The following is a 56,811-nucleotide window of genomic DNA, read 5'->3' as shown; positions in this document are numbered from 1 at the left end:
GAACCATACTAGTCACCCAAGACAGCAATACCAGACGAGAACAGAGAAGAAATCACATCAGGTTTAATGACACATATCAGGTCGAAATACATAGAGTTACCATAGGTTTTGACGAAGGGTAAGTGATAACCACAAATAAACAGGACGGTTCACTTAATGTCCATTCCTAATCTAGACCTACACGTACGCGTAGTGATTAGCTGTTTGTATTTCTTCAACCAGTGGTCATAATGGGTCCGTTGCAGAAAACATGGCATCGTTGGTGCATAGCTGATTCGCTAACACTCACGCTATCATTGCCGGTCTTGCCATGACGAAACCTTTTTTTGCTGGGGGCCAGCAACACGGGATGCATAGCTCTCATCTGTTCACACGTGTTAATATTTGCCTACAGCTTCGAAATGTGAACATCGCTTCCTGTTTAATCCAAAAAGTGTACGAACTCCGCATTAGAATGCACGGGTACACGGCACGGATAAAAGAATGCACGGACAAACGAGCGTACTGCTACGCATGCGCAGTGGAGCAGGATACGGGAACGTACTCAGGTGGTAGATGATTTCGTATATGTGTACTAGTGGTGCTTTTCCTATACTTGAATTATGGATAAACTATTAGTTTATACAAGACCCATGCGCGCGTCGTAAATATTTTGTTTACGACCGTACGTGTGCTACCAACACCCAGGATCGCTCGAGTCACGGAGATAACAGTGTTGCCGGGTCATATTTGTTTTTTTTTTTTCCTCGCTTTCGCTACCTGGGTAAACTTACCTTGGTTTCTGTTTTCTGCACTCGGCTCGCGCGCATTTTTGTTTGCTGGGTACTTGGACGCCCAGATTGTCTTTCCGAAGCAATGCCATGCCAGCAACACCAGAAAATGTAGCAGCGGCATGGCCGAGTCGGTTAAAGGAGCACGGAAAGAAAATTTGAATGGCTGAAAACCGTTTTTAATTTGTCAAGCAGTGTGTAAAAATCATTCTCGTAAAATATTTCGGCTGAACAATGTTTTGTTACAGCGCAATTAGATTTATAAAATCGCTTCCGTGGCGGGAGGCTCGCGCGCTCCAGCCACAAGCCACTCCTCATTCACTGTGACGTCAAACGTTAAACGTGCTCTCATTCGCTACGGAAAATTCGTCTGCTTCGGACACGGCATGCTCCTTGTTGACAGCGGTTCATTATGTTCTGTTGGTTTGAGGCATAAAACAGAGGTGCAAACAAACAATAAAACATTACGCTCATAATGGTAACGCGATCGTGTGTCTTATAGTCATTGCTTTTGTTTATTATTCACGTCTCCAACTAACGAAAATGCCAGCGTCTCAAATGAGGCAATACGCAGGGTGGCGGTTCGTGCTGTTCGCGAAGCGATGCAACATGACGCGACTCACCTCGTATTCGTTCCTGGAAAACAAGACAAACTAAGTGTTTCTGTTTGCAACTTATTGAACTAGTTCAACGATCGAAACTTCCACTCGCACTGTACCTGCACGTCCCCAATTCCTTTTTCTTTTTTTTTTCTTTTTTTTTGAGGAGTGCTGACCTCAATCCACACGCGAGTTCCCGATGTCGTTGCACTGCGTGTCTCCACCGTGCAACCGAAAAGAATCGACTGGCGGCAGACTAATCAGACGAACAATGTTTCCGACGCCATGTTCTGTAAATAAAAAGAAAAGAAAAAGAAAGGTAGCCGTTTCTGACGCGCATGCGTCTCTCGGCAGAACGACGCGCGCGAAAGGAGCCCGCCATCACCTTGACTTGTCGGTGTCAGATCGCAGCCGAGGTCACTTGCGAGCCCTAGGAATGGACGCAACGTACAACGTCACTTCCAAACGTCAGAAATTCACTGCTGGGGGGGGGGGGGGGGTGCCGAGCTTTCAAGGGGGGGTATGCTTGGTGAAGGTTCCACTTACGGAATGTTTCCTAGACACGGACAGGAATCGTGGCACAATGGTCACATATCTACACAGCTTTCCCGTTTTGTTTGTACATGTTATTACGTTAGAACACAGTACATTAGAATAGAGATTCATTATGAACGGCAGTTCAACATTAAGATGCATAATCACACGACCGACAAAGACAAAAGACTGGTACCTTGTCTCACGAAGCTCAATGAATACCTAGCAACCAACGGTGGAAACCTTAGACGAAAAAAGCAGAATACCTCGCTTGATTGAGTTGGGCGCGAATGGTTCTTGATGATCCACATTGAGTTTGCATGCCTGCACGCATTTTTGCGTGTATACACGTGCATTATATGCATTGAACAGTAACTTTCAAACGATTTTGGACAAATCCACGGTACGATCATCTGCATGACTGTGGTCCTACAGCCCAAGTTTGACACTACAGGACGTAATTCGCTGCGCCGGACTCTCTACCAGAACATGTTCGTGGTTGAGCTTGGTGGGGTCACTTGAGAAATTTGAGGGGGGGGTTGCAAAAATGCATGGAGGGTGTACACCCCCCTGGGGGGGGTGTAGGGAGATCCCTGGTCATATGGCAGCCATTACAGCTGACGAGATACGGAACCATATGGAACGCAAGACAACGGAACGCAGATTGAAAAGACAATCGTAGAACCTACTGCATTGTTAAATGAAGGGTATATCTTTCTTTTTGAGACTCTGTAACAAAAACATATTAACATATAAATGCCATTTCATAAAGGGAATTCACAAGGTATTGTGTGACCACGTGACGCGTTTGAGCCAATGGTGGGTGTTGCCAGTGGCCCTCATGTTGACGTCATTTTCATGTTTTCTCGGTTTGACGCTAGGCGTGCTGCACTCGGATGAAGTCGAATGTTTAATATTCGAGTTTAGAGAAACCGTGGGGTTTTAATGCGTGAATTTTCGCATGGAGAGTCCCTGTTGGTTGCGTAATCGACTCCAAGTACGAAAGAGCTCCCACAACTTCTGGTCAGAGTCCGTTCAACGGACGGCGAAGCAGTTCGTTAGATTGGTGCGCCATGGCAGAAGCCTTGCGACACGCGAAACAAAGGTAACGCTGCGCCATCTCATTTTGCGTCATCTCATTTTGTTGGAAGTCTAGCACCTGTCCTGTCGTCTCCTCTCTCTGTCCCGTTCCCAGTGCTAGTTCGTCATGCAAGATCCTATTGGCCCGCATTCAGGAGGCGGAGCATCCCTCGCTTTTGGTCAGCAAACGCAAGGATAGTTCTTGTGACTTACTGTCAGTTTCTCGTGCGAGCCACGTTTTTCCTCTCTCGGGACAGAACGACCTGGGAAGTAGGAGGCAAGGAAACCACGCGTCAAGGACCGCACATTTCCTTACCGTGACGTCGCACAACTTTCCAGCGAATTTCAAATCGTGTGGATTCCAACGATTTATAATTCCCATAGTATATTACAGGGCTCGAGTAAGCGAAAAAATAAAGCAAGAATTTGGTGAATCATAGAATACACTACCCCTGGAAACGGATATATCTGCGAACCAATGCTTGGAGAGCCATCATCTAACCTATGATCTACACAACTTCATTCTAGGTCCAAGACCAAATACGCCCTGGCACTCTTTGCTCCTGTTGTTGTCACCTTGATAGTCGGCGCAGTCTACCTAGGTCAGTGCGACTCGTGAGTGAAGACCGGAACAGGCGAATCCGCTTTTCCACAGCGGGTTTCTTTCTCTTCAATCGCAGTGAACCGCTCCACGGAGGAGCAATCTGCGGTGTACGAACTGGACGATCTGCCGAGTGAACACGTAAACACAACGAGCAATGGAACGTCACTTGTCACCGGATCTGGGATTCCCACTACCTGGACTGTCACCATGTTACTGATCGACCCGGAGTTAAAGCTAGATTCAAATCCGGATATACGACCTACTGCAGAGACTTCTGCTGAGACCACAAGAGCTACTAAGGCCAAAATAAGGTCTGTGACTACAAGAATGACTCCGAACCGCTGGACAAATACAGCCAAGACTACAGGTAAACGCAGAACAATGACGAAGAACAAGAAAATAACTATGACTACCAGGATGACTCCAAAACGCTGGATCAGCGTGACCAAGACTACTATTAAGGGCACGAGAACGACGAAGACCAAGAGAACGGTTAAGATTCACGATAGAACATTGACACGCTGGGCTACAAAGCTTCTTTCCACTGGCAGTACGACAACGTCCCCAGCGAGGAGGACTGCTATATTCACGGTCGACATGACTATAAGAAATACCGACACTTCGGCTTCATCTCAGGCTGCATCTCCAACAGCAGCGGAGGCGGCGACGGCTTCTTCAGATCTCAACATAGATTCTACAGGGACGACCACAAAGTGTAGGTTTTCGTTTTTTATTGGGGTGTAATTGAAACTGCTATCAACGTATGGTGTTTATGATATGTATGTATTTCTTTGCAGCATTCAGTTCATATTGTAATGTGAGTCTGACGGGTATCACAGGGCAGTTTATGTCACAAAACTACCCGGCAGCCGGCACGAATAACAGCAACCAGTCCTGGTGCATCAGAGCCCCTGCCAACTGCCAAGTTCAACTGGTAATAAGATGGCTATTTTAGAATTCGGGGGGAACACTGTAGCATTATGATGCCGAAAATTACCGACCCTATATTTTTGATTGAATTTTATTGTGAGCAGCCCTCGTGTTGCCATCGTGGTAGCGTGCAGCGTTGCAAAAATATACAAATTTTTAGACGCCTTTACGTCGATCGCGCACCTCAGTGGTAAAGGTACACAAGCATGCCTGCATAACGTACAGGCCTGAGTCTGGGCACACAGAAGGACGACCGAACGCACAAGTCTCGGGTTCGTGTCGTCCCTCTGTGTGCCCAGACCCCGGCTTTTACATTATGGAGTTCGTCCACCACCTAGCCTGCATGTACGCCATTTTGTGACGCATGTCTGCTTACCTCATTCCAAAACCGAAAGGGCATGTCCATGTGGATCATGCCTCTTATTTAGCTATGGGGTTCTGCTAAATAAAGCTTTGCATACACCTTGTGCAAGTTGCACTTTGTGTCCTCGGCACTTGATATCCCATTCCGTTCTCTAATCTCTCATCATACAAATTTCCCATTTCTGTCAGCTGCTCACAATAAGAACCAACTGCCGGCCCACGGGAGAACTAATATTGGGCTTGTCGTGGGGGTCGTGTGTGTGTGTGTGTGTGTGAAGGGGGGGGGGGCAAGTGCCGGCGCAACATGAAGTATAACTGGGCTCATTGTGCACTGTTGTATGGTTACCGACACGGACCCTCGTCCATTTGACTTGCGGAAGCCGTCGGAAACCGAAATTGCTCATCTATACCCGGACTTGTGGTGCTGGACATGGAGTACACAGTAAATCATTTTACACCTTTTTTTAAGTATATGCTTGTCCCCTGGCGCACTCCTTTTTTTACACCATGAAATGAGGCTGTTTTCTGAAACACCCTTTAATTAGGCGTATTCCTCATAAAACACTCTTAATGTGGGTGTTTAAAAACAAGAACACCCTTAAAAGGGGAGTATTCTATTGAAAACACCCCTTAGGTCGAAGCTTCCACGCATGCCGCGGGAGCCATGCAGTCCGACGTTTTTGCTTGTACGGCAACAACCACCCTGGGCACGACACAGTCCCAGCCACAGGCACCCATCATGGCCCTAGCAACACTGAGCGAGCGAGCGAGCGAGCGAGCGTAAAAGAAAAAAAGGAAGCAACACTGTGGGACAAACGTAAGGGAAGAGGTGAAGCAGGTCCCCCAAACTCACCTCGGAAAAGCGTGCAGCGAAGAAGGCCGCCACTAGATACCCCACTGTTGCCGTTCCGGATCACTTCAGCGCGCTAAGTTTAGCGGCAAAATGTTTTTGTTGTTTCTGCGAATGAATCTAGTCTTTATATGTCCAAATAAGACGCGTATAACAACTTTCTCTGTCGTGTTTCACTTTTTGGTCCCGTTTTTAAACGTGTTGAGCGATCGGAAGGATCTAGTGCACGGCTGCGTGCATCACATAGCGTACCTGTCGTACCAGGCGCCGCAGGCGCTGCAGTCGTCCATTTCTCCTTCGGTGACTTGGCCTGGCTTGGATTGTGCTTGAGCTGGATCTTTAGCGCGCTACAATCCACGCAAGCCAACGTCTGGTAACAATGGGGTATCTAAGGGCGGCCTCCGGCATTGCACGCATCGGGATAGGAACAAATACATGGGAAAATGGCGACCTTAGGGGACCTGAGGTGAAGATCGCAGCATCGTAACGCTGTCCGTACTCGTGAAATGAGCGGCGTTACAATGCTGCGATCTTGCCAGCAAGGGGCCCGGGCACCCTCGGTAGCCTATATTGGCGTATCAGATCGATCATATACTGAAATACATTTTGTTGGGGTACGTCCACTAACCATAGTGTGGCAGAACTCGTCTAACGGTGACGGGAATGTGTCTTTGCAATGAACATGTACGCCTGCAACGAGTCAAAGATATCAGCGAACTTCTTGACATCCCTCCCTGCCAAATATTGTGTTTTTAACTCACGTTATGGTCTATAATGTGATTAGCTAATGAGAGGAGCTGTCAAATCCATATAGTTTTTCTTTCACGACTTAAAACACAATTTTCAACACCATATTCTCAGATCAAATTGGGTGTAACAAGGGTGTATAGAGCGTAAACACCTTTTTCGACACCTCCTTTTACACTCTTAATGGTCGACATGAGATAAAATGTGGTGTATGTCGATGTTACACCTTTAATGATGCTCTTTTTACACCTTCTCCTTCAATCAGCGGGATAGAAAATGGTGTTTTATAACAATACACCTGTTTTGAGCGAATAAAGGTGTAAAATGATTTACTGTGCACAGTGTTCCAGAGGTAGTGTCATTCTTATTCGCATACCATACAAAGAAGGCAATATCCCCCGTCCTTCGTATTTGGTGACGTTAGCATTGTCCTGGAGCAACATACACCACTCCGGGAGCTTCTTGTCTGCTCTTTGACCCCTTTTCGCATCTTGGTTCCCCACTGCACACTCGTGTAGGCAGGAGCTAGGAATGGCTACGGTCAGACTTATACGTATTTGGAGTATTGTATTTAAAATACTCTATTTTAAATACAATTTGCGGTATTTTGGTATTCTACGCAATACTTTTTATTTTGTGTATTTGTACTCTATTTAAAATACATTTGATGGAATTTTCTACTCAGTACTCGAATTACATATTTTAGATCTCCCTCTCAAACTTTCTGTGTCCCGCCTTTCCATTATCTTGCTTGTTCAGTGGAAATTTCCTGAGTCCCTCTGACTTGACACGGACAATGGCCCTTCTTGGAAGTCTCCATTTAGAGATCTTGCCCCGTGTGTACTAATCCTTGGCGAGTGAGGGTTCTATTATGTGTGCCCTGACGCTGTAACGTCGAATTCTGACCTCGCCGAGCGGGGACCTGGTAGAAGCTTGCTTTGTTCGGGGTCACATATACTTAGTGGAGTGATGTGGTATCTCCTTGTGATCTGCAGTTTTTTCAGCTTTTTGTCTGTATCCCCTCACCAAATGTCATTGGTGAAATAAATTATTATTATTATTATCTTTTTGGGACTTGTGTTTAGACGACTCCTATCACACAGGGACGGCTTGCGTAGTACGCGGGGTTTAGGTGGTTCATGTCACATAGCGGCGACTTGCCGCACTGACCAGTGACTGATGACTTTCTGCGTTCAACGATGAATAGTATCTTAATTGTATTTCAAATACTTTTCATGTCTTTATACTCTTTACTCTTTAGTCTTTTTCATGTATCTTTATTACATTCTAACGTCTTTATTTATTATCTTATCTTAAATACATTTTTGAGTATCTTGTACATGTCTGGCTACGGTGAAGCCGAAGGAATGTTGGAGTTCTACAGGGGAGTCGGTATGAGACGCGTTTGGTGTTGACGTCGGAACATGCGTGATCTACGACATTCCGCGGGAAGAAGGGAAGTGGCTTTCCAGTGATCTCGCAGAGTGTCAGGCCGTCTTCTGTCACACGTTTCAGAGAACTTGAAACACTCTCTTTATTTATATATTTTTTTTCTTTGTGTAATAAATGCAGGGCGCGTTAAGTGGTGGATCTACCCAATGCGCTCGGTGTTATACTCGGTGCATTCTGTCCGTCGTACTCAGGGGCACATACCAAACGGTCTTTCAGACCCACGAACACGGTATGCGCAGGGCTAAGTTTCGAAGGCGTATCATTGGTTTTCAGGCCTCCCCTTCTTCCATATGCCACAGAGCAGGAGCAGTAGCTAGCAGTCCTTACACCCTCCGACTTCGTGCTGGAGCGTGAGAGCTCGTTAAGAGTGCCACGCTCCGGAAAAGGAGTGGATGTCGTTCAGTAAAAAGGAGCACGCTTCCAGCGCTCTGGAGCTGTTACTTAAAGCGCCCATGACTACTGAAATCGTTCCCTCTCTCGCGTATCCGGGAATCCGTTTTCCAGACGATATGCTTAGACTACGCCGAGGTGTCTGGATAAAGAAGACACGACCCATTACTGCAATTTTGTGCAGCATCATTAAGGTAGAAATATATTCTTCCAATGAGCCTGCAATGCATAATACAAACATTCTCAGGTATTACGGAAATATTACAAAAGCAAATAGAAAGTAGTACTGTACACTGCCTATGGTGCTTTTATGCCATTTGCCAGTAACGTCTGCTACTTGTGCTTTCACATTAACAAAAACATCTTCCAGACGTTTCTGGACATCGTCCACAATAATTCTGCAAGATGTGACATCAGTGACATATCTGTCTACGATGGAGGGAGTTCTGACGACACCAGGATAGGCTTATCTTGCTACAAGATTTCCAGGAAACTCACCAGTTCTGACAGCATCATCTATATGGTAAGCAATTGTATCGGACACGTGCAATTGCATCCGCGGTATATTCCTTGCATAACATTGCCGCTAACCTGAAGAAGCGAGTTTCGTGCACGCCAGTCCTTTAGCTATAATTAATTAGTAAATTGTTAGATGCTTCTAACCGTCTTTCTTTTTTTTTTATCTCGAAACAGTAATGCATAACGACAATGCATGAGAAAATAAAAGTAATTTTCACACGTCTGTGGTATATATGGTCACGTCGTTTTGTGACAACTAACATATTTGGAAATTTTCATAAGACAACAACAACTTTATTTTGGCTTTGGAGAGTGGGGAGGTTCATCGCCACAGGCAATACTCAGCGATATATTTCAGCGATATAACTGAAAGGCCACTCTCTTTATTTTTTATTTTTTTACGTTGGTACCACAATCTACCGGGCTAGAAGTGCTTGAATATCAAATTGATAAATTTTAAAGCTGCTTCCGCAGCTGCAGAGGCTCCGGCGGCTTGACGTCACTGCCGTCACCTCGCCGCACACTACACTTTTTTACACCTATGTTAGTGTAAAGGGGTGTATTTTGGAATATACACCCATATTACACTCATATTATTACACACCTTCGAGGCTGATCCTCTCATAGATGAGTGTGAATTAGCTCTGCACATCTACATTGGTGTGTTAAGGGTGTACGAAGGGTGTAATAAGGGTGCAATGGTTTAACGGTGTTTTGCCGTATTGTAAAATGCTTAACATTGTCGTGAAATATGAATGGCGTGTACATTGAGTCTTAACTTTCCCTCAAACCAAAACAAGTAAGAAACAGAAACGTTATCTTGATGGTGAGTTGATGCACCAAGCAATTCCTCAATTATGTGTTTTGTGTAAGTGTATGTATATATATATATATATATATATATACCACCACCAAACCCCAGGCCACCAAACCCCAGTCCCGTCGAAGGCAGCGCTGACTGCCGAAACGTCGACCCCTATCCCTATATGTGTTAATAAACTCCCCTTTGTGTTTTCCTGTAAGCTCTTTGTCGTCTTCTGATTTTTCCTGCTTATTTCATTCTCGTGGTCAACCGCCCTCCTAAGCTTCTAATCTATATATATATATATATATATGTTTACAATTTGATCGTGCCTTCCCAGCCAAGGACAGCTGTTTCGGTCGTCCTCGTCAGCCTGGCGCAGGGCTGCGCCAGGCTGACGAGGTCCAAGTAGACCGAAACAGCTGTCCTTGGCTGGGAGGGCACGATCAAATTGTAAACATGTGCTCAACGTGCAGCTACAGAGCTTCGGCTATTTTTCCTTTGTATATATATATATATATATATATATATATATATATATATATACTCATGGAACGATGCGACAGCACCAGAGGACACGTGTTTCGCCGTGTTTGCGGCTCGCCAGCCCTGGGTAGCTGCATATCGTTCGGGATTGGCAAACCAGGGGTCACTCAGCGAGCGATATACACCTGGGAGGGTGACTGAGCACTCCTCAATGCCACAGTGCAAGCCAGTGAATTATAAAGAGGGAAAAAAAACCATTAAAGAAATAAGTAAATGACTCTAGACGTGTTTGGAATTCAAACTTACAGATTAAGATGGCTTCTATGGTTGCACGTAGAGAAACAGATACTCATGGAACGATGCGACAGCACCAGAGGAGACGTGTTTCGCCGTGTTTGCGGCTCGTCAGCCCTGGGTAGCTGCGCATCGTTCGGGATTGGCAAACCAGGGGTCACTCAGCGAGCGATATACACCTGGGAGGGTGAGTGAGCACTCCTCAATGCCACAGTGCAAGCCAGTGAATTATAAAGAGGGGGGAAAAGCCATTAAAGAAATAAGTAAATGACGCTAGACGTGTTTGAAATTCAAACTTACAGATTAAGATGGCTTCTATGGCTGCACGTAGAGAAACAGATAATCATGGAACGATGCGACAGCACCAGAGGAGACGTGTTTCGCCGTGTTTGCGGCTCGTCAGCCCTGGGTAGCTGCGCATCGTTCGGGATTGGCAAACCAGGGGTCACTCAGCGAGCGATATACACCTGGGAGGGTGACTGAGCACTCCTCAATGCCACAGTGCAAGCCAGTGAATTATAAAGAGGGGAAAAAAGCCATTAAAGAAATAAGTAAATGACGCTAGACGTGTTTGAAATTCAAACTTACAGATTAAGATGGCTTCTATGGCTCCACGTAGAGAAACAGATACTCATGGAACGATGCGACAGCACCAGAGGAGACGTGTTTCGCGGTGTTTGCGGCTCGTCAGCCCTGGGTAGCTGCGCATCGTTCGGGATTGGCAAACCAGGGGTCACTCAGCGAGCGATATACACCTGGGAGGGTGACTGAGCACTCCTCAATGCCACAGCGCAAGCCAGTGAATTATAAAGAGGGAAAAAAAGCCATTAAAGAAATAAGTAAATGACTCTAGACGTGTTTGGAATTCAAACTTACAGATTAAGATGGCTTCTATGGTTGCACGTAGAGAAACAGATACTCATGGAACGATGCGACAGCACCAGAGGAGACGTGTTTCGCCGTGTTTGCGGCTCGTCAGCCCTGGGTAGCTGCGCATCGTTCGGGATTGGCAAACCAGGGGTCACTCAGCGAGCGATATACACCTGGGAGGGTGACTGAGCACTCCTCAATGCCACAGTGCAAGCCAGTGAATTATAAAGAGGGGGGAAAAGCCATTAAAGAAATAAGTAAATGACGCTAGACGTGTTTGAAATTCAAACTTACAGATTAAGATGGCTTCTATGGCTGCACGTAGAGAAACAGATAATCATGGAACGATGCGACAGCACCAGAGGAGACGTGTTTCGCCGTGTTTGCGGCTCGTCAGCCCTGGGTAGCTGCGCATCGTTCGGGATTGGCAAACCAGGGGTCACTCAGCGAGCGATATACACCTGGGAGGGTGACTGAGCACTCCTCAATGCCAAAGTGCAAGCCAGTGAATTATAAAGAGGGGGAAAAAGCCATTAAACAAATAAGTAAATGACGCTAGACGTGTTTGAAATTCAAACTTACAGATTAAGATGGCTTCTATGGCTCCACGTAGAGAAACAGATACTCATGGAACGATGCGACAGCACCAGAGGAGACGTGTTTCGCGGTGTTTGCGGCTCGTCAGCCCTGGGTAGCTGCGCATCGTTCGGGATTGGCAAACCAGGGGTCACTCAGCGAGCGATATACACCTGGGAGGGTGACTGAGCACTCCTCAATGCCACAGTGCAAGCCAGTGAATTATAAAGAGGGGGGAAAAGCCATTAAAGAAATAAGTAAATGACGCTAGACGTGTTTGAAATTCAAACTTACAGATTAAGATGGCTTCTATGGCTGCACGTAGAGAAACAGATAATCATGGAACGATGCGACAGCACCAGAGGAGACGTGTTTCGCCGTGTTTGCGGCTCGTCAGCCCTGGGTAGCTGCGCATCGTTCGGGATTGGCAAACCAGGGGTCACTCAGCGAGCGATATACACCTGGGAGGGTGACTGAGCACTCCTCAATGCCACAGTGCAAGCCAGTGAATTATAAAGAGGGGAAAAAAGCCATTAAAGAAATAAGTAAATGACGCTAGACGTGTTTGAAATTCAAACTTACAGATTAAGATGGCTTCTATGGCTCCACGTAGAGAAACAGATACTCATGGAACGATGCGACAGCACCAGAGGAGACGTGTTTCGCGGTGTTTGCGGCTCGTCAGCCCTGGGTAGCTGCGCATCGTTCGGGATTGGCAAACCAGGGGTCACTCAGCGAGCGATATACACCTGGGAGGGTGACTGAGCACTCCTCAATGCCACAGTGCAAGCCAGTGAATTATAAAGAGGGAAAAAAAGCCATTAAAGAAATAAGTAAATGACTCTAGACGTGTTTGAAATTCAAACTTACAGATTAAGATGGCTTCTATGGCTGCACGTAGAGAAACAGATACTCATGGAACGATGCGACAGCACCAGAGGAGACGTGTTTCGCCGTGTTTGCGGCTCGTCAGCCCTGGGTAGCTGCGCATCGTTCGGGATTGGCAAACCAGGGGTCACTCAGCGAGCGATATACACCTGGGAGGGTGACTGAGCACTCCACAATGCCACAGTGCAAGCCAGTGAATTATAAAGAGGGGGAAAAAGCCATTAAAGAAATAAGTAAATGACGCTAGACGTGTTCGAAATTCAAACTTACAGATTAAGATGACTTCTATGGCTCCACGTAGAGAAACAGATACTCATGGAACGATGCGACAGCACCAGAGGAGACGTGTTTCGCCGTGTTTGCGGCTCGTCAGCCCTGGGTAGCTGCGCATCGTTCGGGATTGGCAAACCAGGGGTCACTCAGCGAGCGATATACACCTGGGAGGGTGACTGAGCACTCCTCAATGCCACAGTGCAAGCCAGCGAATTATAAAGAGCGGAAAAAGCCATTAAAGAAATAAGTAAATGACGCTAGACGTGTTTGAAATTCAAACTTACAGATTAAGATGGCTTCTATGGCTGCACGTAGAGAAACAGATACTCATGGAACGATGCGACAGCACCAGAGGACACGTGTTTCGCCGTGTTTGCGGCTCGTCAGCCCTGGGTAGCTGCACATCGTTCGGGATTGGCAAACCAGGGGTCACTCAGCGAGCGATATACACCTGGGAGGGTGACTGAGCACTCCTCACTGCCACAGTGCAAGCCAGTGAATTATAAAGAGGGGAAAAACGCCATTAAAGAAATAAGCAAATGACGCTAGACGTGTTTGAAATTCAAACTTACAGATTAAGATGGCTTCTATGGTTGCACGTAGAGAAACAGATACTCATGGAACGATGCGACAGCACCAGAGGAGACGTGTTTCGCCGTGTTTGCGGCTCGTCAGCCCTGGGTAGCTGCGCATCGTTCGGGATTGGCAAACCAGGGGTCACTCAGCGAGCGATATACACCTGGGAGGGTGACTGAGCACTCCTCAATGCCACAGTGCAAGCCAGTGAATTATAAAGAGGGAGGAAAAGCCATTAAAGAAATAAGTAAATGACGCTAGACGTGTTTGAAATTCAAACTTACAGATTAAGATGGCTTCTATGGCTGCACGTAGAGAAACAGATAATCATGGAACGATACGACAGCACCAGAGGAGACGTGTTTCGCCGTGTTTGCGGCTCGTCAGCCCTGGGTAGCTGCGCATCGTTCGGGATTGGCAAACCAGGGGTCACTCAGCGAGCGATATACACCTGGGAGGGTGACTGAGCACTCCTCAATGCCACAGTGCAAGCCAGTGAATTATAAAGAGGGGAAAAAGCCATTAAAGAAATAAGTAAATGACGCTAGACGTGTTTGAAATTCAAACTTACAGATTAAGATGGCTTCTATGTCTGCACGTAGAGAAACAGATACTCATGGAACGATGCGACAGCACCAGAGGACACGTGTTTCGCCGTGTTTGCGGCTCGTCAGCCCTGGGTAGCTGCATATCGTTCGGGATTGGCAAACCAGGGGTCACTCAGCGAGCGATATACACCTGGGAGGGTGACTGAGCACTCCTCACTGCCACAGTGCAAGCCAGTGAATTATAAAGAGGGGAAAAACGCCATTAAAGAAATAAGCAAATGACGCTAGACGTGTTTGAAATTCAAACATACAGATTAAGATGGCTTCTATGGTTGCACGTAGAGAAACAGATACTCATGGAACGATGCGACAGCACCAGAGGAGACGTGTTTCGCCGTGTTTGCGGCTCGTCAGCCCTGGGTAGCTGCGCATCGTTCGGGATTGGCAAACCAGGGGTCACTCAGCGAGCGATATACACCTGGGAGGGTGACTGAGCACTCCTCAATGCCACAGTGCAAGCCAGTGAATTATAAAGAGGGGGGAAAAGCCATTAAAGAAATAAGTAAATGACGCTAGACGTGTTTGAAATTCAAACTTACAGATTAAGATGGCTTCTATGGCTGCACGTAGAGAAACAGATAATCATGGAACGATGCGACAGCACCAGAGGAGACGTGTTTCGCCGTGTTTGCGGCTCGTCAGCCCTGGGTAGCTGCGCATCGTTGGGGATTGGCAAACCAGGGGTCACTCAGCGAGCGATATACACCTGGGAGGGTGACTGAGCACTCCTCAATGCCACAGTGCAAGCCAGTGAATTATAAAGAGGGGAAAAAAGCCATTAAAGAAATAAGTAAATGACGCTAGACGTGTTTGAAATTCAAACTTACAGATTAAGATGGCTTCTATGGCTCCACGTAGAGAAACAGATACTCATGGAACGATGCGACAGCACCAGAGGAGACGTGTTTCGCGGTGTTTGCGGCTCGTCAGCCCTGGGTAGCTGCGCATCGTTCGGGATTGGCAAACCAGGGGTCACTCAGCGAGCGATATACACCTGGGAGGGTGACTGAGCACTCCTCAATGCCACAGTGCATGCCAGTGAATTCTAAAGGAGGGGAAAAAAGCCATTAAAGAAATAAGTAAATGACGCCAGACGTGTTTGAAATTCAAACTTACAGATTAAGATGGCTTCTATGGCTGCACGTAGAGAAACAGATACTCATGGAACGATGCGACAGCACCAGAGGAGACGTGTTTCACCGTGTTTGCGGCTCGTCAGCCCTGGGTAGCTGCGCATCGTTCGGGATTGGCAAACCAGGGGTCACTCAGCGAGCGATATACACCTGGGAGGGTGACTGAGCACTCCTCAATGCCACAGTGCAAGCCAGTGAATTCTAAAGAGGGGAAAAAAGCCATTAAAGAAATAAGTAAATGACGCCAGACGTGTTTGAAATTCAAACTTACAGATTAAGATGGCTTCTATGGCTGCACGTAGAGAAACAGATACTCATGGAACGATGCGACAGCACCAGAGGAGACGTGTTTCACCGTGTTTGCGGCTCGTCAGCCCTGGGTAGCTGCGCATCGTTCGGGATTGGCAAACCAGGGGTCACTCAGCGAGCGATATACACCTGGGAGGGTGACTGAGCACTCCTCAATGCCACAGTGCAAGCCAGTGAATTATAAAGAGGGGAAAAAAGCCATTAAAGAAATAAGTAAATGACGCTAGACGTGTTTGAAATTCAAACTTACAGGTTAAGATGGCTTCTATGGCTGCACGTAGAGAAAAAGATACTCATGGAACGATGCGACAGCACCAGAGGACACGTGTTTCGCCGTGTTTGCGGCTCGTCAGCCCTGGGTAGCTGCACATCGTTCGGGATTGGCAAACCAGGGGTCACTCAGCGAGCGATATACACCTGGGAGGGTGACTGAGCACTCCTCAATGCCACAGTGCAAGCCAGTGAATTATAAAGAGGGGAAAAAAGCCATTAAAGAAATAAGTAAATGACGCTAGACGTGTTTGAAATTCAAACTTACAGATTAAGATGGCTTCTATGGCTGCACGTAGAGAAACAGATACTCATGGAACGATGCGACAGCACCAGAGGAGACGTGTTTCGCCGTGTTTGCGGCTCGTCAGCCCTGGGTAGCTGCGCATCGTTCGGGATTGGCAAACCAGGGGTCACTCAGCGAGCGATATACACCTGGGAGGGTGACTGAGCACTCCTCAATGCCACAGTGCAAGCCAGTGAATTATAAAGAGGGGAAAAAGCCATTAAAGAAATAAGTAAATGACGCTAGACGTGTTTGAAATTCAAACTTACAGATTAAGATGGCTTCTATGGCTGCACGTAGAGAAACAGATACTCATGGAACGATGCGACAGCACCAGAGGACACGTGTTTCGCCGTGTTTGCGGCTCGTCAGCCCTGGGTAGCTGCATATCGTTCGGGATTGGCAAACCAGGGGTCACTCAGCGAGCGATATACACCTGGGAGGGTGACTGAGCACTCCTCACTGCCACAGTGCAAGCCAGTGAATTATAAAGAGGGGAAAAACGCCATTAAAGAAATAAGCAAATGACGCTAGACGTGTTTGAAATTCAAACTTACAGATTAAGATGGCTTCTATGGTTGCACGTAGAGAAACAGATACTCATGGAACGATGCGACAGCACCAGAGGAGACGCGTTTCGCCGTGTTTGCGGCTCGTCAGCCCTGGGTAGCTGCGCATCGTTCGGGATTGGCAAACCAGGGGTCACTCAGCGAGCGATATACACCTGGGAGGGTGACTGAGCACTCCTCAATGCCACAGTGCAAGCCAGTGAATTATAAAGAGGGAAAAAAAGCCATTAAAGAAATAAGTAAATGACTCTAGACGTGTTTGAAATTCAAACTTACAGATTAAGATGGCTTCTATGGTTGCACGTAGAGAAACAGATACTCATGGAACGATGCGACAGCACCAGAGGAGATGTGTTTAGCCGTGTTTGCGGCTCGTCAGCCCTGGGTAGCTGCGCATCGTTCGAGATTGGCAAACCAGGGGTCACTCAGCGAGCGATATACACCTGGGAGGGTGACTGAGCACTCCTCAATGCCACAGTGCAAGCCAGTGAATTATAAAGATGGGGGAAAAGCCATTAAAGAAATAAGTAACTGACGCTAGACGTGTTTGAAATTCAAACTTACAGATTAAGATGGCTTCTATGGCTGCACGTAGAGAAACAGATAATCATGGAACGATGCGACAGCACCAGAGGAGACGTGTTTCGCCGTGTTTGCGGCTCGTCAGCCCTGGGTAGCTGCGCATCGTTCGGGATTGGCAAACCAGGGGTCACTCAGCGAGCGATATACACCTGGGAGGGTGACTGAGCACTCCTCAATGCCACAGTGCAAGCCAGTGAATTATAAAGAGGGGAAAAAAGCCATTAAAGAAATAAGTAAATGACGCTAGACGTGTTTGAAATTCAAACTTACAGATTAAGATGGCTTCTATGGCTCCACGTAGAGAAACAGATACTCATGGAACGATGCGACAGCACCAGAGGAGACGTGTTTCGCGGTGTTTGGGGCTCGTCAGCCCTGGGTAGCTGCGCATCGTTCGGGATTGGCAAACCAGGGGTCACTCAGCGAGCGATATACACCTGGGAGGGTGACTGAGCACTCCTCAATGCCACAGTGCTAGCCAGTGAATTCTAAAGAGGGGAAAAAAGCCATTAAAGAAATAAGTAAATGACGCCAGACGTGTTTGAAATTCAAACTTACAGATTAAGATGGCTTCTATGGCTGCACGTAGAGAAACAGATACTCATGGAACGATGCGACAGCACCAGAGGAGACGTGTTTCGCCGTGTTTGCGGCTCGTCAGCCCTGGGTAGCTGCGCATCGTTCGGGATTGGCAAACCAGGGGTCACTCAGCGAGCGATATACACCTGGGAGGGTGACTGAGCACTCCTCAATGCCACAGTGCAAGCCAGTGAATTATAAAGAGGGGAAAAAAGCCATTAAAGAAATAAGTAAATGACGCTAGACGTGTTTGAAATTGAAACTTACAGGTTAAGATGGCTTCTATGGCTGCACGTAGAGAAACAGATACTCATGGAACGATGCGACAGCACCAGAGGACACGTGTTTCGCCGTGTTTGCGGCTCGTCAGCCCTGGGTAGCTGCACATCGTTCGGGATTGGCAAACCAGGGGTCACTCAGCGAGCGATATACACCTGGGAGGGTGACCGAGCACTCCTCTATGCCAGCGTGCAATCCAGTGAATTATAATGCAGGAAAAAAGCCATTAAAGAAATAAGTAAATGACGCTAGACGTGTTTGAAATACAAACTTACAGGTTAAGATGGCTTCTATGGCTGCACGTAGAGAAACAGATACTCATGGAACGATGCGACAGCACCAGAGGACACGTGTTTCGCCGTGTTTGCGGCTCGTCAGCCCTGGGTAGCTGCACATCGTTCGGGATTGGCAAACCAGGGGTCACTCAGCGAGCGATATACACCTGGGAGGGTGACTGAGCACTCCTCAATGCCACAGTGCAAGCCAGTGAATTATAAAGAGGGGGAAAAAAGCCATTAAAGAAATAAGTAAATGACGCTAGACGTGTTTGAAATTCAAACTTACAGATTAAGATGGCTTCTATGGTTGCACGTAGAGAAACAGATACTCATGGAACGATGCGACAGCACCAGAGGAGACGTGTTTCGCCGTGTTTGCGGCTCGTCAGCCCTGGGTAGCTGCGCATCGTTCGAGATTGGCAAACCAGGGGTCACTCAGCGAGCGATATACACCTGGGAGGGTGACTGAGCACTCCTCAATGCCACAGTGCAAGCCAGTGAATTATAAAGAGGGGGGAAAAGCCATTAAAGAAATAAGTAACTGACGCTAGACGTGTTTGAAATTCAAACTTACAGATTAAGATGGCTTCTATGGCTGCACGTAGAGAAACAGATAATCATGGAACGATGCGACAGCACCAGAGGAGACGTGTTTCGCCGTGTTTGCGGCTCGTCAGCCCTGGGTAGCTGCGCATCGTTCGGGATTGGCAAACCAGGGGTCACTCAGCGAGCGATATACACCTGGGAGGGTGACTGAGCACTCCTCAATGCCACAGTGCAAGCCAGTGAATTATAAAGAGGGGAAAAAAGCCATTAAAGAAATAAGTAAATGACGCTAGACGTGTTTGAAATTCAAACTTACAGATTAAGATGGCTTCTATGGCTCCACGTAGAGAAACAGATACTCATGGAACGATGCGACAGCACCAGAGGAGACGTGTTTCGCGGTGTTTGGGGCTCGTCAGCCCTGGGTAGCTGCGCATCGTTCGGGATTGGCAAACCAGGGGTCACTCAGCGAGCGATATACACCTGGGAGGGTGACTGAGCACTCCTCAATGCCACAGTGCTAGCCAGTGAATTCTAAAGAGGGGAAAAAAGCCATTAAAGAAATAAGTAAATGACGCAGACGTGTTTGAAATTCAAACTTACAGATTAAGATGGCTTCTATGGCTGCACGTAGAGAAACAGATACTCATGGAACGATGCGACAGCACCAGAGGAGACGTGTTTCGCCGTGTTTGCGGCTCGTCAGCCCTGGGTAGCTGCGCATCGTTCGGGATTGGCAAACCAGGGGTCACTCAGCGAGCGATATACACCTGGGAGGGTGACTGAGCACTCCTCAATGCCACAGTGCAAGCCAGTGAATTATAAAGAGGGGAAAAAAGCCATTAAAGAAATAAGTAAATGACGCTAGACGTGTTTGAAATTGAAACTTACAGGTTAAGATGGCTTCTATGGCTGCACGTAGAGAAACAGATACTCATGGAACGATGCGACAGCACCAGAGGACACGTGTTTCGCCGTGTTTGCGGCTCGTCAGCCCTGGGTAGCTGCACATCGTTCGGGATTGGCAAACCAGGGGTCACTCAGCGAGCGATATACACCTGGGAGGGTGACCGAGCACTCCTCTATGCCAGCGTGCAATCCAGTGAATTATAATGCAGGAAAAAAGCCATTAAAGAAATAAGTAAATGACGCTAGACGTGTTTGAAATACAAACTTACAGGTTAAGATGGCTTCTATGGCTGCACGTAGAGAAACAGATACTCATGGAACGATGCGACAGCACCAGAGGACACGTGTTTCGCCGTGTTTGCGGCTCGTCAGCCCTGGGTAGCTGCACATCGTTCGGGATTGGCAAACCAGGGGTCACTCAGCGAGCGATATACACCTGGGAGGGTGACTGAGCACTCCTCAATGCCACAGTGCAAGCCAGTGAATTATAAAGAGGGGGAAAAAAGCCATTAAAGAAATAAGTAAATGACGCTAGACGTGTTTGAAATTCAAACTTACAGATTAAGATGGCTTCTATGGTTGCACGTAGAGAAACAGATACTCATGGAACGATGCGACAGCACCAGAGGAGACGCGTTTCGCCGTGTTTGCGGCTCGTCAGCCCTGGGTAGCTGCGCATCGTTCGGGATTGGCAAACCAGGGGTCACTCAGCGAGCGATATACACCTGGGAGGGTGACTGAGCACTCCTCAATGCCACAGTGCAAGCCAGTGAATTATAAAGAGGGGGGAAAAGCCATTAAAGAAATAAGTAAATGACGCTAGACGTGTTTGAAATTCAAACTTACAGATTAAGATGGCTTCTATGGCTGCATGTAGAGAAACAGATAATCATGGAACGATGCGACAGCACCAGAGGAGACGTGTTTCGCCGTGTTTGCGGCTCGTCAGCCCTGGGTAGCTGCGCATCGTTCGGGATTGGCAAACCAGGGGTCACTCAGCGAGCGATATACACCTGGGAGGGTGACTGAGCACTCCTCAATGCCACAGTGCAAGCCAGTGAATTATAAAGAGGGGAAAAAAGCCATTAAAGAAATAAGTAAATGACGCTAGACGTGTTTGAAATTCAAACTTACAGATTAAGATGGCTTCTATGGCTCCACGAAGAGAAATAGATACTCATGGAACGATGCGACAGCACCAGAGGAGACGTGTTTCGCGGTGTTTGCGGCTCGTCAGCCCTGGGTAGCTGCGCATCGTTCGGGATTGGCAAACCAGGGGTCACTCAGCGAGCGATATACACCTGGGGGGGTGACTGAGCACTCCTCAATGCCACAGTGCAAGCCAGTGAATTCTAAAGAGGGGAAAAAAGCCATTAAAGAAATAAGTAAATGACGCTAGACGTGTTTGAAATTCAAACTTACAGATTAAGATGGCTTCTATGGCTGCACGTAGAGAAACAGATACTCATGGAACGATGCGACAGCACCAGAGGAGACGTGTTTCACCGTGTTTGCGGCTCGTCAGCCCTGGGTAGCTGCGCATCGTTCGGGATTGGCAACCCAGGGGTCACTCAGCGAGCGATATACACCTGGGAGGGTGACTGAGCACTCCTCAATGCCACAGTGCAAGCCAGTGAATTATAAAGAGGGGAAAAAAGCCATTAAAGAAATAAGTAAATGACGCTAGACGTGTTTGAAATTCAAACTTACAGGTTAAGATGGCTTCTATGGCTGCACGTAGAGAAACAGATACTCATGGAACGATGCGACAGCACCAGAGGACACGTGTTTCGCCGTGTTTGCGGCTCGTCAGCCCTGGGTAGCTGCACATCGTTCGGGATTGGCAAACCAGGGGTCACTCAGCGAGCGATATACACCTGGGAGGGTGACCGAGCACTCCTCTATGCCAGCGTGCAATCCAGTGAATTATAATGCAGGAAAAAAGCCATTAAAGAAATAAGTAAATGACGCTAGACGTGTTTGAAATACAAACTTACAGGTTAAGATGGCTTCTATGGCTGCACGTAGAGAAACAGATACTCATGGAACGATGCGACAGCACCAGAGGAGACGCGTTTCGCCGTGTTTGCGGCTCGTCAGCCCTGGGTAGCTGCGCATCGTTCGGGATTGGCAAACCAGGGGTCACTCAGCGAGCGATATACACCTGGGAGGGTGACTGAGCACTCCTCACTGCCACAGTGCAAGCCAGTGAATTATAAAGAGGGGAAAAACGCCATTAAAGAAATAAGCAAATGACGCTAGACGTGTTTGAAATTCAAACTTACAGATTAAGATGGCTTCTATGGTTGCACGTAGAGAAACAGATACTCATGGAACGATGCGACAGCACCAGAGGAGACGCGTTTCGCCGTGTTTGCGGCTCGTCAGCCCTGGGTAGCTGCGCATCGTTCGGGATTGGCAAACCAGGGGTCACTCAGCGAGCGATATACACCTGGGAGGGTGACTGAGCACTCCTCAATGCCACAGTGCAAGCCAGTGAATTATAAAGAGGGAAAAAAAGCCATTAAAGAAATAAGTAAATGACTCTAGACGTGTTTGAAATTCAAACTTACAGATTAAGATGGCTTCTATGGTTGCACGTAGAGAAACAGATACTCATGGAACGATGCGACAGCACCAGAGGAGACGTGTTTCGCCGTGTTTGCGGCTCGTCAGCCCTGGGTAGCTGCGCATCGTTCGAGATTGGCAAACCAGGGGTCACTCAGCGAGCGATATACACCTGGGAGGGTGACTGAGCACTCCTCAATGCCACAGTGCAAGCCAGTGAATTATAAAGAGGGGGGAAAAGCCATTAAAGAAATAAGTAACTGACGCTAGACGTGTTTGAAATTCAAACTTACAGATTAAGATGGCTTCTATGGCTGCACGTAGAGAAACAGATAATCATGGAACGATGCGACAGCACCAGAGGAGACGTGTTTCGCCGTGTTTGCGGCTCGTCAGCCCTGGGTAGCTGCGCATCGTTCGGGATTGGCAAACCAGGGGTCACTCAGCGAGCGATATACACCTGGGAGGGTGACTGAGCACTCCTCAATGCCACAGTGCAAGCCAGTGAATTATAAAGAGGGGAAAAAAGCCATTAAAGAAATAAGTAAATGACGCTAGACGTGTTTGAAATTCAAACTTACAGATTAAGATGGCTTCTATGGCTCCACGTAGAGAAACAGATACTCATGGAACGATGCGACAGCACCAGAGGAGACGTGTTTCGCGGTGTTTGGGGCTCGTCAGCCCTGGGTAGCTGCGCATCGTTCGGGATTGGCAAACCAGGGGTCACTCAGCGAGCGATATACACCTGGGAGGGTGACTGAGCACTCCTCAATGCCACAGTGCTAGCCAGTGAATTCTAAAGAGGGGAAAAAAGCCATTAAAGAAATAAGTAAATGACGCCAGACGTGTTTGAAATTCAAACTTACAGATTAAGATGGCTTCTATGGCTGCACGTAGAGAAACAGATACTCATGGAACGATGCGACAGCACCAGAGGAGACGTGTTTCGCCGTGTTTGCGGCTCGTCAGCCCTGGGTAGCTGCGCATCGTTCGGGATTGGCAAACCAGGGGTCACTCAGCGAGCGATATACACCTGGGAGGGTGACTGAGCACTCCTCAATGCCACAGTGCAAGCCAGTGAATTATAAAGAGGGGAAAAAAGCCATTAAAGAAATAAGTAAATGACGCTAGACGTGTTTGAAATTGAAACTTACAGGTTAAGATGGCTTCTATGGCTGCACGTAGAGAAACAGATACTCATGGAACGATGCGACAGCACCAGAGGACACGTGTTTCGCCGTGTTTGCGGCTCGTCAGCCCTGGGTAGCTGCACATCGTTCGGGATTGGCAAACCAGGGGTCACTCAGCGAGCGATATACACCTGGGAGGGTGACCGAGCACTCCTCTATGCCAGCGTGCAATCCAGTGAATTATAATGCAGGAAAAAAGCCATTAAAGAAATAAGTAAATGACGCTAGACGTGTTTGAAATACAAACTTACAGGTTAAGATGGCTTCTATGGCTGCACGTAGAGAAACAGATACTCATGGAACGATGCGACAGCACCAGAGGACACGTGTTTCGCCGTGTTTGCGGCTCGTCAGCCCTGGGTAGCTGCACATCGTTCGGGATTGGCAAACCAGGGGTCACTCAGCGAGCGATATACACCTGGGAGGGTGACTGAGCACTCCTCAATGCCACAGTGCAAGCCAGTGAATTATAAAGAGGGGGAAAAAAGCCATTAAAGAAATAAGTAAATGACGCTAGACGTGTTTGAAATTCAAACTTACAGATTAAGATGGCTTCTATGGTTGCACGTAGAGAAACAGATACTCATGGAACGATGCGACAGCACCAGAGGAGACGTGTTTCGCCGTGTTTGCGGCTCGTCAGCCCTGGGTAGCTGCGCATCGTTCGAGATTGGCAAACCAGGGGTCACTCAGCGAGCGATATACACCTGGGAGGGTGACTGAGCACTCCTCAATGCCACAGTGCAAGCCAGTGAATTATAAAGAGGGGGGAAAAGCCATTAAAGAAATAAGTAACTGACGCTAGACGTGTTTGAAATTCAAACTTACAGATTAAGATGGCTTCTATGGCTGCACGTAGAGAAACAGATAATCATGGAACGATGCGACAGCACCAGAGGAGACGTGTTTCGCCGTGTTTGCGGCTCGTCAGCCCTGGGTAGCTGCGCATCGTTCGGGATTGGCAAACCAGGGGTCACTCAGCGAGCGATATACACCTGGGAGGGTGACTGAGCACTCCTCAATGCCACAGTGCAAGCCAGTGAATTATAAAGAGGGGAAAAAAGCCATTAAAGAAATAAGTAAATGACGCTAGACGTGTTTGAAATTCAAACTTACAGATTAAGATGGCTTCTATGGCTCCACGTAGAGAAACAGATACTCATGGAACGATGCGACAGCACCAGAGGAGACGTGTTTCGCGGTGTTTGGGGCTCGTCAGCCCTGGGTAGCTGCGCATCGTTCGGGATTGGCAAACCAGGGGTCACTCAGCGAGCGATATACACCTGGGAGGGTGACTGAGCACTCCTCAATGCCACAGTGCTAGCCAGTGAATTCTAAAGAGGGGAAAAAAGCCATTAAAGAAATAAGTAAATGACGCCAGACGTGTTTGAAATTCAAACTTACAGATTAAGATGGCTTCTATGGCTGCACGTAGAGAAACAGATACTCATGGAACGATGCGACAGCACCAGAGGAGACGTGTTTCGCCGTGTTTGCGGCTCGTCAGCCCTGGGTAGCTGCGCATCGTTCGGGATTGGCAAACCAGGGGTCACTCAGCGAGCGATATACACCTGGGAGGGTGACTGAGCACTCCTCAATGCCACAGTGCAAGCCAGTGAATTATAAAGAGGGGAAAAAAGCCATTAAAGAAATAAGTAAATGACGCTAGACGTGTTTGAAATTGAAACTTACAGGTTAAGATGGCTTCTATGGCTGCACGTAGAGAAACAGATACTCATGGAACGATGCGACAGCACCAGAGGACACGTGTTTCGCCGTGTTTGCGGCTCGTCAGCCCTGGGTAGCTGCACATCGTTCGGGATTGGCAAACCAGGGGTCACTCAGCGAGCGATATACACCTGGGAGGGTGACCGAGCACTCCTCTATGCCAGCGTGCAATCCAGTGAATTATAATGCAGGAAAAAAGCCATTAAAGAAATAAGTAAATGACGCTAGACGTGTTTGAAATACAAACTTACAGGTTAAGATGGCTTCTATGGCTGCACGTAGAGAAACAGATACTCATGGAACGATGCGACAGCACCAGAGGACACGTGTTTCGCCGTGTTTGCGGCTCGTCAGCCCTGGGTAGCTGCACATCGTTCGGGATTGGCAAACCAGGGGTCACTCAGCGAGCGATATACACCTGGGAGGGTGACTGAGCACTCCTCAATGCCACAGTGCAAGCCAGTGAATTATAAAGAGGGGGAAAAAAGCCATTAAAGAAATAAGTAAATGACGCTAGACGTGTTTGAAATTCAAACTTACAGATTAAGATGGCTTCTATGGTTGCACGTAGAGAAACAGATACTCATGGAACGATGCGACAGCACCAGAGGAGACGCGTTTCGCCGTGTTTGCGGCTCGTCAGCCCTGGGTAGCTGCGCATCGTTCGGGATTGGCAAACCAGGGGTCACTCAGCGAGCGATATACACCTGGGAGGGTGACTGAGCACTCCTCAATGCCACAGTGCAAGCCAGTGAATTATAAAGAGGGGGGAAAAGCCATTAAAGAAATAAGTAAATGACGCTAGACGTGTTTGAAATTCAAACTTACAGATTAAGATGGCTTCTATGGCTGCATGTAGAGAAATAGATAATCATGGAACGATGCGACAGCACCAGAGGAGACGTGTTTCGCGGTGTTTGCGGCTCGTCAGCCCTGGGTAGCTGCGCATCGTTCGGGATTGGCAAACCAGGGGTCACTCAGCGAGCGATATACACCTGGGAGGGTGACTGAGCACTCCTCAATGCCACAGTGCAAGCCAGTGAATTCTAAAGAGGGGAAAAAAGCCATTAAAGAAATAAGTAAATGACGCTAGACGTGTTTGAAATTCAAACTTACAGATTAAGATGGCTTCTATGGCTGCACGTAGAGAAACAGATACTCATGGAACGATGCGACAGCACCAGAGGAGACGTGTTTCACCGTGTTTGCGGCTCGTCAGCCCTGGGTAGCTGCGCATCGTTCGGGATTGGCAAACCAGGGGTCACTCAGCGAGCGATATACACCTGGGAGGGTGACTGAGCACTCCTCAATGCCACAGTGCAAGCCAGTGAATTATAAAGAGGGGAAAAAAGCCATTAAAGAAATAAGTAAATGACGCTAGACGTGTTTGAAATTCAAACTTACAGGTTAAGATGGCTTCTATGGCTGCACGTAGAGAAACAGATAATCATGGAACGATGCGACAGCACCAGAGGACACGTGTTTCGCCGTGTTTGCGGCTCGTCAGCCCTGGGTAGCTGCACATCGTTCGGGATTGGCAAACCAGGGGTCACTCAGCGAGCGATATACACCTGGGAGGGTGACCGAGCACTCCTCTATGCCAGCGTGCAATCCAGTGAATTATAATGCAGGAAAAAAGCCATTAAAGAAATAAGTAAATGACGCTAGACGTGTTTGAAATTCAAACTTACAGATTAAGATGGCTTCTATGGTTGCACGTAGAGAAACAGATACTCATGGAACGATGCGACAGCACCAGAGGAGACGCGTTTCGCCGTGTTTGCGGCTCGTCAGCCCTGGGTAGCTGCGCATCGTTCGGGATTGGCAAACCAGGGGTCACTCAGCGAGCGATATACACCTGGGAGGGTGACTGAGCACTCCTCAATGCCACAGTGCAAGCCAGTGAATTATAAAGAGGGGGGAAAAGCCATTAAAGAAATAAGTAAATGACGCTAGACGTGTTTGAAATTCAAACTTACAGATTAAGATGGCTTCTATGGCTGCATGTAGAGAAATAGATAATCATGGAACGATGCGACAGCACCAGAGGAGACGTGTTTCGCGGTGTTTGCGGCTCGTCAGCCCTGGGTAGCTGCGCATCGTTCGGTATTGGCAAACCAGGGGTCACTCAGCGAGCGATATACACCTGGGAGGGTGACTGAGCACTCCTCAATGCCACAGTGCAAGCCAGTGAATTCTAAAGAGGGGAAAAAAGCCATTAAAGAAATAAGTAAATGACGCTAGACGTGTTTGAAATTCAAACTTACAGATTAAGATGGCTTCTATGGCTGCACGTAGAGAAACAGATACTCATGGAACGATGCGACAGCACCAGAGGAGACGTGTTTCACCGTGTTTGCGGCTCGTCAGCCCTGGGTAGCTGCGCATCGTTCGGGATTGGCAAACCAGGGGTCACTCAGCGAGCGATATACACCTGGGAGGGTGACTGAGCACTCCTCAATGCCACAGTGCAAGCCAGTGAATTATAAAGAGGGGAAAAAAGCCATTAAAGAAATAAGTAAATGACGCTAGACGTGTTTGAAATTCAAACTTACAGGTTAAGATGGCTTCTATGGCTGCACGTAGAGAAACAGATAATCATGGAACGATGCGACAGCACCAGAGGACACGTGTTTCGCCGTGTTTGCGGCTCGTCAGCCCTGGGTAGCTGCACATCGTTCGGGATTGGCAAACCAGGGGTCACTCAGCGAGCGATATACACCTGGGAGGGTGACCGAGCACTCCTCTATGCCAGCGTGCAATCCAGTGAATTATAATGCAGGAAAAAAGCCATTAAAGAAATAAGTAAATGACGCTAGACGTGTTTGAAATTCAAACTTACAGGTTAAGATGGCTTCTATGGCTGCACGTAGAGAAACAGATACTCATGGAACGATGCGACAGCACCAGAGGACACGTGTTTCGCCGTGTTTGCGGCTCGTCAGCCCTGGGTAGCTGCACATCGTTCGGGATTGGCAAACCAGGGGTCACTCAGCGAGCGATATACACCTGGGAGGGTGACCGAGCACTCCTCTATGCCAGCGTGCAAGCCAGTGAATTATAATGCAGGAAAAAAGCCATTAAAGAAACAAGTAAACGACGCTAGACGTGTTTGAAATTCAACATTACAGATTAAGATGGCCATAGAAGCCATCTAAATCTGTAATTTTAGAGAATATATATATAGAAGTTGCAAAAAATGACGCGGAAACAGATTTTAGGGAAGTTACAAACACTAGTTTATTACATAGGGAGACGTTAAAAAGTAAAATGGACAAGGGGTCGACGTTTCGACAGTGACACTGTCTTCGTCAGGACAATAGATGCGCTGGTGTTTACAGGTTACTTAAATAGCGAAGTTAGTTAGCGAAGAAGTGCTGCAAATAGACCTCTACCCGAGAAACATCATCATGACGATGGTAGACCGACTGAAAGCAAAACAAATCGGAAGGGGAGGACTGGGTTCGACGAATGGGCACTTGTTCGCTGCCTCCTATTGAAAGAAAAGTAGGACCGAATGTCACGTCCCTTTCTGGGACCGTCGTAATCCCCTCAAGACCGTGGTTTTCGGCCGCGACCTTGTTCGCCCCTAGCTTCAAGCGGTGCTGCTCTGCCAAATTGGTGGCGCTTCGAACACTACGACGTCATTTGTTTACAAACAGGGAGAGGTATATTACGTCGACACCTACGATGTGTTTTCCTTTTAAATCTAGCAATTCACGTGGGCACATGCAGAGCCGTTCCGACGGCAGCTTCCGCCTGGGGCAGGTTAAACATTAAGCGCCTCGCCCCCCCCCCCCCCACACACGCACTTTCCGTTAGACTCTGAGATAGAGTGAGCCCATTAGCACTTAAAGAATCCTCTTGGGTCGCCCTTTGTAGGGCAACATATAGCTTCCCGGGCTTCCATCTGCATGCCCCCCCCCCCTTCGGAATGGTTCTGGACTCATGTCCAGAAATTAACTGCGTAGCATAGTTATGCATATATATATATATAACATAGTTATTAGTTGGCAACTAGTTATGCCCCTATTACACGGACATGCAGTCTTCAATAATCATTGAGACGAATAGCTATTGAACATTCACGTAGTGCTATCAAGCATCTAACCGCGTAAGCTTCTCAAAGAGCATTGGGTCCAATGATCTGTGACAGGCTGACGCGTTACACGCTTCGTGGCGCTAAGCGAATGTTCAATAGCTATTCGTTCGAATTATTGTACACTGCACTTGGCACAGGGAAATTATGTTACGTAATTATGCTATTTCAGTCTTTCAGCTATGACCGAAGCAGGCAGCTGAAAGCCTTCAGCGCAGAGTTCACCGCCGTCAATTGCAGCGGTCATCTGGATGCTGTGGCCAGCAAAACGCAAGTTCTTTCCGTCCGCGCCCAAAATGGACTTCCACACAGCGGGGACAAGACGTGGGTAGTGGAAGCACAGAAGGCGCGCGTGAATCTCTCCTTCTCTTACTTCCATTTGGACGACTGTTGCGACTGCGAGTTTCTCGAAGTCTTCGACGGCAGGAGCAGAGCGTCGCCGCTCATCGGAAAATATTGTGGGATGAAAGTAGGTAGCGGTGCAGCATGCGCCACCTCACGCCAACAGCAAGCAATACACCCCTAAAGGGGCTGTCGCATCCATTTCGGTCGCTTGCGAAACTACAGCGCCGTTTCGCTTTTCGTTCATCGCTGACAATAACGCCGAAAACCTGACGAAAGTTAGTGGAGTGGTTTCTCTGCAATTTGATGTAATGCGTGACAAGAGTTGATTGGTGATGCGTGACGTTGGATGTTGATAGCATGGCGGAATTCCCTCTCAGGAAGTCGGAGAAAACGGCACACGGACAAGTCCAACCAGGAAGCACCCTGCGCGGACGCAGGCGTCTGCAAGTCGCAGAGGGTCCGTGATCGGCTTGTGGTACATGGCACTTTATGGGTTAGCTCACGACTTTACGGACAGGAACGTTACACAGTACCACGGGACATGGTCGCGTCCGAACTGACAAACGTTAACGAATGTCGTCGCATTTACTGATTGTCTTTTCACGCACACTCTAAAAACTGAACTTCACAGCATAGCACGCTCTGCCAGTGGCGGATCCAGGCCCTCTGTTTGGGGGGGGGGGGCGGTTTTTGTCGGAGCGCTTAGTGGGGGAGGGGGGAGAGGGAAATCCATTATATAAACTGACGTTATGGGGGCGATCGCCCAGCCGCCCCCTCCCCTGGATCCGCCACTGCGCTCTGCGCCAACCATTGTCACGAATGATACGGTTATCGCTCCTTATTCGAAGAGAGAAGGAGCCGTACGCCTTTTTGTGTCAATTATCATATATCCAAATTGACACAAAAAGGCGTACGCCCCCTCTCTCTTCGAATGAGAACCACGAACTCTATCATTCGTGGCAATGGTTGGCACCGAGCGTGCCATGCTGTGAAGTTCAGTTTTTATAGGGCAGCGTATATTGCGATGCGAACGCGAAGCAGGCGCGAGCTCGGAGACAATCGCCTGCACTGCGCTCCCATTCGTGTGCCTGGTCTACGTCATGATATTTCTACTGCTGGGGCTTCCTGAGCTGGGGAGGAGCGATAGTCCCTTTAAAACAGAACTTGAGCGCATGAGGCGCTCATAGCCAACCATCGTCCCGACCTACGTTCTCCCCCCTGATATTTTTATACGAGAGGCGTACGCCTTTTTGTGACAACCGACGTGCTTGCATAATACCCTTGCCACACGGGCATTTCGGTGGTCATCGAATGCGATTATCATCGAATTGAGCGATAATCGGACGCTGCTAACGCGGTCACTTTGGATTACCATTAAACTAGATGGGTATAAGCACGATAGGGACTCCAAATATATCATTGAATCTGTCGATTATCATGGAAAACTGCTGGTGGCAGTCTCGTACATAGCGAGCAAGCAGCCGCAAACAAAAATTCCCAATAAAGCTCCAAAGTGAGTAAATGCAAGTTAATTAAGCACAAAACTATGTGTGATCTGAGCCGCCCTGTGTAATTCCACCTTTTTTTACTCTTGACCACCTCGCCCACAACGTCGCCGATGTGCAAAGTATTAGATGAACAGCCTGAAAGTTCGTCTGCTTCCGTGACACCAACGAAAAGAAGCAAAATGGAAAAAATAAAAATAAGAACAGTATTAAAGTTCCAAAGTTTTTTTTTTTTTTGCATTCAGTGTTGACTTTCTGTGCGCTTGTTTTATCCTACAAAAGCCAAAAGCTTTATGCACAGAACCGACTCTGGATCAGGCTCGGACAACTAGGGTTAGGAAGCATGAAGAGGCCTTGTGTTACCTACATTGTGAATTTAGCAGAGATTACACATTTCGATCGAGTCGTAAAAATAAAAGATAACGTCTCTGGTGCTTCCAACTTTGTAGACTGGTAGTCGTTCACAGTAAGTTTTACCCTTCTTTTTCTCAAATGCTATCACTTCGTAGAAAAAAAATTAGAAGCAGAGCAAATTCTCACCCCATGCATTCCCTATGGCCTATACCGCCCGCAAACCGCCATTTTTTCCTCTGTCTGCTTCACGTTGATATCACAAAGTATAGGTGGCGCTGCCTGCAGACGAAGCAAAACAAGAACCTATATGGAACAACCAGATGGACCAGACACGTAGTTTCGAGGCAGCACCACCTATACATGGTGATGTGCACGTGAAACAGAGAGGAAAACATGGCTGTTTTTGTGCGGTATAGGCCATAGGAAATGTATGGGATGACAGTTTGCCTGGTTTCTAACTTTGTTTCGAAAAAAATGACACCGTTGGAAAACAAAAATACTGATAAAACTTGAGACAAATGACTAAGTGTGCAAAGTTTGGAGCCCAAGAGACGTCACCTTACATTTTTACTACGCTATCAAAATGTGTAACCTTTACTAAATTCACCCTGTAGATGGTGTTGACAGAACTCGCTGTCGCTTACAACACCTGCGCGTGGCGCCATCCTTCGTGTGTCGTGTCAATCTCTCCATGCGCATCGAATCCCGGCGAGCAGCAGCGGTCTGCATCAATCACAGGGGTGACACAAACCCACCATTGTTGTAACTACCCTCAAGCGGGTGCTTTTGGCAAAACTGCCATCTTGTCCTGGTCGCACGTCATAGAAAACGTCATTTTGAGGTCATGTGACTTTGTTTACATGTCGTTTTGCCGCTTACCGACATATTTCCGTCTTCATAACGCCAAGAGATGAATGTATTTTGCCAGCGTAAACTATGCGGTGCTTCTCCCGCAACATGGTAGCCCATTTCTCCTTAGTTTAAGTACATCGCATCGGCTCAGTGAGCCTTAACACGCGGTCGTCATCACACCTTTGGAAGTCGTCAACAGTACGAGCCCTTATGTGCAAAACTCTGCGTTTGACTGCGAGATTATCGGATAAAAATAACAAAAATAAAAAGACATCCTAAACATCGCGCAGAAGCAACAACCGCATTGTTTACAAACGGTTTGGCCACCGATCACGGGCGCCGCCATCCTTAAGGTCACGTGTGCCTTGACGTTTGTTGTGACGTGCGACCAGGACCTGTCCAGGATGCATTGCGTTCGCCCAGCACGCTTTCGTCTACGGAGCAATGCATTGGATGTCACCCCTGTGGTATCAATGAACATCAAAATGTTGGATGACCGTCGCTTTCGATGACCATCGAAAGGCCGGTGTAGTAGGGGTATTAGTTGGCTAGGAACGGGTTGAGTGGTCAAGTTCTGTTTTAGGATTGTAGAATATACAGGGTGTCTACGGTAACGTGTGCACTGGGGTCTGAAAAAAGCATGGTGCGCTCGTAAGATGCGCTGCATTTCTGTTTGGAAGAATTCAGGTGCTGTGGAGATTCCGAATGGTAGACGTAGAAACTGACATCGCCCAAGTGGATAAACATGGTAAGCTCTGAGCTTTCCGGTGAGAGAGTTGCGCTTGCCTGAAGAGTTTCGCGCGTCTAATACTGCTGAGATTCTCCTCAACCGTCGGCATGATGAGTCGCTGACGTACGATCTGCTTACTGAACTCTGCGTAGTCGACGCAGATTCGTAGCTTCCCGTCTTCCTTTTTCGCCATGGCCATTGGCGCGCGTCATTCTGTGGGGTGGTCAAAATTCGCGATGACTTCAAAATCTTTCATGCGTCTTAGTTCGGCTCGCACGCTTGGTAGAAGCGGAATGGGAACCCGACTCGGATAATTCATTGCTCGGATAATTGCGGCGCTGCGCCAGTGCCATAGACAGCCTTCATGTGTCCTACTGGCCCGAAGAAATACTATATTCGGATGCTAACGTCTAAATATAGTATTTTTTCGACTTCATTACAGTATTACTCTATTATTGTACTACAGTCAACAGTATTACTTCGACATGCGACCCAGTATACCGGGTCGCATGATGGACATTCATCTACCGTGAACATTTGCGGCAGTACGCTGAGCGCCAGTATAGCTGGCGTGCTTTAAACAATCCATAACAGTGAAAGGGCGCAGACTGGCTAGTGCTGTAGACCTTGGATTTCAAGTGCTTCCTCCTGTACTGTCTGTCTGTTCGTTGCGATGTCTCGTTGTGTGTGTGATGTGGCCCATCGTGTCGATACACGACCTTCCGGGTCCATACAGCGCCTTTATGGACCGTTGCAAACCGGAGATGATGCAGCAAGGTAGAGCTGACTTTGGTACAGCTGTTACAATTGCCCCAGTGTCCACTTTTAACCTGATGCCCGTTTCATTGACTTGAGCCGTAACGAACCAGGGGTCGCTAAATGATGCGTCTCTAAGGTCGCCAAAGAATACTTCCTTTACCTGATTCTGCCGCTGGCCAGAAAATCTGCGTCGCGGCGGTCTCCCTTGGTTGTCAGACTTGGCAGACAGTCAAGCCGCGTCGAAGGGCCCGAGCTTCTTGTAGCGGTTACGTTGCTTGCCCAGGGCCAGCAGTGGGCCTTCTCGTGTGTTTGCAGAGAACCACACCATCCGCAGCGACTGTGTTGTGCCTGAGCATCTTTTCCGACCGCGTTGCGGCGTCCCGATCGTCTAGATGGCTGTGGGCGTCTCACGCGCTGTCCAGGATGTTGCATAGACGTCACCGTGTGACGTCCTGTACTGTCTAAGGCGACCATATCGCTCGGACACCGATGTGGGGCTGTCAGTCAGCCAATCAAATACATTTCACTTCGCCAATACCCAATGAAGTTACTTTGCCCTGATTTTCGATTTGTATTCTTTCTTGGTTTATTTGTCGTTTGCATTTTACGTACCTCCGTGCGCGCACAACGAAATACTTTCGCCAGAATGTATTCTATTTACTGGTGTAGCATCTTACTTGTGCAGTCCGGAAATAACTCTGTAGCGGTTCCACCTGGCGAGCCATCGTTTCCAGGCTTCAGGATGTCGGAAATCGACTTTTCAGGGAATTCGATTGCAAAAGGATTGAATGAAGCTCGGAGGACATTCCGTCGTCATGACGGCTGTTCCGGAAGATCTCTCGACGAACATTGCCATGCAGCTGCAGTAAAGTACTCCTCGAGTTGTCCTTCTGAATTGTAGTATTCCAGACTTGTAGTATTGAGGACGATTAGTGGTAACCAACCGCTGTCTGCCACCATGTCGTAGTCGAGCGGTATATGAGTTATCGGAGCGACTCGGAAAAAGGGGCTGCTTTGTACGATGACAACACGTTTAATGTTCAAAGCGAACACGCAATCTGTAGCTCGCGCTACCAAATCCCATTCGTGTACACTCAGAAATGAACTTCATCACATAGCACGCTCCTAGCCAACCATCATCCCGATTGACAATGTTCTCGCCCCTGATTTGTTGAAAACTGGAGGAGGAGCCTATTTTGTGCCATTATGCACAGCGCAAAATAGGTACAGTGCATAATCGCACAGACGCCTTCTCCCGTTTTCAACAAATCAGGGGCGAGAACGTTGTCATTCGGGGTGATGGTTGGCTAGGAGCGTGCTATGTGGTGAAGTTCATTTTTGAGAGCCCACACGACAAAACAGACGATCCCATCAGGAAGCCTTACCTATGAAACCGATACCATCACTATGTTCGGCATCGGCAGCGACAAGCTATCCAGCTAATTTTCTCGCAGAAGAGTGCTTAGAAATTAAACACGCTAATTTTAAAGATCCACGCTGCTACCGCCGCTGTAGAGGCTCTGGCCGTGTGACGTCTCTCTCTAAGCCGAGGAGTGAGAGGGCTGCGCTCAGGGGAGAAATACAGTCACTAAATAGGGGTACAGAGTATCGCATTCCTTTTCCGTACCGGAGCCGCCATTCGGTGTCCGCCATTGGGCCCGATCGTGTCACATAGTTTCTCCTTCCAAAAGCGCGCCGTCCATATTGAGTCCCCTCCATCCAAAACCGGTTTCCTCGGTTGCGACATGGCTCGACTGCGCGCTGTTCTCCGGCGCGGAAGGGGGAGACTGGCGTCCCATTGCTAGGCGACGCAGCCGCCTCGGACCCAGGATGGCGGTCTCGCTCGCCGGCGTGGCTCAGTGTCGCTACTCTGCTCCCTGTTTAGTGACTCTAGGGAGATAGGCGCCGTCCAGACAGCTCCGTCACTCTGAGACGCCCGCGTGGCCGCGACATTCCTTTTCCAAGGTCGCAACCTTATTGGTTCTTAGGGTGTGACATTTTCTCATTTGTCCAGAGCGGGAATTCCGGCACACACTCCACATCAGGCGTCCGCTCTTTTCCTGTTTTCCACCGAATAACAGTCTACCCATTAATTTACGTGGGGTTTTCGATACCGTGGTCAGGGATCCACCAGGAATCAAATGACACCATAGTTTCGAAACCGACTGGAGCAGATGTGCGACCGTTCCTTTAAACAACAGCTTAGAGGAAAGACGTTACACGCGCCCTGCAGTCGTTCAGCCCAGTTCTTTCCACACCAAACGCATCAAAGAGTTGCCACAGTGACGGCAGGGGTGTCTATAGATCAGCGCGGTAAACACTTCAAAAAACTGACGCTGTTTTGTACTTCCCGAGTCTTCCGCTGCATTTAAAGAAATATAAGTATCCGTCAACCTTGTATGTCAAAGGCGCACTAGAGTGCTAGAAATTCACCTAGCTGAATGAAAGATGTCGTTACCTTGACCTCAGCATAAAAGGAATTGCGTCCGTTGGGTCGTTCGTGGTTTACGGGCGAATGAAACCCGAATTCACGCTTTGTATACAGCACAGGCATTAGGAAGCGGGGACGCTTTGCGCAGCTCACGTGCAGAGCCGTATATAGAGAGAGTTTGTCCATCTTATGAATCGCCGGTGCACCGCCCAAATTGCCTGAATCCAAGCGAAATCAATCCACTTATCAGCCAGCAAATAGGTGCCGTTTTCATGCAGTCCAGGATGCAGTGCGGATCCAGGGTTTTCTGAGGGAGTCCAACGTTGGACAGCATGCTATTACACCACCAAGGTCACTTGAACCTCTATGTAAGAACTGAAATTGTGGGGGCCAGGGCATCCGCACGCCCCCCCCCCTAAATCCACCCCTGCAAGTGATTAAGTCCCCTGGTGTGATATGCGGACGGCAGTTAGTACAGTTGCTGCTTTCATTCATTCTTCCGTGCGGGGTAACTTAAAATAATGGAGGATCCAAATTTGCCAAGCCAATCCCACGTTCACGCCATATCTTGGATTAATTTAACCGAGTGAGCGCCTCCAAGCGAAGTTTTCGCATTTTCCCCCAATTACCATTGTAATAGTGAATATAGTGAATATGAATATATATAGTTAGAATGGGGTAAATTCGGCATGCACTTTCTGTTTCCGGAAAAAAAAAAGAAATTGCTGATGACATGGCAAATTTCGTATGTCATTTGGAAAAATTCAAATTCTCGCGAAATAAGTTTTAGAAAAGTGCTCAGAAGTCATGGCACGACCTCCCCGAAATAAATTTGACTCCAAATAGATTTTTATGCGGTTATTTATTTATTTGCTTTTTCGCGAGAAGAGAAGAGTGAGAGTGGAAGAAATCGGTCATGTCCTCAACATCTCGAAAGCCTTTGGTCTCTACAACTACGACGAAATGTCGACTGAAGCACAACTGTTCGCACTGAATGCAACGCCGGTTCCTATGTTCTTTTTTTTTTTTTTTTCAGGTTCCTTCGGCGATAACGTCCACTTCTAAGGCGCTCTTCTTACATTACCACAACAATGGAAAGATATCGAAAGGGTTCCTCGCCAAATACGTGGAGGTTACGTAGCACCGTTAGTAATAAATACGTTATATAATGTAAGGCTGTCTGTCCGTCATTTGCTTCCTCTGTGGGGGAATGCTCCTTTCTAAAGGGTCGTCCAGAAATCCCGCAGTAAAGGATGGACTAAAGTGCAAGTGAAAGGGTGATTAGGTAGCAAGCGCGCTGGTGATAAACAGGTATATCCATGATAGCAAAACCCCGAGTTGAGGGAGAAAAAGGGACATCCACATTAGAGGTCTGCACGGGCACCCGGCCCAGGCCCGAACCCGGCCCGCGGGTTGGGCCGGGCTTGTTATTGGCTGTGTGCTCCGGGCCGAGCCGAGACCGGGCCGACAAAAGAGGCTGGCACCGCGGGCCGGGCCGGGCCGGGCACAGGCCGACAAAAGAGGCTGGCACCGCGGACCGGGCCGACAAACATGTTAGGTAACGCAGCTAATTCCACGCAATGGAGGACTATTAGTTCATATCATCACGTGCTTGCGTCATTCCTGTGCATATCTTTGCAAAAACAAGAAAAGGACACTGCATTATGCGTATGATTCAACACTCCAGAACATTCTCAAAGCCACTTCACATTGCTCCTGACTGCCCACAAGCTTGGTGCGAGGGGTAGTGATTGGGAGGAAGAGTTCGTCGACAGCATCCTCTACCTCCGCAAAAACTTGATAGTGTAACGATATCGCACTTGCCCGCGTGTGTCCTGGATTTAATTTGGTCTCGTGCTGTAGCGGTGTTAAACAGCCAGCACTTGTCTTCTGTTCTTATAAATTTACTTATAAATTTGGTTGAGAAGCGCTAGAAACGCGTACGTCACAGCTGGAAATACTAGGCCAGGCTGTACTCGTTGAGTCACCGGGCTCTATTCGCTAAGTCACAGGGCCGGGTCGGGTTCTACTCACTAGCCCACCGAGCCGGGCCGGGCCGCATAAAAACATGAAGGTGCGGGCCCGGGCCGGGTTATTTTTCGACGCGTCCGGGATGTCGGGATCGTAAAAGTCGGCCCGTGCAGGGATCTAATCCACGTACACACACACGACGCAAAAAATTGCTAAATTGCAAAAATTTATCCTCCCGGAATGAAAATTTCCGTTACCTGAACAATAACACAAGAAGAACGGGAGATTCCCTCTCCTCCTGAAGAAAGCCGATAATGTGGGCAATACTCTCATTGGTCTCCTCAAACGATTCGTCCAATCACTGCGGGACAGTTTCAGGAGACCAATCCGAGGCCTCTCCATATTGTCGGCCTTCGTGAAAAGGGGGGGGGGGAGCGTAAGGAAACACAGGAGCGGCCCTTCCAACATTTTGCCATTGGGACTGGCGTGCCAGTCTTCGCATTGCATCCTGCTCCTGAATACCATGTGACCGCTCACATGGCCCCAAGAGCATGCGCATGCCATCTCCCACAGCAGACGACGGAGTCGCATTTGTCTTGCAGCTCAAATATCTGCATTATTGGTGGACGCCGCGCGTACAGTTTTATTTGTGTGTGTTCGGAGGTTTACTCTTGGTTTACTCTTCTATTACAAGACCGGTCACGGTCTGCAGGAAAAAGCACGCAGGACTAAAAACATCATTCGTGGCAGCGACGTTTGTATGACGACGTGGCCACGTTTTGTGTGTTTATTGCTGAAGTGGTAAAGCATGCCAGTAACCAAACTGCTACAACAACGGAAGAATTCAAATGAATCTGCAGCTGTAGCACAGCGCCAGGCTGCAAACGAACGATTCAAGATGACTCTGTCACAGACAGGTGTACGAAACAACCGATTAAGTACATATTGGCAAGTGAAACGTTATTCTCGTGACAGAGCTGCTTTCTGTTGAACGACAGCCGCAACCGTGGTAAGAACACGTTTACAAAACGTTGTTTCCGCAATGGTGTTCACATTCTAAGGGTAAACGACTTTGGAAAAGCATAAAAGCACGGAAAGCAGCTCAGCAACAAAGCGTTGCTAAACCGAAACTTTAGAGACGATCACGCGGTGGACGGTTTTTACACGAGCGACTGCCAGAAGGGTCCCACGGAAATATGTTCGAAACCGGGCCGCTAATGTGTTTCCTTCCTCCGTCATATTTACACTTAACACGTACGCTCTATGTCAAAAGGGGTGTGTAAAGATTCTCCCGCCCCTGGAGGAGGCATGTTCACAATCCGAAGATTTGTCTCTCGCGTATACTGAGCATGGTGCCATGGTCCAATGCCCATGGGACTCCGAGTTCAAAAGTCATTGCATACCGAAAATATGGCCACTGCGAGTAACACACCTTCACTCACTCCCTCAGCCGCTAGAAATATAGTACGTAATAATGCAGAAAACGACTTGCCCGCCTCTTCATGGAAAAGTTGATAAGCGATAATTCGTGAATTTACCTGTGATCACGAGCGACGCCAAACTGGTCGGTCTTTTAAAGGGGCACTAAACAGCTCAACGAACATTCTCCAATACGCTACTTCCGGAGAAACTGGCGTCTTCTGTTCGACGCGGAAGGAACTATAAGGCTCCCTTCGTTCGAGAGTGTTCGGTTAGAACGCTCTTGAAATACCGCAGTGGTTTCGTTTGTTTCTTCCCGTCTGTCTGACTGTTTCTTTGTGTATTTCTCAGTCTCATCGAGAACAGTGAGAATTTCTGTCCGTAGTCGAGGAGGACGGCATTCTTCATTCATTTTTCCGTTCTTGGAGTTCAGGTGGACACTATTTTTTTATTAGCATGCTCTCCTTCCAGAAGTTCTCACCAAGCGCATCCGCCACCTGGGAACCTTGGAGAATTATATCCCATACAAAAAGTCTAGAAATGGGTACTATGTCGTAGACAGTATCAGGGAGCTGAAGATCCGTTAAAGGAGGCTCCAGTCGTGAAGTGCGAAATGAATGTATATATTGTAACTTGTAGTGCATATAGTGAATGTACAGTGTTAATGTCCTAGTCTTATGTCTATCGCATAGTGTGTGACTGTAATGTAGAGTACAGATGTATGTAATGTGCATAGTCAGTGCTTATAATGAATGTAGTAAATGCATATAGTGCAACGGACATTTTCCCAGATGCTGTTCTCATAACCGAGTCATTTTTATTACTTTGTTCATCATAAGGCCACTACAGAGATCACATTATGATAATACGATAATACGTGCACAGTTGTTTAATACCTTCCCTGTGTCGTGTTAGGGCCTCATCTATTAAGGGCATTTGGAAATTACTAAGGTAGCAGCAGTAGTAATAGATGGTTGACAAACTACGGCAATGAGAAAGGCCGGCACCCCCGCTAGGGCTGCGACACCGTCGCGTCTGCGCCGTTCGCGTATTTTTTCCCGCGCGCGATGGGTGGCGCTCGGGTGGAGGGCTGCTCGCGCGCTTACCGGCGGGCGGCGCGTGGCTGGAGGGCTGCGCGTGCGCTTACCCTCGCACATTTTCAAACTCGGCCGATTTCTTTCGCCATTTTTTCACCTGGGCCAACTTCACTCAATTTTTTTCCGCTACAACAGGTGGGCGGCGGGCGGTTTACGTGCAAGTATAAACATGCACAGGGTAGCCATACACAAAAGTACAAGTGAAAATATATTTATTAAAGTCAAGAATTATGCTGTAACTCTGTATGGAGGAGGAAACCCTAGCCTAAAAAACCTGAAGCAGAGGAAACACAGTACAATATACTTCTTACAGGTATGATACAATAGCATTGAATAGGTATCACAGATCAAACGCAATATTTTTATTAACGGTAATCATACAAGTTTTCAATGAATCAGAATTAAAATGGAGTAATTACAAGTTGTGATAGATGTAAGAAATTTTCAAGCACAATAGGGAAGCTAATTTGAATATTCCAACATGACACAAATTCAATTAATCAGATTCTTATGAAGTGATCGGTGGCCGGGTTGGCAGAGGGCTGTGCGTTCAGTTACCATAGTGCATTTTTCAACCTGGGCCGACTTCTTTGGCGATGTATCCGACTGAACCGCCTTCGTTTGCATTTTTTTTTCAGCGCTGCGTGGGCAGTTTACTTGCAAGTAAAGACGTGCGCGCTGCCAATCCCACCAAGCGATGCCGCCATCGCACCTGGGCCAACTTCATTCACGACTTTCCGACTGGGCCGACTTCATTCGCATTTTTTTTTCGCTGGTGCGTGAGTGGTTTAAATACAAGTAGGGACATGCACACTGCCATGCTAGTCAGGCGATGATACCGTCACACCACGGCCGACTTCGTTCACTATTTTTCCGCCTGAGCCGACTTCGTTCACTGTTTCTTTTTCTTTTTTTCACTGGCGCTGCGGTGGGTGGTTTGCATGCAAGTATAGATATGCATAGGACAGCGACCATGGGACAAACGACACGAACACAAGAGGAAATAAAATCTATAACATAGGACTCCACATTTAACCAAAGAAGATATTCTTAATCAATATGATTACAATCAAAATTACAAGTTTTGTTATAAAAAGTCTAATATTCCTATACGTGACCACCATCATTGCAATAGCAGGATTTTAATTACAAGTGCCGATAGATGTATGTAATCAATTGTGAACAGCAGAGACCCTGGAAGACCATAGGACACGACTACAAGAACGACATGAACACAAGAGGAAATAAAATCTGTAACACTACATTTAATTAAAGAAGATATTCTTAATTAATACGATTACAATCAAAATTACAAGTTTTATTATAGCAAGTCTGAGTCACGATCACTATTATTGCAATACTAATAATTTTCTCATTATCATGTCTCTTATTAAGGGGGAATGCTCCGGCTTTGTGACGTCTTCTTCTTTCACTAGATGGCGCGCGGGAGAAATTTTTATGCTTTGCTTTTTTTTTACCCTCCTTGCTCTCCTTTACGTAAGTGACGGTTTCCTCCTCGTAAGGGCGGAGCCGTCGAGAGCACGCGGGCTTCGGCCTGACCTTGAGCTATGAATCACGTATGGTTTGCTGCTATATTTGTCCATGCTTTATTGTGTTTAGCGGCGGCGCGTGTTTGAGATGAGGCGTGTGGCTCAGCTGCTTCGATCGTCCCGGCTGGTTTGTCATCGCTTCGTAGATTTGCTGACAGTTTCGCGAATGGCTTGAAGTGATAATCCATTTGGACTTGCTTGCAGAATGAGGGACGCTAATTGGGAAGGCGGAACTGAGCAAAACCGAGCGACCAACTTGTGTCTGATTTTTCGTTCTTCGCAATTTGGGTGATAACATTGTGTACATTTACAGCATGCGGATTAGGCGGTACAAATCTATCAAGTAGCTTTGCGTGGCGTATTACAGAGAAAGCCCAGGATTCTCTACCTGTCTGCTGCAGTCCCAGTTGGTGAGCAGCGATAAAGGTAGGAAGAGACATAGTCGCTGGCCATGTCTCCTGTCTATGTTGGTATCCGGCTTTCTCTTCAACTGCCCACGAGTTGGAGATAGCGAATTTGGGGAACCAAACAACCACCACATTCTGACCATGGCTGGACACACAGTACATGCTGCACAGCGGCGCATTATCGCTATGATTTCACGTGCCATGCGCCTCACCTCATTCTGAGTGTGCGTGCCTGTTTAAAAATAGTGGAACACAAAACAAATAAATAAAAAATAAAATACACACACACACACACACATTGACACATACACTCACGCATACACGTAATAATGGAATGACGATGGAATGCGAAGTTCACGGAATGTGTAAGCGTTTTCAAGTGCACTGGAAAATGAGTAAACACGAAGTAATCTTGTTCTTCCGTACTGTTTTTGCACTAATGAAACGCATCAATGGTTCATTAACGAGGTTGAAGAGGTTGGAAAAAGTAAGCCCACTTCGCATATGTAACCACAAAGGTCAGAATGGAAGAACAACAGGCGCCTGCGAGAGATTTGTTCTGTTCCCGCGGACAGCCTCTGCTTTCGACAATGCATTTTGGAACAATGTACAGGGTGACCTCTTTTATTCCATACATATTTTTATATTATTAACTAATACTAAGCGATTTTTTTTTACTTAGGGTGCACACGCCACCGCGGAAGACATGACACAGGGCGAGCACGTAAGCACAGTTCGTTAATTACCTTTCTGAGTAGCGTTCTCTGTTTCTTCGTTTTTTTTTTTTTCGTTTGTAATAATGCGACATAGTCGATTGCAGCCAGGCTTCAGGAACTTGATTATAGTGTAAGATGCTCCGGTGCGGGTCTAGAGCACTGCACGGGCCCGGGCTTACCCGAAAGCCCGGCACGGCCCGGCCCGTGGGCCGGTCCTGTCCGCGCTTGGTGTTTTTTAGGCGGGCCGGGCTCGGGCTCCAGCCACCGGGCCCGGGCCCGGTACGGGCTTGACAACGCCAGACATGGTCGGACGTGTACGCGAACTTATTTCACGAGGCTGGACACCTGAATTTTGACATTACTTTTTTTCCCCATTGGGTATAGGATATCAGGTATTCGCATCTGAGAACTATCACTTTCTTACATGTGATCATGCTGATTTCGTTAATTGTTCTTGATTTCACGCGTGCACTCACACACATTTGAGGACGATTGGTGTGGGGTCCTGCACGAGCGTCAGTTAGGCTAGGTGTTGAGACATGAATGCAAAAGAGCGTTGCGGTTCGACAGGGCTCCAATATCGAGAACACCCAAATTCGCAAGCACCGTTGGGGACAAGGACTATGGAGGACAATCTCAAAAGCCAGATCTGGACAGGGCAATTTTTATTGAGAAAGCCAAAGACTTTGTGCGTGGCATACAGATGACCAGCCAGGAAGCTGACAGTCTGCAGAAGTCTACACTAGAACAGAACAAGTCTGATCTATGGCACTCACAAAGAAAGATGAGGATACCATCAACCTCAATACATAGTATATGTCGCCCACATAGAAAAACATTCAAGCACTCTTCTTTAGTGAAGGCCATAATGTATCCCAAGTCGTTCCGCAGCAAAGATTGTCAGTACGGCATCGACCACGAGGAAGACGCAGCATCAGCATTCCAAGCCAGATACCCGAACGTTGAAGTGAAAAAATGTGGCCTTTTCGTCGACCCTGATATACCTTACGTATGCACCACTCCTGACCGCCTTATCGACAACGACGGAATCCTCGAAATAAAATGCCCTGCAACAGCACAGAATTACATGACCATCGCAGAAACCGCTCGCAACCATTCCATCGGCGTAAAAATATCGAAAGACGGCAGCTTATATCTTCCAGAATCACACAAGTACTTCTATCAAATACAAGCTCAGCTAAACATTGCGAAGAGGAGCTACTGCAAACTCGCAGTGTGGTCGCCGACGAACCTGCAAGTTGTAACCATCGAGAGGAACCTTGCGTTCTGGCAAAAAATATTGCCTAACATTAAGAACTTCTATGTAGGATATATGATTCCTGAGCTAGTTGATCCACGAGTCACGAGACACATGGAACTACGGGATAAAGCAGTGGACATAAGCGAACTGGACGAACTTTTTTAATTCTGTGGCAACTTCATCATCCTGGCAAGCTGCATAATAATGTTATTCGCGTGCAGCGAGTGTAGATATCGTGTGTGTATACAGTCAGTCCAGACCTATACGTACTTGGTGTACTGTACTTAAAATACTGTCTTTTAAATACAATTAGCGGTATTTTGGCACTCTACTTGATACGTTTTGTTTTGTGTATTTGTACGCTATTTAAAATGGATTTCATGGTATTTTGTACTCAATAACCTAATTACATATTTTGGATCTCCCTCTCAAACTTTCTGTGTCTCGTCTTTCATTATCTTGCTTGTTCAGTGGAAATTTCTTGAGTCCCTAGGGCTTGACCCGGACATTGGCCCTTCCTGGAAGCCTCCATTTAGAGATCTTGCCCTGTGTGTACTAATCCTTGGGGGGTGAGGGTTCAATTATGTGTGCCCTGACGCCGAATTCTGACCTCGCCGGGCAGGGACCTGCTAGAAGTTTGCTTTGTTTTGGTCACATATACTTAGTGGAGTTATGTGGTACCTCTTTGTCATCTTTTTGGGACTTGTCTTTAAACGAGTTCTATCACACAGCGGCGGCTAGCGTATTGCGCGGGGTTTAGGTGATTCATGTCACATAGCAGCGACTTGCCGCATTGACCAGTGACTTTTTGCGTTCAAGGATAAATAGTATCTTAATTGTATTTCAAATACCATTTGAAGTATTTTACTCTATCTTAATTACTTCGATTTTCGTGTACTTATACTCTATCTTAATTACAATCTAACGTTAGTATTTATTGTATTTACTTAAATACATTTTCGAGTACCTTGTACACGTCTGACTCAGTCTGCATGCAATGCAATCTAATGCATGCACAACTTCATACGCTCCTGTTGGTGAGCGCATTGCGGGAGCAATCGGACTGTGCGTGGCTGGCGCTTCCCTTTCATTCGTTTTGCAATAAATATATCCGCCCTCACCCATCCCCCAATCGAAATGTTGTGCAAATCACACCATGGAGATAGGGTGACGGCAGGAATATCCCCATGACTTGCCTGCGTCTGTTATTTCACGTATCATAATCGCACAATTCAACATAAGTTCACGGCCGAAAATATGATGTGCTGCACCATCGGTGCAAGCACGCGAATAACTGTGGATGAAGGCGTGTGGTTGGTCTCACACAAATCCTTCAGCTAGACCCGGAAAAACTCAACGGACATCCATAACGAGCAAGGCGCAAGCAAGATCAACCGTCGTCTTATATGCCCAGTGTCAACAACTTTAGCTGGATTTTTTTGTACCTCTTGTACTTACGGTCACCCGCATGCATGTTATTTGCGCTCACCTGTGTGTACGTGGTGCAACTAAGCAGAAATGAATAACACTTGTCTATGCAGATGAACAGTCCATTTGATTGGCTTTAATTTTGTCCTCTGATACAGATCGCACCGACACTTAGGAATGACCCAGAGTACATAGAAATGGACTTAGGAACGAAGAGAAGCACATGCACGATAAAATTCCATAAACAGATGGTCTGATTTATGACGAACAGAACCTGCTGTTGTATATAACACAGCCGCACACGGCGTTCGAAAAGTCCTCATGAGTGGAATGCTACACAATAATAATGGTACACAATTCACGCGTCTTTCCGACACACTTGTTCAAAATCAAGGCACGTCTTCTCGTTCTCAAGCCACATTTCACGGCGATCCTTCCCGTAGCGGCCGCTTAGATACATCCTCGACACCTCATCACCCACACATCGACTTGTGTTAGTTGCATGACATGTCAGCACATCTTGACCATGCCAGATTCAGGTATGAATACTGAAAAATATATCGCTCCATATTTGGGCTGAAGCATACACTGGGTCGTGAACCACTGTAACAAAACAAGCGCACTCCCGAAAACATCACGCAACTGACACACAGAAAGTACAAGTCGTACCTTCTCTTCAACACCTATTTGTATCGTGCATTACGCCACGATTACGCCAATTTATGTCCTACTGATTGCAGCCGAGGTCGCAGTAACAGGCCATGCGTGAGGAATATCGATGCACGACGCTGACGCCGGATAGAGCAGGCAAAGTCATTCACCATGATAAGACACGCGCCGTTCTGGCCCGTCGCCAAGGCAGGTTGAAACAACAACCTCACGCAGTGCACGTAGCCAGCCACCGGCTCTAAAGCGAAACGCACCGCCTCGAAAATATTGTCGCCACCGGCGTGCCAGCTCGGAAGATCTTTCATTGGCTGCGCATTATATGTATAAATATTTGGATGTTCATTGGTCTAAAAAACTGACGTCAGTTTCCTTCGCGCTGATTGGGCGAGAGTCATTTGACTGAGGAGCGAGCATCCGAACGCGCGAACCGCTCAACGGAAGCAGTCGAACGGAGGAGAACGAACGACATCGCGTCTGTCCGGCCACGCGTGTTCGCTTGGACTGCAACCGTTGTGCACGCAAACGCTACGGGGTAGTTTGAGGGTTTTGAATGCTTTAGATTGTTGTGGCGAACTCCCCAGACGGCACAGCCGGCCCGCGGATTCGAACCGCGGACCTCCCAGTCTCCAAGCGCACGCGTTACCGCTGCGCCACGGCGTATGCCGGCACAGTTCCCCTGAAGTCGGCCCGTGAGTAGTCAATAGATTAACCCTACGGCCAGGAAATGACGTCAAACAGGAAATGACGTCATCAAGGACGTATGACGTCACTCCAGGCCGCAGCCGCTCCGCCCTCATATCAGTGAGGTCAGTGGATAAGATAGTTAATCAGTGACGTCACATAGTTAATCTTAGTGATATGATATCAATGATAAGATTAAGTAACAATAATGACGTCATGGTGAAACACACTAGGAATCGAACTTGGGTCCTTTAGGTTGTCAGACGAGCGTCTTAAGCCACTGGGCCACGGGCTCTACATGTTTACTTGCGTCGCTAATCAGGATAGAATTGTGTGAGGTGGAGAGGTTGTTTGATTTCTTTTACGCCAGGTGGCGTCATGGGGGAGTTGAGTTCGTTCATCTACAGATGGCAGCACTTCCAGCAAATTTACCGCCGTTCAACAGATGGCGCTACCTGCGCCCCCAAATTTTAAATTTCGCGCCCATTTGACTTCGCTCTTGGTTTAAAAGAACTCCCCACGATCATGTTGTTTTCATTTTAGAAAAAGAAAAACAATGGCGAGCCAGTTCTATGTCAACTTACTGTCAAACGCCTCGAGTGATGTATTTCCTAGTAACACAATGAGCGATTTCGTTCAAAAAAAAATTACGAAGCACTTCTACGTCAGTTTCCTGTCAAACGGCTCGAGTGATGTATTTCTTAGTAACACAAGGAGCAAGTTTAGAATGAAACTCGCTCACCCAGTGCAATTAGATCGAAAGTGGCAGGTTGCTCTGACTGAGATGAATATTCCATTTGCAATTAACAATAACACGAGGAGAGCCCCTCCTCGTTACTGTAAGCGTGAGAGAGCAAGCAAAATGTGGGAGAAAACATTATTGTAAATTTTTTCTCCATCCCTAACGAAAACAGTAAAAAATAACGAGTATAAAAAAAGAACAAATTCATTCGCTTTTTCATGACTTATTTTTATTATAACAGTTAGATCACAGTTATCTTTCAAGTCTATAGTCATTTCAAAGAATGAGCAAAGCATAGTGCTACTCTAGTTTACAAAACAGTTGAGCTTCGTTGACATTTGGATTTTCATACTCTAATTCACTGTGTTATGCAAAGTAAGTAACGGGCATATTGTAAGACAATTACACACATGTCTCGCTATAGGGATAAATATTCCTTCTATTGACGTTACATGACACAGTCAACCTAACACAGCATCGAATCGACATTTAAATTAAGTCGATCCACATACCGTGTGAGGACGACGTGGAGAAAACATTATTGTAAATTTTTTCTCCATCCCTAACGAAACAGTAAAAAATAACGAGTATAAAAAAAGAACAAATTCATTCGCTTTTTCATGACTTATTTTTATTATAACAGTTAGATCACAGTTATCTTTCAAGTCTATAGTCATTTCAAAGAATGAGCAAAGCATAGTGCTACTCTAGTTTACAAAACAGTTGAGCTTCGTTGACATTTGGATTTTCATACTCTAATTCACTGTGTTATGCAAAGTAAGTAACGGGCATATTGTAAGACAATTACACACATGTCTCGCTATAGGGATAAATATTCCTTCTATTGACGTTACATGACACAGTCAACCTAACACAGCATCGAATCGACATTTAAATTAAGTCGATCCACATACCGTGTGAGGACGACGATGAGGCAATGTTGATTTTGTGTTGGTGATATCCAAAGCGAACAGAAAGTCCAACAGATCACTGGTCTCTTTGCGGAGGTTTTCCGACAAAAGGAGGTCATCACACTCAAGTCTTGACTGATGAAGTTGTAGGACAACTTTCCCGTTGCATGAGAGAGTCTTAGAAAGGCTGTCTCGCTCCGATGAGGAGCAAAGTCGCTCTACACATGATGCCGACGAACCGCTGAAGTTTCTACAGTGAGCCAGACGGTATGGGGAAGTGACGGAGACAATCATGAACCGTTCGTACTGCATTTCCGTGAATGCTACAATGAACTCGCATACAGCAGTCTCAGATGATTACGCTCGAAGAGTCCACTCGTACATCAACAGTCTGACTCGCTCAGTCTCACCAGCTCAGTCTCACCAGAGAGGGGCTCGCAGTGACGGCGAGAACATCAGGATTTGACAGGCAGGCCACATGACTGCCCCCCTCTCTGGATTCGACGCTGTGCTAGGAGTTCTGTTGAATGTTTCAGCCATCTTTATGTCAAGGTTTTCTTTCCCATACTTTTATTGACAACCTCCAGGTGACAACAGCGTGCCTTGTAGACGTCATAGACACTAATCACCTCTTTCCGCAAACTCATCGCTAGCCTAATCTCACTTCGTTCCGCTTGACAACTTTTGCGCATTCGACATCGTGTTACATCTTTTCCTTCCACGTGATCGCTCCATGCATATGTCTTCGTGTTACATCGTTGCAGTCAACATCCTCGTTACTCACGGTCCGCAAACTCTTCGTTAACCTTTTTTTCTTTTTTCCTTTGCAAAGTAGAGCGTGGGTAGCACTTTCGAAATCTGCTTTCGCAAAGGAAGAGATCCAGTGTCGTCTGCTTTTCATCACTTTTCCGAAGAGAGGCGAGCATGGAATGATAGCGACACATGTTAAGAACTAAAACAAAAAAAAACAAGTTGAAACGAAATAGTAATGTCTTCAAAGAGTGCTTGATTATTATGTACATATTTCTACTCACTTAAAAACAAAATAAAATAAACTAGTGATTCTCCGATTAAATCTTTTTATTGAGATACTTTAACAACAATATAACAGCCCTCTTCGACAGCGTAATTCCATATCCAGAATGATGTTGGCCATGTGTTCGACCGAGTGTGTATACATTTTGTGGGCAGCGATGAACTTTTAGCTCCCGATCCTCACACAAACAACATACTTCTACACATTCCTGATCGTAAAAGCTATGACTGACATTCACCAATCTCAAGCACATCTGTAGCTGTTGTGTTTCATTGTGTGTGAGAGTAACTCCATAGCGTGTTGGAAGACCAGTCTTGTCCCAAAGTCGTAACGCCAGCAGTGATGCATTAGGAGGACACGTATGGGCATAAACGTATTCTTCCAGCTCAACTTCTTTGCTACAGTTACCTTGTCGAAGTGAAGATGATGACTTCGTTAACTCAAAAGTTACTATGACGAGAAAGAATATGTGACACAGAAGACAAAATAGAAAACACACCCTGTCCATTTCGCTCTTTTATGATGAAGTGAGAAGGTCTTAGTATTGAGGATGAATTTATTTCTTATTGACGATACATTTTTCTTATTCACAAACAAGTCGATTTTTCAAAAGGTCCAGAGTAAATAAAGTTATGTACTTGGCAGTTGAATGGAATCCATGCTTTATGGCAGTGTCGATAAAACACAGACTCTTTGTAGCAAGTTGCATGGCATCGAAACGAGTCGAATAGTCAAATAGCTCACTCATTTGCCGTGACCATTCGGTTAGTAAAACGAATGATGAACTTGTTAAAAACGAATCGTCTGTATGAAGCATGGAATACATTTCCTTTGCAGTTTCCCAAATGACTTGATTTGGAGGATTATTCGGTAGAGCTCGAAACAGCACAATGTTCGTCACAATTTGAAAAGCTTCCGCTAATGGCGTCCTCCTGACCGTTGTTAACCCACAATTTGATAGCTGCTTCCAAGAGGTATGTTTCTCATTACATGGCAGATGGAGTTGAAATATGTGGGACCTCCTATTCCATTTACCGCATTCATCTTCTCCTTTTTCCGATTGCTCTGTTTCGTCGTCTGTGGACCATGAATCGCCAGGCTGGGTTTCAACGTCGGACCATGCTGTACTGGTCATTTTTTTTTTCAACCGAGGTAATTTTCTGCTATCCACTGCTTGTCCGCACTTCCACTGAATCTAACTAAATACTGGAGCTTTCCATTTCTAACTCGTCTTTTTATAATCTTTTCTACTTTCGGTACTTCTCTCACTCTTACCATTTCACTCTCGTAGAAACTACCAATGATATCTTCATTGTTAAGGTCACGCAGTAGGTATGTATTAGGATAACCTATTTTGATTGCTCTCACCGAAAAAATCTCTTTCGTAAATGACTGTAAATATCTCTTTGTTAACTGGTGTCTATATTTGGTAATTCTAACGAGATTACCAAGATTGTAAACTGGCTTCTTTGGGGGTTCAGTTGGGGTGGGATAAAGTCTTTCTCGGAAAATGTGCTCGTTTTCTTTGGTTACATCCACAGGTCTCGCAGAGAGAGTCCTGTGCACTCGATTGTTGTACGCTTTGATTACTTGAGGTAGAATCTTCACATAACGTTTATGACCCTGATAAGTAAAGATACGGTAAAGTGTAGACACAATAGTTCTCTGACTTCTCTCAACTATCGAACATTTATAAATAGACATAGAATGATGTAACGTTATGCCTTTTCTTTTCAAGAACTCTCGCACTACCTTGTTCGTAAACTCTGTTCCTCGATCACTATGTATCAGCCGTGGAGTGCCGATCCTCTTAAATGCAACTTTAAATGCTCGAAGAATCTCAGGAGATTTTTTATTGCGAATGGGTACAACAGCGAGGAGCCGGGAAAAAGCATCTATACAGAAGAACAAATAGCGAAAACCATCATTTTGCCCTTTTAGAGACTGCATGTCCTTTAGGTCGATTTGGAACATTTCCTGCTTTCCGAGTGCAATTATTTTCCGAAAGGTCTTGGGTCGCTTGTACTCCTTATGTAAGCTGTAAACATCACTTGTCTCCAGATATTTAGCAACTCTGCCCTTCTTTTCACCGATGGCTTGAGCGAGTCTCTGCACTCCACCAAAACTGCCGGCATGTTCTGGGTCGTAATAGGCGGCCATTAGTGCTTTCTTCTGCTGCGAACTCGAAGAGCGTCAAGGGATAGATAGGCATTTATTGTAGCTGACACGTCTCCTCTCATCCAGGAAGGTTGTCTGTTGTGAAGTTCATACTTCAGCAATTCGACAATGGACGAGTGTGGCACTACCTTCCCGTGACATATAACTCTTCCGTACTCGTCGTAAGCTAGAACAGTTGTTATCAGTTTGAGTATTGCTAATACCTTTTTATGATGCCTTGGAGGGAAGTGCGACAATATGGTTTCATCTTGAAAATAGTCTTTCTGTTCCTCCTGCACAGGCTTCAATATGGGGTCCATGTTAGGTTTCGGCGGGCACGCTTTGCAGCACGTGTGATTGCTGGCGAGGCACCTTCAGGTGTGCTTGCTTCACTTGTAACAGGCGATGCTCGACTGCTCGATGCTCCCGTTACTCTGTGTTTTTTTAAACGATTTGGATGCACAATAAGTGTTGGTAGATTCAGTTTGACCAATAGCGGCAAGATGCGATCGAAGTAAGGAGGAGTTGGAACATTTCTCGCTCTTGAGACAAGATAATAAACGAGATCGATTATATTACTATTCTCCAACGTTTGACCGTCAACGATTACTTCGAAGGTTTGCGCATTCCAGGAGATTGTTGGTTGTAGAAGTTGCAGAAGTTGGTTTGCTCTGACCTTATAACCACTACTCATAAAACCCACAATTGTGTCACTTTTCTCCCCCTCCTCGGTCTGTGTTCCTTCTTCTCGCGATCCAGGAAGTGTTTCGCTTGTATGTTGTTTTGCAGCTCTACTTGAATGTAGCAAAGAGTGAAGATACTGAATTATCTCTTTTGCCTTGATGTCATCCGGTTCATCTTTCTTCAATATATTTGGGATGTGATCTTCTCGGTAAGGTACAAGTTCGTATTTCTGCATCGATTATACTCCGATTGCTTTTGCAATCGCTCTTCCACCCAATGAGGAGATGAGACCCAACAAAGGTGGCAATAGAAACTGCAGAAAACCACCCGATTGTTGCAAGACCTTTTTAGCTTTCTTGACCCCCGTTGCGTCTCGTTTTGCCAAAATGCGAATTGATGCTGCGTAAGGTTTTAATTGCTTTCTTACTCTCGGAGTTACTGTGACGTTTCCTTCACAAAGGTTCATACAAATTTCTCTGACCGTATTCAACTGATCCTTTGTAGCATGCTCCAAAAGATAATAACGTTGCTCGGGTGACGTAGTTTCTGCGAGCAAGTGAAGAAAATGAATATTCTTCTTTACACGTTTCATGTTTTATATACTATTTGGCGATGATCGTCGGGAAATATGTTCGTCCACACTCGATAGTGGTCTGAACAATTTTGAGACAAGTCAATTACGATGTATGAATACGGTTTCTTACAAGCATCCTTATATATGCTTGTCAATAAGTCGCTTTTGTTCCGTCCAAACAATTGTCGTGAAAGTATTTGTAATTGATCCACAGTTCGAGCAGAACGACATAGAATTAGAGCACTGCTATTGAACTGAATACATCTATACAGAGGATCATTAACAAATAAATATTGAGTAATGAAGATGGCCGAACAGTTGAGATGGTGGCATCCAGCTACATAGAAGTTACAGATTTCTTTTAGCCTTTTCTTGTCAGCCAAGCAATCGTCAAATATGATTAAAGAATTTCTAACATCCTCCAGGTTAGTGGGAATATCTTGACTGAAAGTTACCTCGGGAAAATCGTCAAAAATAGGTTGCTTGTACAAGTATATGTATAGTATACGATCGAAAGGTTTATCGAAGACAGTGGCTCTATGCTTGATCAAACGTGTAACGAGTGTCGTCTTTCCACTTTGACTTTGTCCAGATATAGTCATTGAGACAGGAGTGATAAACCTATAAGGTCTAACCTCAGTCATCTCTTCCAAGTAAATGAAGACTGGTATAAATAGCACATTACATAAGACTTTTACTCTTTTTTTCTTCAAGCATGTGTGTTTTTTTATGAAAACGATAAATGGCAAACAACACTTACCCTTTATGCACTCCTTTAGTTTGTCAATGTTGGATATGGGAGCTGAGAAACTCATATCTGTATATCTTGTGCAGCAAGTCAGTGTAGAATTCTCAAGTTCTAGCACTTTCAGTTTGTGCAAACATGCAATATGAGTCTGTGACTGTATCTTTTTTTCGGAACAAGTCTGTTCTAGACGGTTTTTTTTCTTACTTTTTCCTGTTCAAACTTGTCTAGACATGTGATGAGCACGTGATTGGTTACGTCAGAGAAGGTAACCAACAAAGTCAAACATGTCTATGCATGCACTGTTCGCAAAGCGCTATATAAGACTGCCCTCCATGACGATTCTTCGCACAGATCCTCACAGGAGGAAGGGTACGTTACACTTTTTTCCTTTCGCTCCGATATGTGGGAAAGTGTGCTTATATTTATTCTTATTTTCAGCTTCACTCTGTGTGTAGAAAAGAATAAGTGAGCCAGAGTGAGAAGTCACCACAAGAGAAAGGTATGACATCTATTTTGGATAAGCTCGATAAACTCAAGAAACCTGGAGATGGAGATATTCAGAAAATGAGTACCCTACCGAAGAATGAAAAGCTGGAGGTCTTGGATTTGCGAAAGATTGACACGGTGTACGGCGAAGCGGTCTATGTAGAAGTGTTGATGGAGAATGACAAACGTGTAAAGTTCTACCTTCCTAGTCGCTTTAAGCGTTTGACAGAGGATGATCTAGAGGAGATGCGACAACTGCCAAATCTTAAAATTGAGAAAAAGGAGAGATTCAAAGATGGCAAGAGAGTTGCTTCGCCCGACATTCTATTCACTCATGGGAAGAAAAAGTGATGATACATCGACATATCGGCAGCTCCCATCCTGAGACACTTCTCTCCACATCATGGTGACCTGTCACTTATGTCCTCAACACGAACGTCAGTACTATGCATCAATAGAGGGACTCCAAATTCATCTGGCAAACGTTCACGAACTCCAGACACCCTGCATACCATTTTGTGAGACTCTCTGCACACTACGGAACTACACGAAACGCTTCGAGTTGCATCTACATGACAGAGACGAGGCGGGGCATGAAGTGACAACGTTTTTTCATGAGTATGAACACTATCTTGCTAATGTATTGCGACACTTTGGATTCCCACTGCGCTACTTCACATTTCTTAAAGTAGAACTTGGGCGACATACGCCCGATGAGGAGTTACGACTTGAGATTCATTTTGTACCTTCTAAAGTGAGAACTGTTTGGTCAGAGGGAGATGTACTGCCTTCGATTGCACAGACGAGTAGTGAGATAGCACAAACATTAGAAAACTTAGAAATTCAAGGCTCCGGTTTTTTTCTCTTTCGCATTCTTGCTTGTATTCTAAACATTGGACGTTTGGCTCCTCAACTAATTGGATGTTCCCAATTTGAGTTACCGAGTGAATTGAAACGAAAGTATCGTTCCCTGTTGAATGTGGATTACGGACTACATGAAGATGAAGAGAACATGTGTTTTGTCTTCTCCGTGATTGCTGGACTACATCCTGCCTCGCATCACAGGCGGAGGGCATCTTCCTACAGACCATACATAACACAGTATGTATTTCCTGATACATTTCCCGTAGCTTTCCCAAAAGATGTAGAGATATTTGAGAAACGTAATGAAATTAGCATTAATGTGTACGCGTACGAAAAGGAAGAAAACTACATTTACCCCATCAAAGTTGTTGATGAGGAGCGTCAGAAACATGTGGACTTGTTACTAGTTGACTCTCATTTTGTGCTCATCGCAAATTTTAATGGATTGTTTGTTCCACGTGGACAATTTCATTGTAAAAGATGTACAATGGGCTTCTGCTCAGAGGGAAGTCTGAAGTGTCATTTAAGTATGTGTAAGCAACAGAAAGTAGCCAAGACCATTTACCCAAAGAAGGGAGAGACATTAGCATTTGCAGGGGAACATCTCATGTCAGAAGTTCCCTTCTACTGTGTGTATGACTTTGAAAGTGTGCTGTCACCGTGTCTGGATTCAGGAAATGTGTATGAAGATCACATCCCCTCTTCATTTTGTCTGTTAGTGATACGCGCATCCGACTCATATGTCCTCCAAAAGCATCTGTATCGTGGACCTAATTGTGTCACTGTCTTTATGGAGCTACTGCACAGACTCCATGACGACATTTTGGAATGGATACATACAATTGCCCCTCTAGAAATGACCGCAGAAAACGAGCAGCAGCATGCCACAGCAAGT

General features: G+C 46.6%; 1 protein-coding gene across 1 annotated transcript; it reads left to right on the top strand.

The window, feature by feature from the left end:
* Nucleotides 1-3,450: 3,450 nt before the first annotated feature.
* LOC135390178 (cubilin-like) lies at nucleotides 3,451-37,683 on the top strand. Its single transcript, XM_064620151.1, has 6 exons — nucleotides 3,451-3,585; nucleotides 3,664-4,302; nucleotides 4,385-4,521; nucleotides 8,690-8,842; nucleotides 29,712-30,008; nucleotides 37,552-37,683. The coding sequence occupies exons 2-6, from the start codon at nucleotides 3,795-3,797 to the stop codon at nucleotides 37,654-37,656; spliced, it is 1,200 nt and encodes a 399-aa protein (XP_064476221.1). The 5' UTR covers nucleotides 3,451-3,585; nucleotides 3,664-3,794; the 3' UTR covers nucleotides 37,657-37,683.
* The last annotated feature ends 19,128 nt before the right edge of the window (nucleotides 37,684-56,811 follow it).

The sequence above is a fragment of the Ornithodoros turicata genome, chromosome 3, assembly GCF_037126465.1.
Source record: "Ornithodoros turicata isolate Travis chromosome 3, ASM3712646v1, whole genome shotgun sequence".
Taxonomy (NCBI): Eukaryota; Metazoa; Arthropoda; class Arachnida; order Ixodida; family Argasidae; genus Ornithodoros; species Ornithodoros turicata.
Note: the sequence above shows the minus strand (reverse complement) of the source record. Positions and strands in the feature narration are given on the sequence as shown.

What these genes read in the sequence shown, in the direction of transcription:
- LOC135390178 (XM_064620151.1), top strand. Translation starts at nt 3,795, where the DNA reads ATGTTACTGATCGACCCGGAGTTAAAGCTAGATTCAAATCCGGATATA. An exon ending in CTGACAGCATCATCTATATG is followed by an intron (nt 8,843 to 29,711) that starts GTAAGCAATTGT and finishes ATGCTATTTCAG; the next exon opens with TCTTTCAGCTATGACCGAAG. An exon ending in GAAAATATTGTGGGATGAAA is followed by an intron (nt 30,009 to 37,551) that starts GTAGGTAGCGGT and finishes TTTTTTTTTCAG; the next exon opens with GTTCCTTCGGCGATAACGTC.